Raw genomic sequence first — 72089 nt, forward strand, 5'->3', positions numbered from 1 at the left:
GACCGCTGATGCTTTAGTTGACCTTGTTGGAGTTGACAACCTCAAAAATATAAACTGTTGGGACTTTCAAAAAGGTCTGTTTGAAGTTACCACCAACAACCTCAGTTCAAGAGACAAACTAATGGAAACAGCACTTGTGCTAGAAAATGAAAAGTTCTTCCCCACCACGATTGGTGGCGGCGGTGTTAAGCTCGTATATCTAAGAAAACTACCATCTGAAATAGACGACAAAATATTGAAGTTGACATTTCATGGATATGGTGCGGTCCTAGCAATAGTCCGTAGCCATTTCAACAAATATCCTTCCATAGAACAAGGACACAAAATCTAAATTAAAATAAATATCAAGAAAACTATCCCAAACTTCATCACCATCAAAGGACACACTATCATGACAAACTATCTTGGTGTAACAAGATTATGCATCAGATGTCAAAAAGAAGGTCAATCTGCAAAAGACTGTCCGCTAAATAGATGTGGTAACTGTTCTACCATAGGTCACTCAAAACTTGATTTCAAGGAGCCATGCATCAATTGTGGGAGCCTTGATCATAAAAAATACCAGTGTTCAAAGTCAAAAAATTTAGTAGCCTCCACCTCTTCCTACCCCAAACAAAAATACAAACAGAAAGAATGACCAGTTAAATATTCTTCCTACAACAAATGAAGTCTTTCAAGAAAGTTTTAGCTTCCTACACCTACTTCTTCAGAAAGTACAAATGAAGAAGCTAAACAAAAAGGTTCTCCCTCATCTGATAAGATGAAAATCACAGAAACACAAGATAAGTCTCAAGATTTAACGCTAGATGAAGAAAAAACTTTTCCTCCAAATCCTGCTCCAATGACATTTAAGGAATACACTGGGAGCTCCAAAAGTCTCATGTTTAGATGTAAACTCAGAAACAGACTTGGAATTTACAAAGTTAGAAAAAATCTATAGTGATCAAATAGTTTCGATCACTTGTGGAAAACAGAATGAAGAGTCTAATTTTAACATATTACAAGATCATTACGTTCATTTAATAAACCTCAATGGCACATCCAACCTTAAAGGTCGACAATGAAAACATTACAGTCCCTGCAATAAATCAATGTAATCTAGAGATACAACTTTTCTTGGATCACATTGAAAAATTCATCGATATCACTCAAGTAAATCGAATATCAAAATACCAATCCATGATGGAAGATTTGCTTTACAAAGCTAACACAGCCTTATCCAACTATAAAAAAGTCTCAAACTCAAAAAAAAAAAAAAAATACCAGTAGATTCGTCTCAGATGATGGATATAGAAAGTGCTACTCCCAAAAGGATAAGAACCCGAAGTTCTGAAACTGACAGTTCTAGAACTCCTGTCTGTACAAAAAAAGAAAAACAACAAGAAAACAAAGTCTTAAATTTTACCTCTCTTAAAGTCTCCCCTATCTTTTAAACAATGTTTACTTAATATATAATAGGTAAAGTAAATTTTCATTATCTTCCTAAAGTCGTCGAAATTTGTTTAATTATGTTACAAACTAAATGTCAACTAACTTTATTAACTTCACCTTATTAAACCTCCTTGCTAAAATTTAATTTTCCATGTCCCAGTTCTCTTCAGTGGCTGCAACACATGCTCCTCCAGACAACAGGGTCAACTCCTTTTTTTTTTTTTTTTTTTGCTAATAGCAGGGACAGTCAATGAAGTGATATACAGAGACTGTTAATTGCTAAAGTTCTTATTGATTCTTTAAAGTTTAGGTCATAGTCCATCTAAAGGTTCTACTGCAACCTCGTGGATGTGACTTTCTCGCCACTCCACAAAATGCAGGTACAGGCTAAAAGTTAGGGTAATGGATTTTAGAAACCTTTTTTTTTTTTCAAAGTTTACCTACATTTCAAGAGCTTAACTCTTAAACAGAAATGATGACTGGGTAAATTCACCAAAGTGATCGGTACTAGTCTGATCTGTGATTTTTCGGAATACGCTTTTCGTCGTCGCGGCCGCCAGGGAGAGCACCAAGGCTAATCGAGATAGTGGCATCTGTTCCTGAAGAGTTTGCCAGTTCCAGTGTTCCAGCTCCAGTAGCAGGGCTCCAGCCCAGAAAGTACTGCCATCGTGGCCCAATCACAGCTAGGGAACGACGTATTCCTAGGGCAAGTTTTTTCACTTTATTTTTTGGTGGGAACAGTACACCCCCCCCCCCCCAACACCATACAGGAATACCACCACCACCACCCCAGTCTTTAAACACTCCCCTGACTAGCAAAAATGAAATCCTACGCCTAAACACCCAACTCTTTTGACCGCCGGAACTCTATCTTTTGAAGAACCCTCGAAAATTCCAGGTATACCCTACAATTTTGAACGATCTAACACAATATAATTTCAAATCTCCACAGAAGAACAAATCAATCCTCGAGATGTTCTCAGAGAGATCTTTGAAATTCTGCAGAATAACAATGAAATTACTTGGATCACTTCGTTCCCCAGGAACCGATACCAAATAACCTTAAAATCCGAAAGCTCTAAGGATATCCTTCTCGAAGGATTCAGTATCAAAGGCCATTATATAAAGCCACAAGCAGTCGGTATTCAGAGGAAAACAATTTTAAAGTTCAAAGAGTACCCATTGAATTGAAAGACGATTGGATTATAAGAAGATTATGGATGTATGGAAAAGATATACAAATTACTAAACATGTATATAAAGACTTCCCGTCCGTACAATCGGGAAACATAACAATCAATATGATTATGGAGGAGCTAGTCCCAAATATTGTTACGATTGCCGGATGGAAACTGGTATCGAACTACCCCGGTGTTCAACAACTCTGCACCAAATGCTACTCCATGCATCACAAAAGTTGGGAGTGCACGAAAGACAAGAAAACAACCCCAGGAAATCCCACAAGAGAGAATGTGGAAACCAGGATCTCTGCTGAGGAAAGTCATGAAACAGTGAACCCCATCCTGAACACACCTGAAAATCGGGAAACAACCGGGATCACTGCAAATCCAAATCTAACCACAGATGAACCTCAGGGACCAACAGAAATCAGTGTTGACGATATTGAAACAGCAAATCGAATCCTGACAACACCAAACAATCAGGAAACAACCGGGATCACTGCAACTGATAACGCAAATCCCAACCTGACCATAGTGGAACCTCAGGAACCAATGTGGAGACAACCGTCGATACAGCAAATCCCAGCCTGAATGCAGGAATCACTGCAGAACAAGTTATCGATTCCACAAATCCCACCCTGACCACAGATGAACCCCCCAACACCCCCCCCAAAAAAAAAAAATTCAAAAGATTAAAAGCCCAACAATAACAAACACGAGAAGCAAAATAGGAAACCGAATCGTATATACTCTCGAACACAAAAGTTTCAATGAGGCAAAGGAAAGAATCACAGAGCCCACTTACATAACATTAACCCAAGGGCATTATAAAGGAGGAGCAAAGGCCCAATTTGAATGGGATACACTAAAAATTGAAACCCCGACTTCGACAACAAACTTGAAGGAGCATGCCGAAATTGGGGCATCAAGAAACATCCCGAAATGGCTAAAGCAATATTTATGGGCGAGAAAATGGTAAGGGAGACATGGAAACCCATCAAAAAATGACAGCACACATAAACATCGCTACCCTTAATACACAGGGTTTTAGAAACCCCAGAAAACAGGAACAAATATTAACAATAATGCAACAGAAAAACAATACAAGTCCTGCTCATACAAGAAACACAACATAAACACCTTAAAAGAAATCAAAAACATCGAACAAAAATACCACGTCCAAAGTTTCTGGAGCTTTGGCACTGATAGGGCAAGAGGAGTAGGCATAGTTAAAACCCCCATGATAGGAAACATAACAAACATACTCAGAGACATCGAAGGAAGAGTATCACAATTGACTGAACACTCGACAACATCATATACAAAATCGTTAACATATACGCACCAAACAGAGAAGCCGAACGATACACTTTCTTATCAAGACTTCATACTTACCTCGCAGGTCACGATTACCTCATAATCGGAGGAGATTGGAACTGCGTAGAGGTACTTGATAGAGACAAACAAGGAGGAAACAATCTCACAGGGAACTCGGGAGCCGCCGAAACAGTAAGAACGTAGACATAACAGACTACTGGGTCGCAAAAAAAGGTAATACTTTCTCCGCAACCTGGAGCAATACCTGCAAAGACATATACACAAGAATAGACAGAATCTACACAACAACACCCTTAGCAACAGGTCACGGCAGTATAAAACATAACAACATGAATGTCGCCGAGCACGTGTCAGATCACAAGATGGTCGAAGCTAAAATACCTTTGGTTGGAGGCATGGAAACAGGACCAGGTTACTGGAAAATGAACACCAGCCTCCTCCAGGATTTAGACATAAGGGCCGAATACGAACAAATGTGGAATGAAAAACAAACAGAACAGGAAGAGATTCAAGATTGGTGGACCGCAATGAAAATCCTCACAGCGATTTTCTTACAAAACACAGCAAAACGAAAAACGGCGGAACAGAAAGAAAAACGAAGACAGCTGTATCGAGAACTCACCCTATTCTCGCGTCACAAACCACCAGGGTCACTGAACCACCACGCAATCAAGAAAATACAAGAAGACATTAGGGCACTAGATATACAAGAAACCCGTAAATTTAAATGGAAAATTAGAGCCCAATGGCTACTCCAAGAAACGGACAACGCGGCTTTCTACGAAAGACTAACAATAAACGCTCCACTAACCTTATCAGAAACATAAAATACGAAAACGACAAGACCGCCAATACCACCCCGGAAATAGCACAGATTTTTCACAAACATTACACCGACCTATTCACACAAACAACCAAAGAAACACAGGAAACAAACACATGGGAAAATATAAATTTATCCCAAACGCCTGAACACCATACAGCATACCAAGAAAAACAAATTACCTTAAACGAAGTTACTGAAGCAATTAAATCCTTCAGCAACAAAAAAAAACACCCACTAATTGACGGAATACCCATTGAATTTTACAAAACCTTTATACACATATTAGGACCAAAACTCACAGAATTATTTAACACATTCATAGATTCAAACCAAATACATGCCGACTTTAAAAGAGGCGTGACAATTTTCATTCCCAAATCAGGCAACGACATAAACGAAATTACAAACTGGAGACCAATTACACTAACAAACAGCGATTACAAAATATTCATGAAAATAATAGACAATAGATTAAAAAATACAATGGCATATATAATAAAATCAAACCAGACAAGCGGCGTACCGAACCGAAGCATACACTTAAACCTGAGCCTAATTCGCGACGTTATAAATTACACAAACAAAAAGAAACAAACCTTTACCTAGTAAACTTGGACCTTGCCAAAGCATTCGATTCCGTCAGACACAAATACATGTTCGACACATTAGAAAAATTTGGGATACACCCTAAACTAATACAATGTATACAAACAATCTACAACGACAGCACTACGCATTTACAAATTAATGGAACAATAACAAACCTTATTAAAATACAAAGGGGGGTAAGACGGGGCTACCCGCTTAGCCCAACACTCTTCACGTTATATATGGAACCACTATTACAAGCCATATACAGACAAACAGAAGTATTGCTGGGATGAGTTTGCCTGGCAGATCGCATGAAGAATGCAAAGCGATCTGCCATGCGGACGACATCACAGCAATTATAACACAAAAAGAATCGCTGCACGCACTCATCAAACTTACAGAACAATTCAGCAAAATATCGGGATTACATTTAAATCAGAAGAAAACCGCTCTAAAACATATTAAACGAGACTCCCCCCAAACGGATGGAACATAGCCACAGGACCACTTAAAATTCTAGGAGTCCCATTCACACAGGAAGAAAGAAAACTCTCTGCAAACGACATAACCCAAACAATACGAACAAAAATGCAAAATTGGCGACCGAGCATGTTTTCGCTACAAGCGCGAGCTTGGATAATTAATACAATATTTCTACCATCAATATTATACACCGCACAAATACAATCAATCACAACGAAAACAATTAAAAAATGACAGTCGATGGCATTCCGGTATTTTTGGAATTACCAAGCGGAATAGGTAGCCAGAGACGAAATGTACGGCCCAAAAACACAGGGAGGATACCATTTCCCACACTTTAAATCCAAAATATTAACGGCATCAATGAAAACAATCAAAAAAGTACTACAACACGAACAACACCAAGCTAAATGGTTCGCCAGACACTGGCTTGGTATTAAAATCTCACTATTTGGTGAATCAAAAAAACCGGGTCCAATAACATTAAACACAACACGATACTACACCGATATAATAAATGAACTACAAAACCTAAAAAAACAAAGGGGAAGTTATTAACCTATCATCCGATAGCCTTCTCCAAATAACAAACAAAATAACACCGTACACATAACAACAACACCCGCGACAAACCACGGAAAAAACGTGGGAAAACATACACAAACACTATGCACCTATCCATCGAGAAGTGCTCTTGCGTGGAGAATGGCCCATGCCTTCTTCCCAACGCGGCACGAACTACACATTAGAGGAAAAGCCCCACATGAAACATGGTTCTTTTGCCCTAGGGAAGAGACAGTCGAACATGTACTGTACGATCCCTCAAAACAAACCATAGTATATCTCAACATAGACACAAAACCGATAAAGAACTCGCTCATTATGTTCACAATCAAAGAACTCCGTTTCCACATATGGAAAATCAGAAAAGCCAGAGCACACTCGATTTACCAACTTGGTCTGCTAGACATCCTGGCTTCAGCGAGGTGCTCAATCAGAAACTACATGCACACGAACCTGACACTAATGGGAGAGTATAAATTCACCAAAAAATGGTGAAGGCCTCCCATTCTAGCAAGCGTACACGAAGGACAACTCAGATGCAACTTTTAACGCACACCCACAATATGCCTCCCAGGAGAACACAATCAAAACCGAAGTATACTGAGACATGAAAAGTTTCTCGTTAGAGGCAATTTAGAGTATGGGACCCTACATCGCAGCAGGAAAGACCAACTTCAGGCGGCCATGAAAATGGCCTCTGGGATGGAAGAACTACAAAGCCGCCAAGTGCTCTAAAGGTATGATTTTTGATCCTCTTACTAACCCTACTAACCTTACTCATTAGCTTATAAAAGAATATTTACTTGAAAAAAAAAAATTATTATATATATATATATATATATAATAAAATAAAAAACTAACAAAAAAGTATAAAATAAAAAAAGTACAAAAAAATTGAATTAGTGTAAGCATGTTACTAACCTTACCCAGAAATAACTGAGAACTAGATTATTAACCAAATGATTAATTGAAAGCTAATAAGTGAGTATATATATATATATATATATATATATATATATATATATATATATCGATTTAGTTAATTAGTTAAACTTAGAAATAAAAATTGAAAAGTATTACTTTTTTGTAACCCCTGCTCACCGGGCAAATCCACATAAGTGGGGTAGATTGCACGGTGTACAGAAACTAGACAAGGGACTGGCACCTTTGCTAGTTAGATACCCAACCTAAGTGTTTTAATTGAAACCCACCTCTCCCACCCTCTTCAAGACCAGTTTTTCTTAGCTTTCCTATCTGCCTTCTACCTTCAAGACCATACGTTTCACCAGTATTCCCAGGCCTGCAAAGTCTAAAAACCCCTCTGACTCAAACAGTGGCCAGAGCGGGCAAGGACGAAAACTGATCAATGGGAGTTTCATAGATTCAAAGTGGTAAGTTACAAAAGGTATAAAGTATAGTTTGAGAAGTGGAAGCAGAGGCTGAAAACTTCGATAACTGTACTTTATCAGTGAGTGTGTCCTCCAGGCCTTGGCAGAGTCATGCCCTGGTCACAGAGGACGTCTAACGAAAGTTAGGTTTGAACAAGTCAAGGTACTCAAACAAAATCTGTTCTTAAGATACCAGCAAATCAAAAAAGACAGAAAGGAAAACACTATCCAGGAAATTTTGCACAACAATAAGCTCTCCGCGGAGGAAAAACACATCATAGACGCCTTTCAATCCTACTACATGCGGCTATATACTAATGAACCAGTTGAGGCAAATCTATGGCCAACCCTACTGAAAAACAATAAAAAACTGACAGAAGACCAAAGTAAGCAACTAGAGAAACCGTTTTCACTCGGAGAAATAGAAGCCGCCACGAAGAGCCTCAAGAAAGCACTCTGCCCCTGGGACAGATGGCCTACCACCAGAGTTTTACAAAGAATTCTGGCCAACCCTGGGTCCGGCTCTACAAAAAACAACGCAGTACTGCATTAATAGAGGAATGTTAACAGAAACCCAAAAAACAGGACTCATAACCCTCATCCCGAAGACAGGTAACACCCAAGAAGTGAACAATTGGAAACAGATAACTCTACTAAATGTTGACTACAAGATCATAGCCAAATGTATTACAAGTCGCATGTCAGAAGCCCTACCAACCATCATCCAGAAAGGGCAGGCATGCGCAGTGCCAGGTAGAGGAATGACGCACAACACCCAATTCCTTCGGGATGTAATCGCCTACCTTAACCACGTAGAACTGCCAGTCACACTGATTACCTTGGACCAAAGCAAGGCATTTGACCGAGTGTCACATGAACTCCTTTGGGAAACCCTGAAACAGCACGGTATAGGGCAGACTCTCCAGCGCACAATAAAAACCCTATACAAAGGAATCCGAAGCAGTATCTCCATTAACAACATCATCACGAACCCCATTAACATCACGAGAGGGATCCGCCAAGAGTGCCCGCTCTCGCCAATCCTCTATGTAATCTACATAGAAATATTGGCCACCCACATCAGGAATAACCATGAAATTAAAGGCGTTGAACTACCACAAACGCGAGGTCCCCCACTCAAATGCCTGATGTATGCCGACGATATCACCCTGATAATTAGGAACGAGAAGTCCGAAGAAGGTTTAGCCAACTCTATCGATATTTTCGAGAGAGCGTCAGGTTCCAAAATTAACACGGGAAAAACCTCTAGGCTCCCTATCGGCTACTGGGGCAGTGGGAAAACCCCCACCGTACAAGTAAAAATCCTCGGCATCGGCATTAATAACCAGAACACGGTCTGTAATGGTAAAGAAATCATAGCAAAACTACGGAAGATAAAAGAAAATTGGTACGCCTGCGTCCTCGATTTTCGAAGCAGAGCACAAATAATTAAACAGCTCATGTGGCCTGTCATCGCCTATTATGTTACTCCCTTAAACACCACAAACAATTCCTGAAAGAGTGCGAAAGGGTAATCTTCAGCTTCCTCTGGCGCGACGTCAAAGACAGAGTCAAGAGGATAAAAATGACAAGACCCGTGGGAGAGGATTCAATATTCCCCTAATCCCAGAAGCAATTGCAGCCATGAAAATAGAGGAACTAATGAAAATAATAAGCAACCCCCCCAACACATCTCCCATGGATTAACCAAGTATTGGTTAGGCACTAGGTTCGCCAAGCTATTTGACAAACTTACGCTGGCCCCCAAGCAATCTTCCCCTCCAGATACCACCAAACCGTAATCAACAGTATTCAGACCCTAATGCCACAACTCCGAGGAACAAAAATCACAGCATACAAAAGAATAACCATTTATGATAGCTTAAGGAAACTTCGAGACCAGAATACGCCAACAGACGAAGAAAGGATAACGTGGAAACACAACACGCTACCTTTCCTGTATGCCACAAGAAAGGAACTTAACTTCAAAATCAGTCACAAGATCCTCCCGGTAAACTACCTGGTCAGCAAATGGAACAAGTGGGCGACTGACCAGTGCGTCTTCTGCCAGGAGCCTGAAACCATAAACCATTTTTTTTTTTACTGCTACACAGCCCAAGCAGTGTGGCAGCTTATAGAACAAAACTTCCACACCAGAGTTACGGAAAGCCTGGCAATTAGGCTTGCCGACCTTCCAGCAAACATCGCCCAGAACAAACGGGAACTACTAATCTATTCAGTTATTGAATTCCGGTATCACATCTGGAAGATCCGCAACATCGCCCTCTTCCAGAAGCGCAAGAAAAGACTAAGCGACATCATCTGCAGCTTTAGAACCTCGGTGAAGAACTACCTGGAAACAGAGTTACACACGCTTGGACCAACTCAGTTCCAGAATCAATGGTGCTTCCCGGGTAACTTGGCTTACCTTTGGAACGGTAAGGTAAAAGGTAAAGATAAAAATCTAACTCCCCACCCCCACACTAATTATAATTCAAGCTTAAAGCCTAAACTGCCACTTCCCGCCCAAACCTTAACATAACTCAACTTAACGTAACAGTATAACATACAACTCTCGTGATTTAATGCATGTACTGAATAATCTCTCAAAACCCCCTGCCCCGAGAACCCACAGTTTGTGGCTCGTACGGACAGGGGAAAAAAAAAAAAAGTTGTTTTTTTTTTTTTTGTTTTTTTTTCCAAAAAGTTTTCGATTTTCAAAAATTTCTTTCAAAAAAAAAAAAAAAAAAAGGAACATCGTAATAACAGGTCACGCCAAGGAAGTCAAAACGGAGGCGAAACATGCTATAGTTCGCCCACCGATTTGAGGTCCCTCGACACTTCTGCGCATGTCAGAAAAAAGAGAATCCATTCCGATAATAGGGTAATCAGTCTGTCTTCTGGGATGTAATAATAAACAAACTGAGTTTGTTTATTATTACAGGTCGGAAAATTTAGCTTTTCTTTTATGAACATTGCTGTTTTTAAAGTAACTATTCTGCTTGTATAACAGTTGGAAAAATGTACGTAGAATGTTAATACGTGCAAATACTGCGTTCTACATAAAACAATGTCACTTCGCTCCATGATAAGTTTCCTTTTATTCTGGGACTTTTTAAAACAAAATCCGATTTCATGAAGTATTTTCCTTAAAGTTTCTCTTTTCCAAGGAAAATTAATTTTTTCTTTTAAGCACAGGAATCAATTTCGGAACAGTTGGCACTCTTTTCTCGACCACGCAAAATTCGTGAATAGCTCTTCTTATAACGTCTACATCAAAATTATTCAAAGCTACGGTTTCGATGGGTTTCTTTCTCTGGCACTTTTTTTTTTTAGGAGATTTAAATTTTGGCTTACCTTCACCTTTTGATTCCCTACGAATTCTTTTAACAGTCGACCCCGATACACCCGCAATTGCACTTGTACGTTTTATGACTTGAGAAAGGGGAACAAGAAGACGGCCTTCTGACGATTCTTTTTCGCAGAATGTCAGCACATTATTCAATATTCTTTTGCAAGAGCAACTGAAACGTGTAACAATAGAACTTGTTGACTGTACTGGATCCATCATACGAATTAATAATAAAAAATAATGCAAAAAGAGAACAACAAAAATCAAGCTAGTACTAGTACAGCGACAGACAAGAAAGCACGTGATTTCGCATGTTGGCGACCAATTCGTACATCCTTCATTTCTTTCTCCCCTTCAGCATGAATCGACTATTCTTGGCACCAAGCCAATAAGGGATCTAGAAATGGTGGGCGAACTATAAAGGTGCAAGTTGAAATCACATAGCACCGGCTCCATCCCAGTCTGAATCCTACATGATCCCACTCTGTAGGGAGATAGGTAAGCAAGGCTGAGGCCGAGTGAGGACACTGCACTCCCCCCCTCTCCCAACATTACGCGTTCCCCCCCAGTCCTTGGCTAGGTTTATCGGTCCCCCCGGATGGCTCCCTTCTCTTTTGGCCGACCGAACACCTTACAGTTCCAGGTGCCGGGAGATAACGAAGTGAACGAAACAGATCTTCTAAAACAAATCATTAGTATTATTGGAAATGACATCACCTGGATTACCCACTTCCCAGGTAACAGGTTTCAAATAACTTCAAAAGCCAGAGACGTCCTACTAGACGGATTTACCTATAAAGATGAAACAATTATCCCAAATATAGTCGGAGTACCCCGAAAACTAATTAGAATTCAGAGAGTCCCACTTGAATTAAAGGATGAGTGGATAAAAGAAACCTTAGCCGAGTACGGCCGAGAAATAAGCATCAGAAGGCAAACCCATAAAGATTGCCCTTCCATATTCACAGGAAATGTGACAATCTCCATGTTAATGGCAAAACAAGTCCCAAATATAGTCACTGTAGCTGGGTGGAAGCTAGTACTAAGCTACCTAGTACGACATTGTACAAGGTGTAGTGCTATTGACCACCTAAGTACGGACTGCCCGACAAAAAAAAAAAAAAAAAAAAAAAGGGGGGGGGGAACGATTGAGATAAAATGATTAATAGCAACAACAGAAGAGGGGGAGGTGGCCGAAAGCCCTGCACCTCTTATGGAACCCCCAGAAACAAAAATAGTAGAGGAAGAAACGGAATCCGGAGAACAGTTAAAAATCAAAGACCAACCTAAACTCAAGAAACCGATATTGAGACTAAAACAAATCACAGACCAACCCACCAAAGAATAAGGAATTAAGAAAGGCAGACAAGACAGACATAGAGAAAAAAGGGGAGGAAGAAAAACCCTCTAAACCAGGAAAAGCAGCTCAAGAAGAACTGACATCCCTGCAACGACGAAAACACCACCATCATGAAAACAGGAGATATATTAATGAAACATTTCTCCGGGAAACGAACAAGTTTCTATAAACTAAAACAATTAATATAAACTGAGGGGGAACCTTACCTCTTTATCAATGAAAAGCGTTTTAATAATGAAACCGTAGGATTAGTATGGTTAAATCAACTATATCCCTACGTAAGAGAAATCCGCGGTATCTATTTTTCCGGGTCTGTGGAATTACCCCCAGGAGAAATAATGGAGGTATACTATACCCTTGACAGAGTACTAAAAGACAAAACATTAGATTTAGTCGAAGAGATTGTACGAAGCCACCATGAAAGAATGTTAGAGTAAAAGCGTGAAAGAATGTAGCGGACAAACTAACCAAATACATGTAAGAGTGAGTTTAAAAAAAAAATTAAAAAAAATTAACTAAAAACTTACCCAGAAGTAACTGAGAAACGCACACTTTAATTTTAGTAACCACTTAGATAGTATGTAAATCAGCAATAAGCAATATAGAAGTTTTAAACTAATTTTATTAACTACTAACCTCCTGTTTTATATGCAGTCCAAATTAATCTGAGAATGCATGGCAGAGAGAATCCAGGACAGGAACTGGCATCTTTTTCTGGAAAGAACCTCAACCCAAGTAAAGACAAATGTCTTAATAAAACCCACCAGGCCCACCCACTTCAAGACCAGTTCTCTTCAGCTTTCCTATAAGTCTTCTCACTTCCAGACCATAGTTTCAACAGAGCTCCCAGGTCTGTAAAGTCCACAACTCCCCTCTGCTGAAGCATAGCCAGAGCGGGCAAAAATGGAACAGACCAATGGGAGACCCAAAGAAGCAAAATGGTAATTAACGAAAGGTATAAAGCGTAATTAGAGGAAGTTTAGGCTGAAAGTTAGATAATTGTGTTTTATCAATGAGTATGTATTACATAGGCCTTGGCAGAGATATGCCCTGGTCATGGAGGATGTCTAACAAGTTAGAATACACAAGTCATGGTACTCAAACAAGATCTGTTCTTATCAGCTAAGGTTCGAAGTGAAGTTGGAGCGCCCTGGTATCGCACTACTTCAATTGACATTTATGTCTTTAGGGGTGAAGCAAATTCATATTCCCCGCTATCTGTTGTGGTTACAGTGAGGGTAAAATGTACGAGCAGTTTGCTCGCCCTGAATGGGCATGGAGATTATGCATCGTTATAGGAGGCTAATATGCTTTTGGTCTTCTATATTTGAATATGTCCGTTGCCTCGTATGCTGCGGCTTGTTGAATCAAATCATTGGGATTTGTGGACGTCATTAAGAAAAACTTGGATGCTGAGGATTGTAGAAAAGAGAGAATATAGGGAATATTTGTGTCTCTGTGGAGTTGGTTGTTTCTAACAAACCACGGGGCGTTCAAAATCATTCTCAGGCACTTGTTCTGCACTCGCAGTATCTTGATAATGTTGGTACTAGAGGTGTGGCTCCAGGCCGGAGAGGCATAGGTGATTGAATCGTCATCTGGTATAGTTGCAATTTGATTCTGTTGCTGAGCTTGCTATTTCTACTGATTAGTGGATAGATTTGGGCTATGGCTTTAGATGCCTTTGCGCATGCAGACTTGATATGTTGGTTGAAAGATAGCTTTTTGTCGAGAATCACATCACACCCAGGTAATTTGTTTCTGCCTGCCAGGGAATTTTAGTATTGAACAGTAACATATCTCCTGCAGGAGACACTGGCCTTTTTGAGAAAAGAACGGCTGAGCTTTTCAGGGGGTTGACTTCCAATCTCCACTTAGAGAACCAACTCTCCAGGTTTAGAAGGTTTTCTTGAAGCTTTCTGGTAACGAAGTGGGGGTCTGAGAGATCTGGTTAGTATTGCCGTATCGTCCGCATACAGGCCAATATGGAAGTCATCGGATTGTGTGGGATGTCTGACATGTATACAGAAAACAGCAATGGAGCCAGTAGAGATCCCTGCGGCACTCCAGCAAAGATATGGCGCTTGGATGATGCAGAACCGTTGATTTTGACTTGTATTGATCTATTCTGAAGATATGAATGGATTAGATGAACCATTTTTAGTGAGGTACCTGCTGAGATAAGTTTGTGCAGGAGTCCAGAATGCCAGATTTTGTCAAATGCTTTGGATAAGTCTAGAAAAACAGCGCCTGTGCACTGGCGCCAGTTGTAGCTGGTGGTGATGTATTCGACAATTCTGTGGATTTGCTGGGTAGTACTATGGTGTTGCCTAAAACCAAACTGTTCTTTAGGGAGGATGTTTAGGTCGTTTACTGAGGTTTGGGGTCGTGAGAGGATGACCTTCTCTGCAACCTTACCCAGATTTGAGATGAGACTGATTGGACGATAATTTTGCGGTAGGTGTGGGTCTTTGCCTGGCTTATGTATAGGAATCACATCAGCCAGTTTCCAGGTGGAAGGAAAATAGTGAAATCTTAAAATTGCATTTATTATACTGGTCAGGTGCACTACTGCTTTTCGAGGCAGAAATTTGATCACCCGATTAGTAATGCCGTCTGTCCCCGCACTACTTCAAGGATCACCTAGCCAGCTGATGAAAATTGCAGATTCCACTGCCCACTTACAATGTCCACTGAGAGAGCTCCAGTTGTACTACGACGACGATTCCTTTACCAGATCGTGAAGCTGAGATTCTGTTCCTGCTTACGTTCGAGAGAGCTTCTAGCCTGTGGTAAGATTGCTTTTGTTATATTTTTCTGGACCACCGCCCTAATAGCAGTGAGGTTCCCCCCTTCCTCTCTCTCTCTAGAGAGCTATGACCTCGTTTCTACTTGTACCGAGAGTCAGAACCCTCGGGATGGAAATAGGCCCATTGGCGAAAGCCCTTATAGACAGCATTGGATCTGAAAACATACTCGGGCTTACCCCTTTTGGTTCAGGCAGATACCAAATAGTTTTAAAAATTTTGAATCAAGGGATAAACTAATCCAAGGAATTAAATGCCAAGAGGAAATACTATATCCCTTCATGGTAGGAAGTGCCCTTAAACCAATAAGGATAGACGGGTTCCCTGTTGAATACCTTGAGGGAGGAACAGGTATAATTAAGAAAATATTTGCGAAATAGGGAGTCGTCAGCAACATTAAAGCTGCAAACGACACAGACTTCCTTGATTGGAAGACCGGTGAAGTTGCCTTTCTTCTAGATATGAAGGCTGAAGTCCCAAATTTTGTCCTCCTGGGATCTACCAGGATAATAGTCAACTATCCGGGAGTCAAGAAACAATGCTTTAGATGTAGCTCCCTGGGACACTTGAGTGCAGCCTGTCCAAAGAATAAATGTAAAAATTGCATGGCGGCCGGGCATGCCCTAGGCCAGTGCAAAGCACCCTGCCCAAAATAGACGTCTGCCCCCACAAATCTTATGCAGAAAGACTAGGAGGCGATATTTCATCAGTTACAAGAACAACAGAAACCGAGCCAATCGGCACAGAAAGGGAAGAAACCACAACCCCGAAAGCTAGATGTGTAGAGACAAGCCCAGCAACACTAGTAGCAGAACCAAACCATGTAGAACAAGATTTCCCAGCTTTGAAGGCAGCATATGTAGAAATAACAGAAACAGAAAGACAAGTCGCCACCGCAGAAATAACAAGAGCAAAAGTGACTGACCGACCCAATGCAGAAACGCGAGGTGGAGAAGAAGAAATGGAAGAAAATGAAGAAGCAAATGATAAAGAAATAGAACGAGAAGAATACGAAGAGGAAACAGAGGCAGAGGAAGAAGGGGAGAAAGAAGTAGAAGAGGGAACAGAGGCAGAGGAAGAAGGGGAGAAAGAAGTAGAAGAGGAAAAAATAGAAATAGAACAAGAAGAATACGAAGAAGAGGAAGAAGAAGTAGAGGAGGAAAATATCCCTACCCCCCCCCCAGCTCAAAGTTCAGGAATCAAAATAGTGAAACAATGAAAGCGGCAGAAATTGATGCAATTAAGAACAATATAGACACTACCTACTGGCCGATATCACAGCCAATAACGGAAAATTTTCATTGGAAACGACAGATATCCCAGAGAATTAAAAAAGCAGAACCTTCGCTTTTTCTTAATAGAAATATCGGTATTATGAAGGTAGGTTTGTGTGGGGAAACCACGTGATCCATGATATCAGTAACTCCAAGTGACTTTGACAACCTACCAAACTATAGTAAAGAGGAAAGAAAGGAGATATACAACACCATTGTCAAGATAATAGAAAATAAAAAAGTAAACATACTCGCATCTGTGGAAAAGCACCAGACAGAAAAGATGGAACTTAAGGTGTGTATGGCCCACCAGTGCATGGGCGACGAGGGCAAGCGTCGAAACGGTGCATCCCCCTAGGGGACTGCATCACTCGGGCAATGGCCCTCCCCCTCTCTGATCCACATGAACTCCATTTAAAAAACTAAGTTTAACGAAGTCACCCAAATTATTCAAAAAAAAAAAAAAAAATTATGTATGTGTATGTATACATACACATATATAAATTACGGTACGTAGTTGAAAAATTAGGAATTGTTTTCTTAAAATAATTGTAATAGTTATAAGAATAATAATACATATTCAAAATTTTAATTTGACTAACTCATTAAACCCTGCTCACCATGCTTTCTACGGGCAAGCCCTGACAAAATGGGGTAGACGGCATGGTGAACGGAGGCTAGGCAAGAGACTGGCACCTTTTACTAGTCAGACCCTCAACCCAAATGTTTCGCACCCATCCCACCAACTCCAAGACCAGTTTTTTCAGCTTTCCTATCAGTCTTCTATCTTCAGACCATAAGTTTCAACAGGATTCCCAGGCTTGCAAAATCTATAAACCCTCTCGGCTCGATCAGTGGCCAGAGAGGGCAAGGACGGAACAGGTCAATGGGAATTTAATAGACTCAAAATGGTAACTCACAAAAGGAATAAGGTATAGTTAAAGAAGCGGAAGCTGAAACTTCGATAAATGTACTCTATAAATGAGTATGACTTCGCCAAGGCCAGTGAGTACCGTGTCATGGAAGGCATCTGACTTAAGTTAGATTACAAAGACATGGTACTCAAAGTCTGTTCTTATCGCCGTCGTGCTGAGTGAGAGCTTCCAGTGTGCCAACCCAGAGTGTAGCAGCTGTTCCAGTTCCAGACCAGTGCTTAGTATCTGTTCCTGCTCCAGTTCCAGTGCTATATGGAAGAAGAAGACGATCCTATGGTAAGATCTGTCCTTTACTTACTCATTCCGTTTGGGAACACTACGCTTGACACCCCCACCCCGTGGTTAGGTTACGAACCACCCCCTAACAAAACATGGCCCCAATATCTTTTAACCGCCCTAACTCCATTCAGTTCCAAATACTAGATGAACAAGTAGATGAGAGAGAAGTTCTACGAGAAATTATCAAAATAATAGGAGATGAAAAGGAAGTCATATGGATAACATACTTCCCAGGAAATAGGTTCTAAGTAACCCTCCGAAGCCCCAAAGCCAGAGGTACCCTCCTCGAGGGATTTAATTTTAAAGGGCAAAATGTCATCCCAACACAGTTGGTGTGCCGCGGAAAATAATCCGCGTACAAAGAGTACCCGTAGAGCTCGAAGATCTATGGATTAAGGAAGTATTAATAAACTATGGAAAAGTATAAAAAGGCACACTCACAGAGATTTTCCTAGCATACTAACAGGGAACATGACTATTTCCATGATCATGGAAAGATCGGTTCCAAACATAATAATTGTAGCTGGCTGGATACTAGTCATGTGCTACGCCGGGGTAGCACTATAGCGCACGCGGTGCAGCTCAAAAGAACACCTTAGTATTGAATGTTCCCGAAAGAAAGCAGGAAAAAACATGGATGGAAAAAATGAAACAGAAGCTGATAAGGAAAAAACGGAGGTCAATCCACCTGTGAAGGAAATTCCTGAAGTACGAATAGCAGGAAAAGAAATACAGGAACCACAACAAAAACGGACTAAAATTCCAATAGCTGTAACAAACAGACACAGACGCACGAACTACACGATCACGAAATCAACAAAAACCAACACCAGAAATTCCAACAGTAGAAATTATAATACAAAGAGAACTTGCTTTTGCAGTCAGAGACGTTGCCTTTAAAGGAAAAGAATGAAACAGAAGTTGATAAGGAAAAAACGGAGGTCAATCCACCTGTGAAGGAAATTCCTGAAGTACGAATAGCAGGAAAAGAAATACAGGAACCACAACAAAAACGGACTAAAATTCCAATAGCTGTACAAACAGACACAGACGCACGAACTACACGATCACGAAATCAACAAAAACCAACACCAGAAATTCCAACAGTAGAAATTATAATACAAAGAGAACTTGCTTTTGCAGTCAGAGACGTTGCCTTTAAAGAAGCAAAACCAAAAACGGGTGTACCACACATAATATACCCAATCACAAATGATGTACCATCCCGACCCTTTCTCAATTGGGGCAGAGAAAATATCCCATTGGAGTACGCAAAAGGCATGCCAATCATTGGATGTAAACCCACACCCAGACATGACAGAAGCAGTACACACACAGTCTGGACTCAATCAATACAGATATATGATCATCACACTAAATAACAACAGGCATGGCGGCAACATGAATGTACAGGGTTTCAAAAACACACGGGAATTAATAATAACAACAATGCAACCAAGAAACATACAATTCCTACTCCTACAGGAAACACACAAACACCATAAGACAAGTAAAAAAAATTTAGTCTCACCAAAGCTAAAGTTTGGTGAAACTAGTAGGTTTAATAAATATTTATTAAACCTACGAAACCTTTACCTCGTAAACCTGGACCTTGTCAAAGCATTCGATTCTGTTAAACACGAATACTGTACATGTTCAATACATTACAAAAATTTGGAATGCATCTAAAACTAATAAGATGTATCCAAACAGTATACAAAGACAGCACTACACAACTACAAATTAACGGAACAATAACGAACCCTATTAAAATACAAAAGGGGGTAAGACAGGGCTGTCCGCTTAGCCCAACACTCTTCACCTTATGCATGGAACCATTACTACAAGCCATAAAGACAAACAGAAGCATTGTTGGGACGAGTCTGCGTGGCAGATCGCAAGAAGAATGCAAAGCGATTTGCCATGCAGACGACATCACAGCAATCATAACACAAAAAGAATCTTTACACAGTAACCAAACTTACACAACAATTCAGCAAAACATCGGGTTTACACTTAAACCAAAAGAAAACGACACTGAAACATAAATAACACCCCCCCCCCCCCATGGATGGAACATAATCACAGGACCAATTAAAATCCTGAGAAAAAAGAAGACAGAAAATTTTCAGCAATGAGATAACACAAAAAATACAATCAAAGATGCAAAACTGGAGATTAAGCATGTTTTTGCTACAGGCGAGAGCTCGAGTAATCAATACCATATTTGTACCAGCAATATTATACACTGCACGGATACAGTCAATCACAGCAAAAACAATAAACAAATCGCAGTCGATGGCGTACCAATACTTCTGGAATTACAAAGGAGAAGAGGTAGCCAGAGACGAAATGTATGGGCCAAAAACACAGGAAGGGTTTGAATTCCCACACTTCAAATCAAAAATCTTAGCAGCATCCATGAATACAATAAAAAAAGTACTACAACACGAGCAACACCAAGCTAAATGGTTCGCCAGGTATTGGCTTGGAATTAAAATCCCACTATTTAGCGAGTCTAAAACACCAGGACCGATCACATTAACAACACAATACTACTCCGATATAATAACCGAACTAACAAAAATAAGGAAGAAGTTTTTAACCTAAATTCCGATAGCCTTCATCAGCTAACAAACAAAATAACACCATACAGCCTACAAAAACATCTGCGACAAACCACGGAAAAAACGTGGGAAAACATACACAAACATGACGTCACTTACCCATCAAAAAGTGCTCTTGCGTGGAGAATGGCTCACGCCTTTTTCCAACGCGGCACGAATTATATAGACAGTGCTGGCCCTAAGAATTTTGCCACCCATTTCCCTTAAAAAAAAAAATTCTTTTAATGACGTCTTAAGAGCCACGATGTTAAGCTAGGCTTCAAAATGTCTGATCATAAATTCTATGAAAATTCCTAAGTTAATGAAAAATTATCGTAAACTATATTTCTTTACAGAAAGAGAGAGATAATTAACCCTTTAACGGTGGAATTTTGTTCTCAAAATGTGCATCTGCATGGATAATTAAAATCAATTTGCTACTAATATCGACATTACTGGGATGAGAAGTACTTGCCAGTGGCGCACCCAGGGAGGAGGACAAGGGAAGCCCCCCCTAAAGAAAAAGTTAAAAAACAGTAGAAAATTTTCCAAAGTATTTTTCATAATTAAAATTCATTTTTTATTTATGTTGTGTCGTGTCTTCTATTTCTATACTACTTATGAATTAGGGGTCACATAAGGTGAGAGAACCCTATAGCAGTGTTTCTCAACCTATGGTCCGCGACGATGGGGCAGGTGGTCCACAGGCTTAAAGTAACCAAATAAATCTATATATTTTAATTATACAAAGAAAACAAATTAAAATTGAATAAGTAAGTAAAAATTATTAATTTGTAGCGGCAGAATGATGAGTAACAAAAGAAGGGTGAAGTGAAAAACAATACGGTTTTATTGCTTCCACCTTCCCTAGCTGTTTTGTCAGATTTGAAGTGAAACATGTATCATCCACATGACCACATTTCAACCAATTGCTTGTGGTTTATTGATTTTAATTTGACAATCGACATTTATTCTTTAAGGGTAAAGCAAAATGATTTTCATATTCCCCGCTATCTGTTATGGTTACAGTGAGGATAAAATTTACGAGCAGTTTGCTCGCCCTGAATGGGCATGGAGATTATGCATCGTTATAAGAGGCTAATATGCTTTTGGTCTTCTATATTTGAATATGTCCGTTGGCTCGTATGCTGCAGCATGTTGAACCAAATCGTTGGGATGGGTGGACGTCTTTAGAAAAAACTTGGAAGCTAAGGATTGTAGATAAGAGAGAATATAGGGAATATTTGTGTCTCTGTGGAGTTGGCTGTTTCTAACATACCACGGGGCGTTCAGAATCATTCTCAAGCACTTGTTCTGCACTCGCTGTATTTTGATAATGTTAGTATTAGAGGTGTGGCTAACGAATCATCATCTGGTATAGTTGCAATTTGATTCTGTTGCTGAGTTTGCTATTTCTATTAATTAGCGGGTAGATCTGAGCTATGGCTTTAGATGCTTTTGCGCATGCAGACTTGATATATTGGTTGAAAGATAACTTTTTTTTGTCGAGAATCACATCACACCCAGGCAATTTGTTTCTTTCTGCCAGGGAATTTTAGTATTGAATAGTAACACATCTGCAGGAGACATTGGCCTTTTTGAGAAAGGAACGGCTGAGCTTTTCAGGGGATTGACTTCCAATCTCCACTTGGAGAACAAACCCTCCAGCTTTAGGTTTTTTTGAGGCTTTCTGGTAACGAAGTGGGGTCTGAGAGATCTGGTTAGTATTTATTGCCGTATCGTCTGCATACAGAACTAAAATGGAAGTCATTGGATTGTGTGGGATGTCTGACATGTATACAGAAAACAGCAATGGAGCCAGTAGAGATCCCTGCGGCACTCCAGCAAAGATATGGCGCTTGGATGATGATGTAGAACCGTTGATTTTGACTTGCATTGATCTATTCTGAAGATATGAACCATTTTTAGTGAGATACCGGCTGAGATAAGTTTGTGCAGGAGTCCAAAATGCCAGATTTTGTCAAATGCTTTGGATAAGTCTAGAAAAACAGACCCTGCACTGGCGCCAGTTGTAGCTGGTGGTGATATATTCCACAATTCTGTGGATTTGCTGGGTAGTACTATGGTATTGTGGAAAACCAAACTGTTCTTTAGAGAGGTTGTTTAGGTCGTTTACTGAGGTTTGAGACGTGAGAGGATGACCTTCTTGGCAACCTTAACCAGATTGGGGATGAGACTGAATGGACGATAATTCTGCGGTAAATGTGGGTCTTTGCCTGGCTTATGTATAGGAATCACATCAGCCAGTTTCCAGGTAGAAGGAAAATAGTGAAGTCTTAAGATTGCATTTATTATACTGGTCAGGTGCACTATAGCTTTTCGAGGCAGCAGCTTGATCACCCTGTTTGAGATGCTGTCTGGTCCAGGAGCTTTATTGTTCTTAAGTTTTTTAATAATATCATATAATTTAACAGGTGATGCGGGTGCAATATGGTCAGCACTGGTATCAAGGAGGTTTAGTGCATGCCTAACCTGTCTGTGGATTTTGTAAAGATGATTGAAATCAACGCTGTTATAAGAAGTTTTGCACTGACCCTCAAGATTTTGAAGTATGGCTTCTGCCTTATCTGCATCTGTGTGGACTAGACACTGGTTTGAGATTATAGCGGGGAGGGATCTGTTTTTATTTTTGATGTTTCCCAGTAGGCCCCAGATAGAGTGATCAATAGGCGAGATAGAGGCTAACTTTTTATCCCAAACTTAGTTTCTATGTGTTTTAAGTGCATCTCTTACTGCTCCATTCAGTCTGTTAAGTACTGTCTTATCCTGAGGTGCACGAGTGTTATGAAATCTCTTCCTAGCTCTGCTCTTCTCTCTGATCAGGTCCATAATGTCCTCAGGCAAACGATCAGGCTTGGGAACAGGTTTCTGGAAGGTTGCAACCATTATAGACTTAATCTGTTGGGTGAGGCTAGTCACTGCAGATTCCACATCTTCTGGTGTGCATATGTGAGGGATGGGTCCTATTTGATCCCTAAGTGCTTTAGACAATCTCTCCCACGATATGCCTGAATGAGGAGACAGGCATTCTTATTCTCCCAATTGCAGTAGAATTGGGTTGTGATCCGACGACAGATCATTTAGTGATATAAGGCTGTACTGTAGTTTAATGTCTTGCAGGATGGCTATATCCAGGATGTCAGCAGTGCCAGATGTACTGAGATGAGTTGGTTCGGTAGGTCCAGCCACAACAGCGTGGTTTGATCCTGTGTAGCTAGAAAGGATGCGACCATTTTTGTTAGTAGATTTACTGTTCCAAGCAGGATGCTTTGCATTGAGGTCTCCAGCAATGATGACCGGTCCTATTACTCCAAGGATGGCATCCAGATCTGAGGTCAATAATGTCTTTGATGGAGGGTTGTATGCAGAAAAAATTTCTCCAATCGAGTTTGTGAGGACATTGACTCCTGTGATTTCGAGGTTGGTGGTAGTAGGGTTGGTTATTGAATGATGATTGATATAGTTTTTGATAAGGGTGGCTGTACCTCCACCTCTATACCCAAGCCTATCGTTTCTGTAAATATGATGCCCTCTGATTTTCAGGGTGTCAGCAGGCCTCAGGTGAGTTTCATTAATTAGCAGTATATCTGGGTTGTATCTATTATTAAATTCCTAGATTTCTAACAATTTATTTTTTTATACCGTTGGCATTCCAACCGATAATCCTAAGAGAGTTTGGGACGATTTTTTTTTCTATGCATCAGAGAGTGCAGATAATATGGATTGGGTTTGCTGTAGGAATCTTTTTGTGACACTTAAGGATGGATTTGAGTTGCTGAAATCCTGCAGCATGTTTGCAAGGGAAGAGGTGATAACAGCTGATAGATTTGAGTGTGGATTATTCCGGTTCTGGGTTTGTACTATCTGTTTGGAGCGGGCCACATCAGCATATGTTCTCGCTTGATGATGAAGATTTGTTTTCTTAAGGGGCTCAGTTAATGATGGGCGAGCACCTGTTGTCATGTTCTCACTCTTGGAGAACTGGGTAGCCTGAGCTTCAGGAACTCTCGCACTAGATGACGAGGTAGATTGATGATTTGGATCATTCCATCTGTTTTTGGGGTGATGTATACATCCTCTATAATTAGCAGGATGAGGACCCCACAATTATCGCACTTAGCCGGGGTAGATTTTGGCTTGGCGCAGGTGTTTGTGGGGTGATTCTCGCCACATTTTAGGCATCTGAACCGAGCTTTGCATAGCTTCTGGGCATGGCCAAATTTTTGGCATCGGTGGCACTGCCCAGAAGATGATTTCTTTCTCAATGGTTCTGGAGTGATTTTGAGTCCACAGATTGATTTTAAATTATACATGTCTTTGTAAATGTTATGCATTTCTACTAAAACTAAAGGCATTGGTGTCTTATTTGATCTAAACATTCTAGTGACCTTTATGGGGGATAGTTCCTGTAGGTTAAGGTCAGTAACTATTTCATCTGTGTTAATATCCTCGGAGACTCCTCGTAGGACTACTTTCAGAGGCAAGTGAAAATGTGTGATATTGTGTTCCTCTTGCGTCCAGTTCCTTTGAAAGATTTCTATAATCAGCCACCGTGGCAGGCTGAATTTTTATGCCCTCATCTACATTTTTAGTCGATCTATAACTTATTTGTAAGTTAACCATGGTGATTCTTAGTGTTATATATCTCTGCTTTTCCCTTAGGATAGTCGGTGGCACCTTTTCATTGGGGGAAACAGAGGGATCTGAAATGGGAACATCCTCGTCCATACCAACATTTGTTGACTCAGCAGCGAGAATTTTTCTCTTCTTACGTGCGTGGATTTCTTCTTGATCAGGATTAGAGGTAGAGACAACTAGATTGAGTTTTTCCTCCATTTGAGGGGAGTCTTCATTTTCCTCAACGTCGACTTCAGGTGAAGAATACAAGTTTAAATAGCCTGGCCCGTTCAAACTTTTTGAGAAGTTTTTTAATAAAAGTGAATGCTAGCCTTTTATCGAGTGATTCGATAATGATGTCGGGGTCAATCATGCTAGTAGGCCATGTCAGGTTGAACTTCTTTTGGAGTTTATCAATAAGTACAAGAGCTGGCTCTTTATCGAACAAATCAGTGAATACGTCTAGGTCAGGTACGCTCATATCGATTTAGCTGCATATGTGCGTTAATAAAATATCCAGCAGGTCTAAAGACCTGCCAGCAGAAATTTTTGTAAAATATCTCGCAGCCGCAAAGGACTGCCAGCAATATCAAGCGTAGGCTAAAGAAAGCGATAGCAATTAAATTGCATCTAAACAAAGTCTTACCTTGATATTTCACGAAATGCCACGATCAATGCAAAATCAAAACAACGCAGTGAATATTTCCGAACAAGTAATCTTTTACCACTCAACTTACTCTCATCTCCATTGAAAAACTTGATTTTAATTCTTATAGTTCTTATAAGAACTGGGCGATGGACTGAGTCCTTGACTCTTTATCCCGTCATCTGAATGAAGTAAATCTGTGTGGATGGAGTGTTATTGAGCTAAAAAGCTCTAGTCATGGATGGGTAACGGCAATAGCCAAGCCTCAGTTAAAACTTCATTGACTACAGCATTGCCATTTGTTACCCTGGGAGTCCTAAGAAGGACCAATTATTCTCATTACCTTGATTTTAATTGTTGAAGGTATCTTCAGAAGTGCTAAGTAATACTTGGACAAAATGTGGTGTGAGTTAACTCAACCGATCACTCTGCTAAATACGGATTACAAAATTTTGGTGAAATGCCTCTCAAGATGACTTAATAAAGTGTTACCAACAATAATACAGAACAGGCAAGCATGTGCAGTGCCAGGTAGAGGGATGTCCCACAACATTTTATTCCTGCGAGACTTCATCGCCTACTTGAAACACGTCGAACTGCCCACCACACCGATCACCCTAGACCAGAGCAAAGCCATTGACCGAGTGTGCCACAAACTACTTTTAGAAACGCTTAAAAATTACATCGGGCAAAACAAAGACCGTAGAGTTGCCACAACCAGCCTCATATACCGTTAAGATATATATCCGAGTCAACAGAAGGGCTCGCTCACTCTGTTAAAATACTTAAAAGAACCTCCCTATAGGCTACTGGGATCAGAGGAAGACTCGTAGTCTGCCAGTTAAATTACTAGGAGCCTGGTGCGACAATGAAAACACCCTATGTAACCAAGCGGAAATTCTAGAAAAATTAAGCAGGATAAACATACATGGATTTCCTGTTCAGAGGAAGAGCACAGATCATCAAACAATTGATGTGGCCAACTATCACATATTATGTTGTTTATTTTTTAACGGTATACATTAGAACACAGAAAAATAAGTGAATAATTAATTTATTAACTTATTGCTGATATTTCGCTGGTGTTATAACCAGCATCTTCAAAGCACAAAAAAAGTTTGTCACAATACGCGAGACTATAACAACATGGTGTAATCAACGGGCTAGTTAAACAAAATTGTAGCAGCAACACAAAGACTACTTTTTTGTTCCTGTTTTTGGCGTCCTCCAAATGAAAAAAAAAAAAAAAAATTGCAGCTATCACATAAAACTAGTCCTAAACGGAGAAAAAAACTGGTACTAGTTTTTTCTTAAAATGAGTCTCCCAGATTTTAGCAAATTTATACAGCCATATTTATTGAGATTTGGAGTGTGTTTCAGGGCTTCTGTTGCCTCTAAAAACAATCTCTCAGACTTGTAAGAGCTTCTATGCAGTACTTTTGTGTTCTTCCAGTTGATCCTGTGTGCAGGGGTATCCAGAATATGGTCTGCTAGGCCCGATTGCCATAGTGATAATGCCCGATGTATCTTTTGTGTTCGTTGATGTGGATGTTCACAGTTCTTCCTGTTTGACCGTAGTACGCTTGATTACATGAGCAGGGTACTTCATAGACTCCTGGATGTGATAAAGGGGGAATGCTGTCCTTGGGTGAGCGGATAAGGGTTGCTAATTTGCTCCATGGTCTGATTGTGGTGTACGACGAACACATAATATCTGTCCACACATATCACCTATTATGTTACGTGAAAGAATGTTCAGTTCCTTATGGAGAGACCAAAAGCTCAAAATAAAACGGATAAAGATGTTGAGACCTTTCGAAGGAGGACTAAATATACCCCTGATCCCTGAAGCCATCGCAGCAATCCGGATAGACGAAGTAAACAAAGCTATAAGCAATCCCTTACACATCACTCACCAAATACTGTAAGATGTTTAAGAGGAAGTACGCAGGCCACTTGTTGTCAACTGTTCCATTTTCTGATATTTGTGTTCATTTTTCTAACATTCTCATTTCTAGAAACATGTATCATTATGAGGTGTGAAATCCTCTTCGATAGTGTCTTGCAGAAACTGCTTGAAGCGAAACAAGTGTTTGATTTGTTTTAAGCTATTTTTGGATTAATTATTCTCCCCGAGGGGGGTGAGCTGACCCTAGAGGTCGTGCAATACCAGGGCAACTCGTGGCAAAGGTGGAGCAAGCTCCAAGCACTTCGCCGCCTTCCAAAAATCAGTTTAATATCTTGGGCCCCGATGGGACCCGTATCAGATATTAAGCTGATAAGAACAGATCAGAGTAGTACCATTCACTGTGGTGAGGTGTTACCCAGTCATCATCTCTGTATTAGAGTTGAAGAACTCTAGGTTTAGGGTAAACTTGAAGTGTGCGAGGTAAGCAACTTTTGATTACATTTACTCTATTTGTACCTTGAGGGTTAACAAGAACATTACTGGTTAGTTTCATAGTATTTAAGCGATTAGATTATATTGTTAATATTGAAATGGTTGCTATTTTTTTGCCTCCGAGTGATTCTTCCTTGGCAATACTGAGAGAACCAGAAAAGGAGTTTGCTAACTACATACAAGAGAATTTAGGTAACAGAGAGTCAAAAGGAAGAATAAAAGGTTAAATTTTAATCCTTACCTGGTTATTCCACAGATAAGAAACGTTTGAAGGAACACACCATTGTTTGCAGAACTCAGCCGGGCCTAACTCTTCAAGTCTCATTGTAAGAAAGTTCTTGATACTATTTCTGCAGCTTCTTATAATGTCTGGAAGTCCCTTCTTGCACTTGTTGTAGAATGCCACATTACGGAATCTAAATTCGATGATGACATAAATGAGGAGTCTCCTTTGATTTTTAGACATGTGAGTAGGTAAATCTATTAGTTTGAGTGCCAGGTTCTGGGTGATAGTAGTATTGAATCTATCTCCAACAAGTCTCCATACCGCTTGGGTGGTGAAGCAAGTGAAGAACAGGTGATCAATGGTTTCGTTTTCTCCACAAAATACGCACTGGTCAGCCACTCTTCTATTCCATTTAGATACGAGATGATTTACTGGGAGGATCTTGTGAGTAATTTTGAAGTTAAGCATTTTTCTTATCGCATACAAACAAGGAAGGGTGTTGTGTTTCCAGGTTGTTATATCTTCAATTGATGGTATTTCAGTGTCTTTCAAATTTCTTAAGCTCTGGTAAATTAATGTTCTTTTGGTAGAAAGTATAGGAACTTGCAAGCGGGGGATGATGGAGTTAAGTATGACCTGGTAGTCACTCGGAGGAAAAATTGCTTGTGGACCATAATACATTATATTAAAATTAAAAGTTTTGCAATGCCTTGATCCCAGCCAGTACTTTATCAAGCCATGCGCAATGTGATTAGGGTTGGTCAGGCTTTTGAAGAGCTCACTTAGTCTAATTGCCGTGATGTGTTCTGCTAATAACGGAATATTAACACCACCCTTCTCTGTTGTTCTTGTCATTTTGATTCTTTTTATTTTGTCCTTTGTTCCAAAAAAAATTGAACATGACCTTTTCACATTTTTTAATAAAGAGTTTTGTGGCAATAAAAGGGGACACATAGTATGAGAAGGTAGGGATCATAATTTGCTTTATTATTTGGCCTCTGCCATTGAAGTCTAAGATGTTTGACTCCCGTTTGAGTTTGGTTTGTTGGAGTTTTCCTAAAATTTCTTCCTGGTTGACAAGAGTGTTTTCATTATTGAAGTATAGGCCTGATATTTTGATTGGAGGGTTGGGAGATTTGATATCCGGCCAGAAACCTATGGGAAGAGTGGCTGTTTTGTCTTTATTAATTTTTGAGCCTGATGCAGTTTCAAAAGTTTTGATAATGTGTGAGAGACTTTCTTTTGAGGCTTCATTTCTGATTATAATGTTAATATCATCTGCATATATTAGCACTTTAAGGGGTGGGCCAACTATTGGAGGAAATTCCACACCTTTTATTTCTGGAGAATTCCTAATTAGGTTTGCCAACATTTCAATATAAATAACATAGAGGGCGGGGAAGAGAGGACATCCCTGACGAACTCCTCTTGTAATCTTAATAGGATCAGACAATGTTTCATTTATCAGAAGTTTACTGTTTATATCATTATAAACGGTTTTAATTATGTGAAGCATCGACGGACCAATATTGTGATTTATGAGAGATTCATACAAAAGATTATGGCACACTCTGTCAAAAGCTTTACCTTGGTCCAAAGATATGAGAACAGCTGGGATCTCTTTGTATTTTAGGTAAGATATGGTGTCCCAGAGGAAAAAAAACGTTATGTGAGCTTGCACTTCCTGGCACTGCACTTGCTTGGTTGTTATTTAAAATGGTTGGAAGTACTTGCGCTAGACGGAGAGAAATACATTTAGTTAAGATTTTATAGTCTGAATTTAATAAGGTTATTGGCCTCCAATTTTTGATATCTTTGAGGTTTCCCTTTTTTGGCACTAGGGAAATTATTCCCGATTTTTGAGAGGTTGTCAAATTTCCCCTGGTGATGCAGTATTCGAATATCTGTAGGAGAGCTGGCGCGAGTTTTGGCCAAAAGGTTTCGTAGAATTCCATGGGGAGGCCATCCGAGCCAAGAGCAGCATGATTTTTGAAGGTTTTTAACGCTAGCTTTATTTCCTGTACAGAAAAGGGTCTGTCTAGCCATTCTTTCTGGAGGTTAGACACTTTTGGGTTTTTTTGAAGGAGTCAGGGCCAAAGGGATTCATCCACTTTTTCAGCTGTGTAAAGCTGAGAGTAGTAGGTTTTGAATGTTTCAATGATTTGTTCCTTTTTGGTATAACTAATGTTATTATGAATAATAATTTCTTGTATATCTTTGTTTTTCCTATCTTCTTTAATTTGAGTGTAGAAAATCCTGGTAAATTGATATTCAGCAGCGACCTTTTTACTTCTGGATTTGAGGAGTTGCGTTCTGATATCTTCTTGTTCTAGGGCTATTATTTGATTTTTAAAATTTTGAATGGATTGTTGTATTTGAAGAATATTACTATTATTACTTCCTTGTTGGAAAAGGAATATGAATCTATAAAGTTGTTGTACTTTGGATCTCTTATCTTGTTTTCTTTTTTTGGAAATTTCTTGTAATTTGTCTTTACAGGCGGATTTTAGCTTTTCCCACCATTCTGCTTTATTATCCGATATAAGGTCTAAATGCTCCGAAATTAAATGGTTGATTTCATTCCTTGTGTCTTCTTCCAAAATTATGGGATCACATCTCCAATAGCCCGGTCCGAAAAAGGATTCAGATGGGAAGAGAAAGGTAGCTACAACTGTTGAGTGGTCTGAGATTTTCATAGCATAACTTGTGTGGTCTACTAAGTTTTGTTTCAATAGAGCAGTACGGTTTTCAGAAGTGTAAATTCTGTCAAGTCTTGTCCTGATTCCTCTGCTGGATTTCCACGTGGTGCAAGATTTATTGGGGTAGAGAAAGTTCCACGAGTCTGTAAGATTGTATTCAAAGTATATTTCTGACAGTTGTAACTTACCGAAGTCACCTTGTTTGTGATCTCCTGCTATTTTATCTTGTGATAAATTCATCACAAAATTAAAGTCCCCGCCCATTATAATTTCAAACGATACGTCTAGATATGGAGGCAGATTTTGTAGGAAATTTTTTCTATCAGCTTTATCTGTTGGGGAATAAATGTTAACCAGTTTAATGTTATAGTTGTTGATTTTGATGTGGGCTATAATAATACGTCCTTCTTGATCCATTTTAGAAAATAGGATTTTTCCTGTAAAGTTAGGATTGAAAATAATATAATAGCTACTCCTTTACTTCTATTTGTTCCGAAACTCCAGAATGATTTAACCTTGAATTTGTTTTCCAAATTTTTAACTGTTTTCAATTGGTTGATGTGCGTTTCTTGTAGAAATATAATATCCCATTTATTATAGATCATGTTGTTAAATAACCAATTGTTTTTTGTTGTTATTAAAGCCTTGGATATTAATTGTAGCTATGCTTAAAGAGGTTGTTGGTCCCATTACTGGGATTTGGTAATGGCTTGATTCTTGGGTTTTTTTTTTTTTTTTTTTTTTTTTTTTTGTTTTTCCGTTCTCTCTCTGGTGAGCTGGAGGTGTCGCCATTATCAGAGGTTGGTCTAGTCCTTTTTGGACCTTGGGATTCAGGCTGTGTACATTGTGTTAAGCGCAGGCATGCAACTTTCATAGGAGTATCTACATCTACAAGGGATTTTTTCTCTGTTTGTTTGGGAATTTTTGACTTGTGGATATTTTTACTGTCACTCGACGCAAGTTTGTTTAGGAATTCTTGGATCTTACAGGTATCTTGTGCGTCCTGAAGCGCATCAACACATTGGTTAGCTTCCAAAGTGAGTTTTGAAGGGTGGGGGGAGTCGAAAACTCCAGATGACTGCGTTTGATTAGGGATGGAAGTTTCTTCTTCCATAGCTTCAGATGAGTCCTCACTGAGATCGAGTGGAAATTTTTCTGGAATAGCTTCACATGACGGGCTAGTTAAACAAAATTGTAGCAGCAACACAAAGACTAGTTTTTTGTTCCTGTTTTTGGCGTCCTCCAAATGAAAAAAAAAAAAAAAAAAAAAAAAAAAATGCAGCTATCACATAAGACTAGTCCTAAACGGAGAAAAAAACTGGTACTAGTTTTTTCTTAAAATGAGTCTCCCAGATTTTAGCAAATTTATACAGCCATATTTATTGAGATTTGGAGTGTGTTTCAGGGCTTCTGTTGCCTCTAAAAACAATCTCTCAGACTTGTAAGAGCTTCTATGCAGTACTTTTGTGTTCTTCCAGTTGATCCAGTGTGCAGGGGTATCCAGAATATGGTCTGCTAGGCCCGATTTGCCATAGTGATAATGTCCGATGTATCTTTTGTGTTCGTTGATGTGGATGTTCACAGTTCTTCCTGTTTGACCGTAGTACGCTTGATTACATGAGCAGGGTACTTCATAGACTCCTGGATGTGATAAAGGGGGAATGCTGTTCTTGGGTGAGCGGATAAGGGTTGCTAATTTGCTCCATGATCTGATTGTGGTGTACGACGAACACATAAATCTGTCCACACATATCACCTATTATGTTACGTGAAAGAATGTTCAGTTCCTTATGGAGAGACCAAAAGCTCAAAATAAAACGGATAAAGATGTTGAGACCTTTCGAAGGAGGACTAAATATACCCCTGATCCCTGAAGCCATCGCAGCAATCCGGATAGACGAAGTAAACAAAGCTATAAGCAATCTCCCTTACACATCACTCACCAAATACTGTAAGATGTTTAAGAGGAAGTACGCAGGCCACTTGTTGTCAACTGTTCTATTTTCTGATATTTGTGTTCATTTTTCTAACATTCTCATTTCTAGAAACATGTATCATTATGAGGTGAGCAATCCTCTTCGATAGATAGTGTCTTGCAGAAACTGCTTGAAGCAAAACAAGTGTTTGGTTTGTTTTAAGCTATTTTTGGATTAATTATTCTCCCCGAGGGGAGTGAGCTGACCCTAGAGGTAGTGCAATACCAGGGCAACTCGTGGCAAAGGTGGAGCAAGCTCCAAGCACTTCGCCGCCTTCCAAAAATCAGTTTAATATCTTGGGCCCCGATGGGACCCGTATCAGATATTAAGCTGATAAGAACAGATTATGTTTGAGTACCATTTTGACTAAATGTCTTAGGTTAAGAGCCTTTCATGTCCAGGGCATTTTCAGCCAAGGCCAGTGGAAGACATACTCATTTTAGCGTACAGTTATCGAAGCTTCAGCCTCCGCTTCCACTTCTTTAACCGTACCCTGTTCCTTTTGTGGGTTACCATTTTGAATCTAGTAAGTTCCCATTGGCCTGTGCCATCCTTGCCCCCTCTGCCCACAATAAGAGCTGAGAGGGTCTGTAGATTTTGCAGGCCTGGGAACTCTGTTGAGACTTATGGTTTGAAGTAAGAAGAAAAGTAGGATAGATGAAGATTCTGGTCTTGAAGTAGGTGGGTTGGGTGGGCGATTTTATATAAATTTAGTTTAGGTTGAGGATCTAACTGGCCTAAGGTGCCAGACCCTTGGCCAGCTTCTGCTTGCCATGCGCTCTACCCCGTGTTCATAGGGTTTGCCCGTAGAGCGCATGGGGAAACAGGAATAAATTTTGGATATACTTTTTAGTTTAGGTTTAAGTTTACTTAAAATTTTTTTTTTTTTTTTTTTTTTTTTTTTTTTTTTTTTTTTTTTTTTTAAAATACAAGCCCAAATTGCTTCTGAAAAAGCAGTTTGGGTTGTTTCTAAGGTTACGATGTCTAAGTGCGGTTCAGAGATGGGGGAGGTCCATTGCCTGGGTGATGCCGCCCCCTAAGGGGCTGCACCGATTCGATGTTTTCCTTCGCTGCCCAGGTTCAATGGGCCCCTCGCTCTCTTGTTCCCCTAATGCTTCTGGTAATACTCTCTCAGAAGCTGTCTGATGATGACTCTATCCTGTAGTAAATCGTTGACGCCGTGACATACCTCCTCGGCCTCTTCTTCCGTGAATCCTAGTAAGGGGAAAAAGTCAAGTGGCATTATGGAGGTTGCGTTTCTTATCACTCGATCTCCCCATATCAGTCCTACCTTAGGGTCATGGTGGTATCTATTAAAATAAACATAGATATCTTCTCTCTTTATGATCTCCGTAATTTTCTGCAAGGTCGTTGCTCTCCCGCGAAAGTGTCTTATGAAGTATTCTCCAAAGAGTCTTAGTTCGGTTTCCTTGTCCCGTTTTATTTCCTCTATTTGTCTTTTTTCCATGATTTTACTGTTTATCCCTAAGGGCCAGGGCTTGTATCTTGTAGGGGTGTTATCCTCTTCTGCTACTTTTTCATCTTCTTTTCCGGTTTTTCCATTTTCTTTTTCTATGTTGCCCTTCTCTACTTCGCTTTCCGCTTTTGGATCCTCCTGCTCTATTTCTGTATCATTTGATGTTTCTATTTGTTCTGTTTCCTCTTTTCCACTTTCTGTTTCAATGGTTTCTGTATTTGGTTTTCCTTGGTCTTCTTCTATTTCCTTCTCTTGTTCTGCGTTTTCTGTTTCCTGATTCTTTGCTGCTGCTTTGCCTGTGGTGGCGTCAGTGGTTGGATCTTCTATGTTGCCAGTATTACCTATCAAATCTGTTATAATTTCCAGATCGGCTAAGTTCTGATTTTGTGTCAATTTTTCTGTTGTTGCTATTTTACTTTTGGCCACTGACCTGGTGATTACGCCTTCTGTGTCGCTGTAGTACTGATGTTGTTTTTCTTCTCCTGTGGTGGCGGTATTTTCTGAGATTTGGGTTCTGTCTTTCTTGCGTTTTCGTTCCCTTTTTGGTTTTTCTGTAGTTTTTTTCGGAATTTTTTTGAAGTCTTCCTTCCTTGTGTTTGTATCTTTATGGGGCTTTTCTGAAACTGTTTCTTCCTCGCTTGAGCTCTCGTCGGTCTCATTAAACCATTTTTTGTGTGATCCTGTAGATTGTTTAGCTGCAGTGCCGGCAGAAAGTGCTGGGAAGGCGCCGGGATCCGTGGTGGTAGCCTCTACCTCTGCAGTCAGGGTGTCTCCTGTGGGGCCCGCCTGCACGCCTCCAGACATGACGGTTCCTCCCGTTTTTTCTGCGTAGGTCCTGTTTGGGCATGTATTAATCCTGTGATTTTCGTCTTTACATTTCCGGCAGGGTGCCTTGCACAGATTCAAGGTATGGCCCGCCTCCGAACAGTTTGTACAATTATTATTCTTGGGACACGCTACACTCAAATGCCCCAGGGAGCTACACCTGAAGCATTGCTTTTTCACTCCCGGGTAATTTACAATTATTCTGGTTGATCCAATGAAGACAAAATTGGGGAGTTCGGTCTTCATATCTAGCAGAAACGTGACCTCTCCCGTCTTCCAGTCTGGGAAGTCTATGTCGTTTGCGGCTTTTACGCTGCTTACGACTCCCCATTTTCCGAAGATTTTCTGGATAATATCTGTCCCATTTTCGAGGTATTCGACAGGGAATCTGTCGATTCTAATCGGCTTCAGTGCCTGACCTACAACGAAGGGGTGTAGAGTTTCCTCTTCACATTTGAACCCTTCGATCAGTTTGTCTCTGGAAGCTATATTCTTAAGTACTACTTGGTATCTACCAAGACCGAAAGGTGTTAGGCCAGAGATATTTTCCGATCCTACACAGCTAATAAGCGCTTTTGCCAAAGTTTTCTTGTCTATTTCAGGGTTTATTTCTAAGCCAAGAGTTCTGATTCTCGGTATCGGCGTAAATGAGGTCATGGCTCTGTAGGGAGAGGGGGGAACGCCACACTAAAACTAGGGCGGTGGTCGAAAGGAACAAAGACAATCTTAGTAAAAGCAGTCTTACCACATGAGCTCCCTCAGACGTCCGCGTCCCCAGGATCCAGTGCTCCAGGCAGAGTCGATAGCAGGTCAGGAGCTGGACTGCTGACGTCACGGCACCGGAGTGAGCTGATCCCCGAGGTGGTCCTTCACTAGGGCAGATCGTGTCAGTCGTGGGGCGAGCTCCAGGCACTTCCTCGTCTTCGGATGTCTTAACTTCGGAATAGTTCTGCAAATGCCTCGATATTGCTGTAAATCTTTGAAAAAACATATATAAAAACATATAAACTAATATTTACTTAATGACATAATAAGCTAAAAAACCTACTTCTCGCTTTGAACTTAGCCAAAAGGCCGAGAAGCGATAACTACCAACTCCCGACGATTTTTATTTATATACATCTTCTATAAGCCATCATTTGATTTTAAACACGGATGCTTGCAAATAACAAACACAACTATCAGCTGTATATATACAATATTACGAATGTACTTTTTACTAGAGCAACTACGATCTCAACCTACTGGCGGTGTTCTGCATATTAACGTGAAATTTTCATACAAAAGTAATCATTGCAGCTAGTGTTTCGGCTTTATTCAAAACTGTTATACTAAACTGGTTAATAGATGGCGCCCTCTGTGGTCGAAAATTCACCTCGGTTACATTGCGCGATGTCTCTAGCAAAATACACTTTCCTTCATTATTCCATTTAGTAGTGTCTCAAAATGAAAAAAAAATTTATTCGTGGTGCGTTAAACTTTCCAACATCAAGTCCCGCAAATATTCGATACTGAACATGCGTCGTGGCCAACTGCGTTCGTAAAAACAGTGAAGGAAATCTCAAGATGCCAGCTTTCTTCAGGGCAGTGATGTCACTGAAATTGCCTGCCTCAAAACACGATAAAACTCATCGTTTCGACGACCTAACTACATTTCGTTGTAATAAACTAATTAGTAATAATTGCATTAAAAACTTTTATTATAAACTTATTGGAAAATAAATAGAAGTATCTCATACAGATCGAAACTAGTGAAAATACCGTAGTCCCCCCTTATTCGCGGGGGATACGTTCCAAGACACCCCGCGGATAACTTGATGAAATTGAGGATAGTACTGAAACCCCATTCCCCATATATGTTTTTTTCCTATACATACATACCTAGAATAGAAGTTGATAGACAAACTGAAGGTAACGTTAAATGATTGCTATAATAATGAGGCCATTAAGCATTGTATAAAGCCATAGATTTTTGTATTCAGATCAACCGCTGGGATTTCAAAGGAGGAAAATTGAGAGAATAGAAGCAAATAAGAAAATAAAAAGGTGATATCAGGACTGCATGTTATAAGGATATTAAAAGATGTAAACTGCAGGACTAAGAGGGTGAGAAGTGTTTTTTTTTTTTTTTCGTGGTGGTTGTTAAACTGTGGACTGTATCTGCATGATAGTAAGAACATAAATTGCAAACGAGTTTAAGGGATAGTATGATACTGTTATGATCTGAGAGGAACTGTTCAGTTATTTGCTGATGATACAAAGTTGGGTAGAGCATCAGTTAACACAGATGTCAAAATTTTGTATGATGATTTGGATAGATTGGCAGACTGGACAAAGGAGAATAGATGTTGGTTTAACATGGCAAAGTGTAAGGCTATGGATTTTGGGGCAAGAAGATTACCAGCTATATACCACATTGGACTATACTCCAGGAAATTGACAAAACCAGAAACTTGAGATTGTTAGTGTATAGGGAGTTAAGGTGTAGGGTGTTCACAAAACAAAAGTGGCTAAACCATCTCATCAGATCACTTGGTTACTGAAAAATACCTTGACAAGCAGGTTATTATTCCTCTTTATCTAGCCTCGATAAGACCCCATCTTGACTACTGTGTGCAGATCTAGGTTCCAGGGTTTCTTGGTGATGAGGAGATGGAGAGGATCCAGAGGAGTGACTAAGACGGTAGTAGGTTTATGGAATCAACCTTACAAGAACAGGTTGAAGATTTGTGTTTCTGTGGGTTACGGAAACTGGTTGATAGGCATAAAAGAGGTGATATGATTGATATACAAATTACTGAAGGGTTTTACCAGAGAGGAAATTTTTAGAACCAGTCTGGTGAGAGAACTAGGGCCATCCATAGAAATTGAGTAAGAGTGCAGTTAACAAGGATGTTAGTACCTTTTTTTTTTTTTTTTTTTTTGCTTTAGAATAGTGAATGAGTGGAATAGATTGCCAGTCTGTTGTTGGTGCCATGTCTGTGAATAGGTTCAAAGCAAAGTATGATGCTGTGCAAATGTTAGTTCTTGACATAATGTTTAAGTCCTCTCGTAATGAGTCAGACTCCTTGGAGGTGCCTGTAATAATAAATGAAGAATACTGTGGACCACAGGACTTGCCTTGCCCCTCCCTTCCAAGTCGTTCCTGGAACTCAATATCATACAAGAGACTGACAGGCACAGGGCAGGTGACATGAAAGTATCTGTGAAACAGATATAAAAGCCTGGGTTGGGCTCTGACTGCTGCATGATTGTCAGTGTACTCAGACTGAACTGAAATAAGGTGCCTTTTTATCTAGCCAAAAGGCTGAAGCGCAGGCAGGGCTGCCTGATTTATAAATGGTGTTGTAGGCATCAATGAGTCTTAATTGGGAAATGAATTTTATCACTTTGCTTATTATAGGCCTATAGTGTCAGATTTTCTAATGCCAAGTTTCCAGACTATGGGTAGATAAATAAGGGGGAAATGAATGCTTAATTTGCTGTAGTACATTGCCTTAATAAGGCAATGTACTACAGCATGCATATTACCTTTTGTCATGAGCGATCCATAAAAAAAAAAAAGATTCTAACCTAATTTGGTAGCATTTACAGCAGTTAAGCTTTCCTTTTATGTCATTTTCAAAATGAGATAATTAATACCATTAGGATAGTCTTGCTGGCCTGGTTGGCCATAGATGTTTGTAAAAGTCTTTAGTTGGGAGATGAATTTCACTGCCTGATGTGAGACTGCTATCCCACTTAATATAAGCCTAAAGTGACTTGTAAAGTTCCATATTGGGTTTCTAGAGAAGGATTACTGAACTATTTAAAAATAATAATAATAAATTTCAAATACATAAAACAGTTAAAAAAAAAAAAAAAAAAAAAAAAAAAAGTAGAGAAATCCACTGCAGTATAAATATACTATAATTTTATACTGCAGTGGATTTAAAAATTTCTAAACAAAATGTTTAATAACCTTATTATTAGTTTGTTTCCTATAATTAACCACGCTACCGGCCAAGACGTCTATAGACGTTCACGTTATCATGGATGCGAAGTGCTTATTAAAATTATAATACCATTGTTACAACAATGAAATATATGATGGATACGAAGCGTATGCAGATGCGCATTTGATCCATAACGGCCGGTAAGGTGGTTAAGAGCATGCTCACCATAACACTTAGATGTGACTGGTTACTATATTTACAATTAAAGCATTTTACTCGTAACTACTTGTTATGTGTGCCATATTTTTGATGAGACCAATTTTATTTACTTGTATTTGTTTGCAGATCTAATTAAATTCTATTTTAATTTGAAAATTGTTCCTAACAGCATTTCATTTTTTAACTTAATAGCAAAGCAATCACAATCTGCTTAGTAAACAAGATTTGTTCCCACCACATAAAACAAAAAAATAGGGAAAGATAATTAAAAATTCTCTCCCTCTCTGTCTCCATCCATGTTTTGAGGAATTTAACATAAAGCTTTAACATTTGTATCTGCCATTGTGGTGCAGCTTCGTATATTATTCCAGCACTTTTCTTCACCTAATGCTAATGACAATAATTCAGGTGCTACACTCTCAATACTCTGTATTGGTGTAATTTGATAATACTTAAGGCAATACTAACCCGAGGCTAAATGCCATCTGCTTGTGGCACAGTCTGCACAAATGAGAATGTGGCAACTGGATTGCAGACGAAAAACTCATCTGAAATTCAGAAGAAATTCTAATAACTAGTCCGAGAGCTAGAGCTAACTTTTGTCATCAGAGTAGCTCTGCTAACTGAATAAGAATTCATTTATTATCACACAAGTAGAAATTGGATGGACAAATTGGAATTGAACCAGAGACAAGGTTGCACAATAAACATTTGATATCAAAAGGTTTTCTTTAGAGTAACAGCATATCAATTCCAGAAAATGTGAAAATAGTTGCATAAAAGAAACAAAGCAATCACAGAACTAATCTTTTCTATAATGGGATAAAGAAAGGTGAAAAATAAAACAATTGGTTATAATTGCTGGAATGAAAGAAGCAAGATTAAATTACAAAGCGTAAACATATGGTATTTATGCTCCAGCAGCAAATTAACAATCCAAATTTTACAAAACAGGTTTATCAAAAGTGTCCAACATATCTGTAAGAGCATGAACTAACTTAATAAAACAATAATAAAATGTCAGCTTATGAAGAAATTTGCTGGATATAGGCATCTAACTTTCCAGTGCTTTGTCTCCACCAGCTTGTCACACAATTGTAGATCATCCTTCCATCTCGTTCTTTGGCGAGATTGAAGGATAAGCAGTCAGTCTAATATCACCAACACAAACATGTTTCACAATATCGTGTACTCCAGTTAACTCTAATTTGATTATTTTAAATTCTTTTGCATTTTTTTTTTATTGGAGCATGCTTTTCTCTAGAGTGCTCTGAGCCACATGCAGCCTGTTCATTGCCTATATCTCGCATCCAAAGGCAAACACAGGAATAATGCACAATATCAATTTTAGCTTTTTAAGCATACAGGCAAATCATAGAATCTTTATACAGCCAAAATATTTCTTTTCTTGTTTCTTCTATTAATATTAATTTCTTTTTTTTTACCTTAACTCACTGACGAGATATAGCCCTCTGACTGGAATATTGTCTGCTAATTTTAATTAGACTTGATATAAGTTTATCATTAGTTTTGTTTTTGGTATTTTTTTTTATGTTTTTTTTCTTCTTGCAGATTCCTTTGAGCTTATATTTTTCCACACAAGAACAGTGTCATCTACACAAAATGTAATGTTGGAATTTTTTTCCATTGATATTGATGCAAAGTTGGGTTGCACAACAATTAATCGATCAAGCTAATGTAGAGAGCTTGCAAGATGATTTAAATAAGCTAGCAATATGAGCAAAAGATAACGGACGTCAGTTCAATATCAAAGTGTAAAGTTATGCATTTTGGGATTAAGATTTACAAGCTGTGTACCACATTGATGGAACTGTACTCAAGAGATTGAGACTGCAGACTTTGGGATATTGGTGGATAGTTTTCTGTAATTCAGTGGTCATATTGCTAAGATGTCCAAGAAAGCTTTTAGGATTACTTGGTTATTGAAGAACACACTAACACATACAGAGATAAAGAAGTTATTATTCCTCTCTATAAGGCAGTGATATGTCCACATCTGGATTACTGTGGTCAGGTCTAGTTGCCTAGATTCCTTAGAGATGAGGAAGTGGTAGAAAGGATTCAGAGGCAGGTAATTTTGTAAGTGATGTCAGGTTTTTATAGGAGTAATGCAGGAGAAAAAGAACAGCCATGGGAGAGTGGTAAATGGGAATGCGTTGTTTGACTCAGTTGTGTACTTCTGTCAATGAGTTCAAGAAGAGGTATGATAGATGTTGTGTGGATAGTATGGGTCTCCTGCAATGAGTCTTGAGACTCCATGGAGATTCTCATATAATAATTAGTTTTCCCATGAGATATTCTTTGGAACAGAAAACAACTTGGGTGATATAATCTCAGTGCCAAACACTGGCTGAGTTCTGATCTACAGCAGGTAATCTTATGTACTTGTCTCGGAGAGCTTTCTGTTTTAATTAATTTTTTGACTGGTGTATATAGTCAAGCTTTTTTATTTTATTAGTGTGAATATGATGTATTATCGAGAAACTTGCTCTGAAGCCTGCTTTTTGAAACCAGCTACTGGCATGAAAGTTTTGTGTAATTAAAATATTGAATATTGAACATATCCTGTATGACTTTATGCAACAGTGACTTTATTTTTTCCCTGTCAACTATTCTTATATTTGTGTTCATTTTTCTAACATTCTCATTTCTAGAAACACGTATTATTATGAGGTGAGCACAAGCCTCTTCGATAGATAGAGTGTCTTGCAAGAAACTGCTTGAAGCGAAACAAGTTTTGTTTTAAGCTATTTTTGGATTAATTATTCTCCCCAAGGGGAGTGAGCTGACCCTAGAGGTAGTGCAATACCAGGGCAACTCGTGGCAAAAGTGGAGCAAGCCAAGCACTTCGCCACCTTCCAAAAATCAGTTTAATATCTTGGGCCCCGATGGGACCCATATCAGATATTAAGCTGATAAGAACAGATCAGGCGAGTGCCGATCACTGTATGTGGTGTTACCCAGTCATCATTTCAGAGCTGACGAGCTCTATATAAGTAAGGGTAAACTTTGAGAAAAAGATTTAGCAGATTCTGCTATCTGTTGTGTCCTGGTTTGGGGAGTTTCCACGCATTTTGGGGGAATAGAAAGCTTGCCCCTGGGGTTGCAGTATACCCCGGTTGGGGGGGGGGGGGGGTTGCTTTTGGTCAGCATTGGTTTGATTGTGGCGTTAACCTACACGAGGGTAACATGTCTCCCCCCCCCCGTCACTCTGGTGTGCCACATGGTGGGATCCCGAGAGACAGAGATGGGGGGGGGTGATGATGTAAGGCTGTGGGGGAGTAATTTAAGAATATGTTACGTTAGGTTAGGATCAATGCACTAAGGCTTGGGGGGGGGTTAGATTTTAATTTTAACTTTCCATCCCACAGGTAAGCTATGCTACTTAGGGAGCACCAATGTTCGTGGAAGTGTGCTGGTCCGGATTCATCGAGTTTCATCTCGAGGTAGCTCTTCATGGAGGACCTACAGCTTCTGATGATGACATAAGGCTGTGGGAGGTAATTTGTTCCCAGCCAGTATTTGGCGCTTCCGTGGGCAATATGTTGGGGGTTGTTTAGCATCTTGATCAATGTTTCTATCCTGATTGCTATGATGGCTTCGGATAGCAGGGGTATGTTGAGTCCTCCTTGTTCAGTTGGTCTTGTCATTTTTATGCGTTTAATTTTGTCTTTGCGATCCTTCTTTCAAACTTCTTTAGAGCTTGTTTGGTGGTGGTGATGGGGGGGGGAACTGGTAGCATTAGTTGCTTTATGACCTGTGCACGGCCTCTGAGATCAATGGAGCAGGAGTTCCACTTTTCTTTCATTTTCCCTGAACTATTGCTTCGGTGCAAAGGATGTTTTGGTTATTAAAACTTATTCCGAGTATTTGGATGGGACAGGGGGGTGTTGTCTCCCACTCTCCTATGGGTAGCGAAGTGGTTTTTTCCGGGTTGATTAGGGAGCCAGAGGCTCTTTCGAAGGTGTTGATAGACTGGGATAAGTCTTCTTGGAATTGGGCATTCCTTGTGATGTCGTCTGCATACAGTAGGCATTTCCGAATGTGGGTTGAGGTAATTCAACGCCTTTGATCTCGGGGTTTGTCTGATTAGGTTGGCAAGCAATTCTATGTAGATCACATAGAGTATCGGCGACAAGGGGGCATCCCTGGCAGACTCCTCTTGCGATCTAGATAGGGTCTGTTAAGATATCATTGATGGACAGCTGGCTGTGGATGTCCTGATATAAGGTTTTAACAAGGCGGATAAATTTGGGACCAATTCCATTATTCTTTAGCGTTTCGAACAGGAGTTGAAAAAAATATTTGGGATACTCGGTCGAAAGTTTTACTCTGGTCTCACGTGATGATAGTGGCCATTGTTTTAGTATGCTTCAGATAGTCAATGGTTTCTCGGAGGATTGCGATGTTGTGCGACATCCTTCTTCTGGGTACCGCACATGCTTGGCCCTTCTGGATGATGGAGGGCAGGGCGAGGCGTTTTGCTAGGCATTTTGTCAGGATTTTGCAGGGTGATTGGCTGCCAGTTGCTAACTTCTTTACTGTCCCCCTTTTTGGGGATAAGGGTGATGATGCCCGTTCTCTGAGAGTCTGATATTTTCCCTTGTTTTTCACAGAAATTGATCACCTCTAGAAGGGCTGGTCCCAGATTGGGCCAGAATTCTTTGTAGAATTCAGGGGGAAGGCTGTCACTTCCTGGGGCTGTATGTTTTGGGGAGTTCTTAATGGTTAACCAAAGTTCCTCAAGAGTGATAGGTTTTTCCAACAGATTGCTTTCCAGCTCTGGGAGTTGTGCGTTGTGTTCCTCAGTCTGGACCAAAGGTTGGTTTCAGTTGGCTCTGGTTGGTAGAGCTGGGTGTAATATTCTTGGAAGGCTTCTATGATGTGTTTTTTTTTTGGGAGATCGTGTTGTTATGTATTATTTCTTTAATGTTTTTTTTTTTCCTCTGTCTTTCTTAACCTGCTGAGAGAAGACTGTTGAACGTTTTCTGTCATTACTTTCCCAGCTTGCGCTTTGATTTTTAGCGACTTGATGTCTTCTTGTTCTAGTATGGTGATCTGGTTTTGGTAGCGTTGGATGGCTTATTGTATTTGTGGGATGTTCTTATTGTTACATCCACTTTGAAAGATGCCTATTAGCTTGTATAGTTGGCTGGTTTTTCCTCTCCGTTTTGTCTGGATAACAGCTTCCAGTTGTTGCAGGCTGTGTTTACATTGTAATTTGATGTTATCCCACCAAACTGCTTTGTTTCCTTCGCTTATTTGGTTGGTTAGAAGGTGTTTTATCTCTGTTTTAACTTCGGGGTGGGATAGGAGAGCAGGGTCGCATCTCCAGTAGCCTCTCCCGTGGAAACTTATCATTGGGAGGGCTACGGTCATTTGGACTGCTGCATGGTCGGAGATATGGTCTGTTTGGCTGGTGTTGATGGTATTTGTGCTGTGAAGAGCTTCCAGTAGGTTCTGGGAAATGTGGAACCTGTCCAGTCTTGAACTCACATTCCTGCTGTTTCGCCAGGTGGTTATTTTTATCCCTAGGTGAAGAATGCTCCATGGGTCAGAGAGTTCAACTCGTGGCATAGCTTGTTTAGCTGGTGTTTGCCCACATCACCCTGTTTGGGGTCACCCCCCCTTCCTTATCCAATGTTGTCTGTGACAAAGTTGAAATCCCCACTCATTATTATTTCACCTGTGCCTTCCAGGTAAGGGTAGAGGGATTTCAGTAACTTTTTCCGTTCTTGTTTTCCTGATGGGGCGTAAACGTTGACAAGGTTGATTTTTCGGTTTTGAAGTTGTATGTGCACCAAGATGACCCTGCCGTCTTGGTCTCTTTACACTTTGATCTTAGCCAAAAGGCCGAGAAGCGATAACTACTAATCGTCGATGATTTCAATTTATATACGGCTCCTATAAGCTTTGGTGTGGTGTGCAAAACACTAGTACTTACAAGTGCAAAACATATCGCTCAGCCGTTTGCAAAATCACAAATGTACTTTGTTACTAGAGCAACTAGTCACAAACTACGTATGGTGTTTTTCTGAATATGAACGCAAATTTTTTTGCATAGATAATCCCCTGTAATTCATGCAGTTTTTAACTTTATTCCAAAAAATAATACTGAACCGATTAATTGATAGTGCCCTCTGTGGTCGAAAATTCAAATCGGTTACATTATGCGCTCTCTCTCTGGCAAAATGTCGTTTCCTTCATTTCTTTTTTGAATTTTAAATTCAAGTTTTGAACATCTACGAATAGCGATTTCAGTATGTATGGAAAATCGTAATTATTCTGTTTAGTAGTGGCACCAAAATAAAGAGGTCTATTCGTGGCGCATTAAAATCGGACATCGTACAGTCGTGCAAACGTTTCTTACTGAATACGCGTCGTGGCAAACTGTGATCTTAAAACAGGTTAACAAAATTCAAGATTCCCGCTTTCTACAGGACAGAGTGATGTCACAAACTGCCTGCCTAAGACATGATTAAACTCATCTTTTCAACGACCAAACTAAAGTCCGTTTTAATAAACCAGGTAACAATAATTGCATTATAAACTGTAATTATTATAAACTTATTGGAAAATGAAAACTGCATTCAAATCTGATGCATATCAAAACCAAAAGAAATATTCATGATTAGAGACCATGAAATGAAAAATTCAAATTGTTTGTACCAATAAAAACAGAATTATAACAAAATAATATGAATGTTAAAGCTAAAAGTGCTCCTACCTACTCCCTTTACAAAAGGTTTATAAGAATGTTTTGTCAACCAACCTCTATCAGGAATCTAGAACCAACACAATTCAAAAATAAATGTGTTACATAGCTGTAGCCCATCAGGAGTTATCCCATTTTTTGCTTGCAGCCTCTTGAATTACTGCTTTTCACTTCTGTATTTAAAGATGTAATATTGTTTGGTTTAATTTAACCACTGCACTATTTTTTGAACCAAGATTGGAGAATCATTTGACAAATTTCAATAGAAATTAAATACCAACTTGCATTAAATTTCATCCATAGCACATTGTAGATTATCAATGTAATTAAGTTAATCCATTGAAACCAAAATTGAATCACACGAAGAAAGTTTTATGTCCAACCTAAATCCTAGATTTAGATCGGACACAATTTTATTAGCATGCTTCTCAACCCTTTGTTAACTCTCTCATGCATGAATTTTTATATTCATTTATAAAAAAATTATAATGGCATCATACAGTACCATTTAATCTTGCAGTATTACCATGAATTCATTAATTTTGCTAAATTTGTGTCCTGGATATGCAAAAAAATGATATCCTCATCTCAGGTCATCATTCAAAAATTGGTGAAATTTGAATAAGTTATTTAATTATAACTAAAAACCACATAATATAGTGTTTTATACAATTCCATTTGTCTTTTTTTAAGTCCTTCCCCTCCCACCTCAATCATTTATCCATCTAAGATATCTTCATCCTATCTTTGTTTCCCAAATTTTACAAGGTCTCTTGTAAAGCTACATCTGCTCTGATCCTCATAGTTCTTCCCAAACTTTAAATCATCAACAAACAACTGCATATTGCCTTTCCCAATATCATTAACGCAAGTTAAACAGCCACCATAATTCCAAAACTAATAATTTTCCTCTTCCGGCATATTGCTTCTCCCTCATACACAACTTGCTTATACCTATCAGACAAACAATTTCCAATCCAGTGCACTAATCTACTATTTAATCCCATCTGTTATTTTGCCACATGACAAGCTGGTAATTAATCTATGTAAGGCCTTTACAAAATTTAAATATACCACTGTATGCATTCACCACCTTGTTTAGAGCCTCTGTAGCTCAGTTTGATTCCTGTCTGAAGAACCTTTATCTGGTCTCTTTCAAACTAAAGGTGAGTTAGCCAGTCTTTCACCTGGAAACTTGGTTTTCTTTACCCTCAACAACAGGCAAACTGACCCATGAACACACACACACACACACACACACACACACACACACTGATCTATACTCATGAAATACATATTTAATCCTCATTAGGAGGATTCAATAGTCCTGAAGGGATGGTGGAGGAGAGGGGGAAACCCCATATGAATAAATAAAAATAAACCACCTTGTCTTTTAGCACTCTACTTGGGTAGAGTGCTAAAAGACATTACTTTAGGAAACCCATGATGTCCACCAAACTGTGAATATCAGTTGTCACTAATCATAACTCCAGATTGGCCTACAATTTAATCACTCCATTATCAAGTGGAATAATTTAACCCTCTTTCCAATTTGACCAACTCAGACAATATGTTTAAAGCTGTTGCAAACTCTCTGGGATATTCCCTGAAAGCACTGAACATGAAGTTTTCAATTTCTCATGTCTTCTGCTCACTCACCATCAGTACCTTCTCATCACCTAATACATTAAGTTCTGCATAATGCCATTAGGATGAAATATCTTTATGAATTGTTCCTTTAATATGTCAGTTACATTTTATGCAGTGGTTATCACCGTTTTTCTACTGGTCAGTTATTACAATAATTCCTTGGGATTTTATTTTATTTTTGCCTCATTAGCTAACTGTTACTCTTATAAAGTGAATTACCTTCCACACCTACTCCTTATACAACTGATTATTACCACTCATCTTGTGTTGAATCCATAAATACTTTCCAGAATGCTTGGTCAATTTCATTCATCCATCCATCCATTTCTTACCTACCTATCTTGTTTAATATCCTGACTTTTGGAATACATTCACTCTTCCATCCATTTCCTCATTCCATAATGCAGGTGCAAGCTGTCTCCTAAGTTTGACATAATCACAGGCTTTATAGCTTCACATATATATTCTGGGCCCAGCATTGCTATAAGTATTTGAATTCTGTATCAAACAAGGAAACTTCACTGAATCAGCTGGAATATCCTATATCTCGGACAAAAAACCACATGGTGATGCAGCATGACCGTAAACACGAGACTGGATCGATTTTATATCTCCCAGAACCTGGCAGATGCACTAAGCAGGACTACAATTGACACTACTACTACTACCCACACATTCCAAATCAATGCAGAAGTAGAAATGAATACAGACCTACCTAATGAAGCCTTTCATGGCATAGGCTACTGGAGATGTAATCCAACACTCCTTGCAGACCCCGACATAAAAAAAAAAAAAAGAATCAAAACAGCTACTTACAAAGCAAGTAGAAGAAGGCAACAGAGAACAAAGCACGATGGCAGGACAACCTAAAACAACAATGTAAGTTGAAACTAAGAACTCGGAGCTAACATGAAACCAAGAAATAGGAAAAAACAGGAAACTATACAAAGTAATGACAATATTCCAGCAAAGATGTAATAACAATCCAACCAACTATTCAGCACTACAAAGAACAAATAATGTCGCTGGAACAAGAAGATATGAACACACAATTAAAAGGTAAGAGCAAAAGTAGTAACAGCAGAAAATCAACTTTCACGAATATTCTATCAACAAATCAAGGACGACAGGAAAAAAAAATATATCGAAGAAATAAAGTACAACAACAAGGTCTCCAACAAAAAAGAACACATCGTTGAAACCTTTCCATTGTACTACACACAACTATACACTGGTGGAAGAAGCATTGTGGCCTAGCCTATTGAACAACAACCAAACACTGACAGTCAGACAAAGAGATCTAATGGAAAACCTGTCTTGCTAGCCGAACTACTAAAGGCAATCTTCCTCTCAAAGACTACAATAGCATCATAGATACCCTCAAAATACTCACACTGCAGCTAGAAAAACCTAACATGACACAAAAAAAAGACCGGCAATGTACAATAGCCTAAGAGCCCTCCGAGAAGTTGATAAAACAACAGAAGAAGAGAATACACATGGAGAAACAACATGCTAAACTACCTATATGCAATGAGAAGATAACTAAATTTTTAAAATCGCACACATCTTCCCAGTGAATCAGCAGTCTCCAAGTGGACAACAGACCAATGCATCTTCTGCGCAGTGAAAGAGAATATAGAATATCTTTTCTATGATGGCTTCACAGCCCAAGCTGTGTGGCATTTAGTCAGAGAAAGATTTAACACCACGGTATCCCAAAATCTAGCACTCAGGCTAATCGACGTACCACTGAGCATAACTAAAAATCAGTGTGAGCTACTACTATATCCAATCATAGAATTCTCCTACCACATCCCGAAGATATGCTATATGGCACACTTCAGAAATGCAAAAGAAAATGCCTACTAGACATCATCAGGAGCTGCAGAATATCGACTAAAAACTATCTAGTGATGCAATTAAAAGGAACTAGGCCCAACGGAATTCCAAACACAGTGGTGCTCGCCACATAACCTGACATACCTATGGAATGGGAATGATCAAAATCTAACCACTCTTGACCCAAAATCCTAACTTTAAATATAAATTTAATTTTTAAACAAAAACTAAACCGTCTAAAGACACACTTCCTGACCCCCTTTTAAAAGTCCATGTTTTCTCTGTTGTTTCAAAGTTACAGAGTACTTTGCCTTCAAAATGGTAGAGCTGGGCTAAAAGTAGGTAACAGCACAGCCAAATCAATGAAACAAATTACAGAGGCTGACAAGGCTAACTGAATATAACTATTTCTCTCTACTTTAGGTCACAACCACCCAACCCGGTAGAACTGCAACCACGGAGAGGTGGCTTTCCCATCACCCTCCAAAATGCAGGGATAGGCCAAAAGATAGGATTCAACAGATAGTAGAATCACCTACCCAATAGAGCCCCGAGCTCTATAACCAGAAATGGTAACTAGGTGACGCCATAATGTGATCAGTACTAGTCTGATCTGTTCTTACTAGCTGTACTAGACTTGACCGATTTTACATCTCCCAGAACCTGATATATGCACTATGCAGCACTATAATTAATACTACTAGCCACACATCCCAAATTTTCTGACCATGCAGCAGTATTAATGATTACAGACCTACCTAATGAAGCGTTTCGTGGGACAGGCTACTGGAAATACAATCCAGCACACCCCGACGTAAAAGCAGAATTGAAACAGCTAGTAACAAAGCAAGTTGGAGAATGTAACAGAGAACAAGGCAGAATAGTCGGACAACTTAAAACAACAATGTAAGCTGAAATTTCAAGAGCTCGCAGCCAATATGAAACAAACAAGCAGAGGCAAAATCAGGAAGCTACAAGTTAATAACAATATTCGATCAAGATCGTAATAACAAGAACATCCCACAAATCCAACAAACTATTCAGCACTACAAAGAACAGATGAAACAAAACGTTGGAACAAAATATGAAAACACAACAGCTGAGGGCAAGAGCAGAGAAAGTTTTCCAGAATATTTTACAAACAAATCAAGGATGACAGGAAAAAAAGAAAATCATCCAAGAAATAATGCATAACAACAAGTTCTCCAGCAATAAAGATCATAGAAACCTTTCAGTTGTACTATACACTGCAGAACCAATCGAAGAAGCACTTTGGCCCAGCCTACTGAACAACAACCAAATGCTGACAGTCAGACAAAGACATCTAATGGAAAAACCTATCTTGCTAAACAAACTACAGGCGGCGGTGAAGAACTTCAAGCAAAACATTCAGCACCTGGATTAGACAGCCTACTAACAGAATTCTATAAAGAATTCTGTGGCCGGCTTTGCTAGAGGTTGCCAAATATTGTATCAAACAGGGAAAGCTCACAGAATCTCAGAAAATAGGTATAATAATGCTCCTCCCAAAAAAGTGAAATCGTAAAGATGTAGGCAATTGGGGGCCCGATCACACTCTTAAACATGGACTACAAAATTTTGGCAAAATGCCTCGCAAGGTGTCTTTCCCAAGCATTACCAACAATTATACAGAATGGCCAAGCATGTGCAGTGCCAGGTACAGGGATGTCCCACAACATTTTATTCCTATGGGACGTCATTTATTACCTTAATCACATTAAGCTCCCCGCCACACTGATCACCCTAGACCAGAGTTGACTAGGTGTCCCACAAACTACTGTTCGAAACACTAAAAATTCACGGGATAGGATCGAAATTTCTCCACCTGCTGAGAACCTTGTACAGAGAGAGAAATTAAAAACCAAATCTCCGTCAAACTAATAATGGATCCCATGAGCATCACAAGAGGAGTCAGAGAAGGCTGTCCCCCTATCGCCAGTTCTCTATGTCATATATATAGAAATCCTAGCAAAACCAAGAAATAAAGGCCATGGGGTTGCCATAGCCAGCAGATCTGCCAGTTAAATGCCTAATGTATGCAGACTACATCACCATAATAATCAGAAACACTGAGTCAAATGAAGGTGTCGCCCATTCCTCCATTAATATATTCAAAAGAGCCTCAGGCTCTAAAATCGTTGCTGGCAAAACCACCAAGCTTCTCATAGATTATGGGAGTGATGAAAAGATCCCCATTCCACCTGTTAAAATATCAGGAGTCTGTTCCAACAGACTCCAGATATTTTTGGTTACATAAAAACACATTATGTAACCAAGAGGAAACCTTAGGAAAACTAAGTAGCATAAAAAAGAGAAGTGGAATTCCTGTGCCACCGACTATAGAGGAAGAGCATAGATCATAAAACAACTGATGTGGCCAATCATCACATACTACGTTATCCCTTATCACTACCAAGCAATTCCTAAAGCAGTGCAAAAGAGTAATGTTCAGCTTCCTATGGAAAGACCAAAAAGACAAAATTCAAAGAATAAAGATAACGAGACCTTTCGAAGAAGGGGAGAACTAATCATACTGCTGACATCAGAAGCAGCAATCCGAATAGAACAACTTATCAAAGTCATAAACAATCCCTTACACATCACTCACGGCCTCACGTTGTTAGTTTGTGGTAGGGTGGGTGGGGGCCAAGTGACATGAGGGCTGAGTTGGCAGAAAGAAAGTGAGCAGCTTCTGGAGGCAATTCGTAGTGTTTAGAAAGAAGCGGACCACACCACAAATGTGCGCTCATCAGCTGCGACCACCTGCAGTTGGATGAGCCAATGCCACCATCGCTTCTCGGCCTATTGGCTATGATCAGTGTAGTATCCGCGTCTGCATCAAGTTATCTGCATAAGGTTGCGTTGCGTGTTTGAGTCGGAATCTGCATATAGTTACGCTGCATATTCAAGTCAGTTTCCCTGCGAGATCGTTCACAGCCTCATTGGTAAGATACTTTGTTTGTCATTCTAGTTCTGTTGGATTCTGTTTTCTTGTGCACGTCTGTCAGTCTACCCTGTAAGCAGAAGTTTTCTGCTGACAGGGAACGTTTTGCATTTTTTCTCTCTCTTTTTTATTTTTTTTAAGTCCATGAATTTCAGACTTTGTATTATATTCTCTTCCTGTAACAGTTAGTGTTGCAGCTTTATTTATATTTTGAGAATTATGGCTTCTTTTCTGCCAAGAGTTAAGACACTCGGCATTGAGATAAGCACTAAGATAGACAAGTGAACAGTGGTTAAAGCACTAATAGATAGCATAGGTTCACAGAGCATTTACAGTTTTACTCCTTATGGGGGTGGAAGGTATCAGGTAGTTGTTAAAGATGTGGAGACGCGGTCGAAACTCCTTCAAGGCTTCGACTATGCAGGGGTTAAGTTTATCCCTCCCTGGTTGGGAGTATTCGTAAAACTTTGAAAATAGATAGATTTCCACTTGAATATCTTGAAAGTGGGGACGAAGTGGTCCGAAAGTTATTTTCAAGATATGGAGACGTCCGTGAAATAAAACAGACAAACGATATTGACATGCCAGATTGGAAATCCGGGAAGGTTCTAATCACTATGGATATGAAAACAGCCGTCCCCAACGTCGTTTTTATAGGCTCCGCCAGGGTAATGGTTAATTATCCTGCCGTAAGAATACAGTGTTTCCGATGTGGTTTGTACGATCACCTTGGAGCAGACTGCCCCAAAATAAAGTGTAAAAACTGTTTGACAGCAGGACATGCATTGGAGCAAACAACACCCTGCCTAAAGTGTCGAACTACAGATCACAAGGTGGACACCTGCCTGCATAGATCTCATGCAGAACTTATAGGAGGGAGTATTACACGTATTCCAACAGTGAATTCTGAACCGACAGTGAATGCCGATTTTCCAGCTCTCCCAGTGCCAGCTAGCAAGACAACGACAGAAGGACAACCAGCTGACTTCCACCAGACCATTCTAGAGAACACAAAACAGAAAAAGAGGACTCCACATGTTGCAGTCTCTACAGGTGAGAATGTAGTAGTAGAAAATGCGCAAGCAAAAAAAGAAGCATCCCCTGTACTGAAAGCCACACCAGACAGGACAAAGTTAGATAATCTGACTGTCAACACAGAATCTACAGCAGAAAAAAAAAAAAAAAAAAAAAAGGCTATTTTAGGAAGAAGAGGAGATGGAGGCAACCGCCAGCACATCAAAACAATCAATGAGTCCAGAGAAAGTGGAGACAAAAAAGCCGACATCACACCAGAGGAATCAGAAGTTGCTTTTGAAGAACACCCCCCACCTACGCAAAAACAGGTGAGACTTTAAGGCATCTTTTGAAAGACGCCCCCATGGTACACCAGAAATTCAAATGAGCCATTACAAAAATAGGGGACCCTCTACTCCTTGTCACTGGCAAAAAAAGGTTCTACGGTAGTTAGTGCGAAATAGGGTGACCTTTTCATAGACGACATCAGTGAAATCACTCCTATGCAGGTAAAGGGAATTCTTGATATAGAGGATGAGGTGGCAATGGCGTTTTGTCACACTCTTTACATGTTAGATACGGCCAGGGGTTGTAAGTTGGCTGAAGAGGTGTTGACAGCCCATCAGAAACGGAAGTAGACAGAATTAAACCTTGTCCTACTTACTGAAAGGCACACTATCAATTCGTCGATTCGAGAAAAAAAAAAAACGTTTCCTCTCATAGATTTTTTTTCGTTTCTGTCTAGTCCACACAGGAGGGGGAAAGACCTGAGAACACGAGCTGCAAAGGCATCGATGCGGTGCAGCTCCTTGTGAGTTGTATCACTCGGGCCGGGCCTTTCCCCCATTCTTTCAGTTCTATTTTTTGTAATTTCACTTGTTCTCTTTTTGTTCATGTGGTGTATCCTTCACAGTCCATCCAGTTTTCATTCTTCCAGAATTACTTTTTTCTGTGGTCTCCTTCATTTGTTTCTTCTGTTGGTCAGACATCTGAAGAGTTGTCTGACCATTGAAAGCTGAAGGAACAGATGTAGGGAGATAATGTTAGAGATCTGCTTGGCCACAGATCTGTTAATAGGTTATGTGTGGCCCAGTAGGTCGACTAAGAACTCTGTTACCTACTACTATCTTGCTCTACCTTAATTTCACCCCTTTTGCTATCTGCTGACCCTCAGCACTCCACAGGCCGATGATGAAAGATATGAACTCCCATAATATCTGTTCTTATCAGACTGGCTTGATATCTGATAAGAGTTCCATTGGAGCTCTAGATATTAAGTTGGTAGGCTAAGAAATAAAGTAATAAGTATGTTATTTTCACAGTACTAATAAGGTCTCGAATGACCTAAACCCCGGACTGGGGAAAAGTTAAACACTTATTTTTTTACAGAGGTGTATTGTAGTTTCTACATAGCACTGGTTCCAGCCCAACTGAAACCTATCCTCCCCCTCTGTACGAAACATTCAGAGGTACATATAGCCGGCAGGCTCCACCCACTACAAAGACCAGTGGTGGTTTTTATGGTTTTAGTTATAGGGAGATAGGAAGTAAAGTTGAGACCAAGTGGAAACACTGCACAGTCTCCCGAAAGTCCCAGTTCTACTGCCTCCTATAAAGTTGAACTGTCCAACACTGTTAAGACTTTAGGTAGTATCTGTTCTTACCATCTTTTCAGTACTGCTGCCTATTATAAAGCCAAGACGGTACAGTATAAAACTTTGTGTAGTATCTGCTGTCTTATATAAAGCATTTAACGCTTAAGGTCATTAAGCCTACTAGGTAGCATCTCATCTATAAAGTAGTGATTAACATAGCTAATAGTAAACTTTCCCGTGATTTGACTCTCAGGTATACCTTCAAAACGGTTTTTCAACCAGATAACATCGCTGATGCCCTGGTTGATATAATCGGAGTAGATAACATCAAAAATATCAACTGTTGGGACTTCCAAAAAAGGTCTCTTTGAGGTCACCACCAACAATCTCAGTTCAAGAGACAAACTCATAGAAACAGCACTTGTGCTGGGAAAGGAAAAGATTTTCCCCACCATGATTGGTGGCAGTGGTGTTAAGTTCGTGTATCTATGAAAGCTACCATCTGAAATTGATGGCCAAACATTGAAGTTCATATTTCAAGAGTATGGTTCGGTCCTAGCAATAGTCCGTAGCCATTTTAACAAATGTCCCACCATAGAACAAGGAGATAAAATCTATGTCAAAATAAATGTCAAGAAAACTATCCCAAACTTCATTACCATCAAAGGACACACTATAATGACAAACTATTCAGGTTTAACAAGACTATGTAGTAGATGTTAAAAAGAAGGTCACTCTGCAAAAGACTGTCCACTAAATAGATGCGGTAACTGTTCTATTATAGGGCACTCACAACTTGTTTGCACGGAACCATGCATCCATTGTGGGAACCTTTCACATAAAAAATTCCAGTGTCCAAAGTCTAAAAAGTTTGTAGTCTCTTTAGAAGACTCCACCTCTACCTACATAAAGAAAAAAATACCATCAGTGAAAATGATCACTCAAATATCTCTCTTTCAACTAAAGGAAAGGTTATTTCAAGTGCCCAAGATACAGTATACAAAGAAGATTTATCTCCTTTGTCTGCTTCTTCAAAAAGTGCAAATAAAGAAGTTAAAGAAAAAAACGGGGTGGAAGGGGTGGTGAAGCGCAATACATAGCCTCTCCCACTCAAATGTCAACCTCACCTTCCCGTGGTCCATCCTGTTCTAAAAGTACAAACGAGGCACTGGCGACCGAGTATGGGCGGTATAACCTTAACACCCTAACAGAGTAAATGCTGTTAGATCTGCCTGTCCAGAGGTGTTAGGTAGCAGTCCTACCACTGGACTTACCCAGCGACAGGTTAGTAACCTGCCCTGGGGAAATTCAAAATACTTTCAAGTTTCAATGCAAAGAAAAGCCGGACGGACTGTAGGGAAAAGACCACAACCCAGAAAACAGTAAACGAAATTGGAAAAAGGAACACATAATGAAGATTGCAACATGGAATGTGAGAAGCATTGCACACAAAGAAGAACTTGATAAACAACTAAACCAAGCTAACATAAAGATATGTATAGTAACAGAAACAAAGAAAAAACAAAAAGGTACAAAAGAAACAAATAACTATATACAAATCTACAGTGGGGTAAAAAAAGAAGAAAGAGCAAAAGCAGGTATAATGATTATGGTACATAAATCCCTAAAGAATAATATTGTATATTACAACTATTTAAATGAAAGACTAATAGAAATTAGACTCAAGACATTAAGAGGCCACATAATAATTGGTGCATATGCACCAGAAGAGGGAAAAGAAGAAGACAGTAATATATTTTATAAAGAATTACAGAATGCCATAGATAAAACAAACAAAACTGACTATTTACTGCTAGCAGGAGATTTAAATGCCAGAATAGGAAACAAAAAATACAAAACAAACATAGGTAAATTTGGCGAAGATACATGTAATCAAAATGGTCGCAGATTGCACGATTTTCTCATTTATAATAATATGAGAATAATGAATTCAATGTTTAAACACAAGGAAATACATAAATATACTTGGTCAGCCAGAGGATACAAATCAGTAATGTTATCACAATTTTAAATTAGCGGAGTTAATTTTAGACGTAAGAGCATATCGAGGCTTTGAATTAAACTCTGATCATTATATGGTATCAGCAAAAATTCGTTTTAAACCAAAGTGGCTAAAAACACATAGAATTGAAAATTCTTACCAGCCGAGCTACAAAATTTCTTCATTACAGGATCCTCAAGTTAGACTACAATATCAAAAATGCACAAACTTATAAACAGAAACCACACATGAATCAAGTGACATAGAAGATGAATGGGAAAATTTGAAACAAATTCTCACAAAAGCAGCAACAGAAACCTTAGGAATAAAGCACAAATGGATTAGAAAAAGAGGACTACGAGACTGGAACAAAGAAATAGAAAATATAATAAAAACCAAAGAGGACAGTTACCAGAAATGGCTAAATTCCAAAACAATAGAAGCAGAAATAGAGTATAAAAGAAATAGTGCAATAGCAAAACAAGAAGTAAGGAAAAAACAGAGAAAGATGGAACAATTTCGTAACAGAACTAGAAAAGGATTTATTTAAGCCACAACCCAAAACCTATAAAGTAATAAAATACATGAATAAAGAAATAAAAGAAAAGATAAAAATACAAACAATAGATTTAGAAAAATGGGTGACCTATTTCCAAAATCTCTGGACAGATGAGAACAATGAATTAAACTTTTATAAGACAAAGAATGACCTAATGGAAAATATCACCATGTTAGAACTGAAAAATATAATGAAGAAGATGAAAAATAGGAAAATTTTCCGCCAGGAGAAGACAATATAAATATAGAACTATACAAAAATGCAGGTGAAAAATTTAATGAAAGACTTTTGAAATTTTTTAATATGGTTTGGATGTCCGTAAAAACCCCTAACTCTTGGAAAAAACCACTGGTCATCCCAATCTATAAAAAAGGAAATAAAGACAATTGCAATAATTATAGGGGAATTAGCCTGCTGAATACAGGATATAAAATATATGCAGGAATATTAAAAGAGAAACTAAGCAGCATTGTAGAAAACAAATTACTAGAAGAACAAAATGGCTCCCGAAAAGGCCGATCCTGCATAGATCCAATTTTTACTTTAAAATTATTAATAGAAAAGAGAAGAGAATTTCAAAAAGAAACATGTGGCGTTTATTGATTATGAAAAAGCTTTTGACAAAATTAGTCGACAAAAATTGTTTAAAATATTAACCAATTTAAACATACCAAACCAACTTTTACAATCTATTCAAGAAATATATACAGGAAATAAAATAGCAGTTAAATTAGAACACACCTCAGAATGGAAAGATATATCAAGAGGAGTACGACAAGGATGTACCCTCTCACCTCTGCTTTTCAATATATATATAAATGAACTATTAACAATCTGGAAACAGCATAACCCATTTGGTATACAAATGACACCGCAAATGAAGATAGATACACTACTATTTGCAGATGATCAAATAGTATTAGCTACATCAGAAGATGACTTACAAAGATCATTAAATGATATCTCAAAGCAATATAATATGACAATATCCAAAGAAAAAACAAAAATAATGGCATTCAAAGGAGAAAACCCAATAAGAAGTAAAATAGTGATAGATAATAAAATACTAGAACAAGTAAACACTTTCAGATACTTGGGATGTGATCTATCATACGAAGAAGAAAAAGACATAGACACTAAAATATCAAACTTTGTCAAAGTAAATGGCATAATAAATAGTATATTTAAGCCATCCCTGGTACAAAAACACACTAGAATCAGACTATATAATGTCTTGTCAAAACCAACTCTACTATACGGAAGCGAAACATGGACCATGAAAAGGAAAGATGAAAAACGAATTCAAACAGCAGAAATGAAGTTCCTCAGAAAAACAGCTGGATATACCAAGTGGGACCACAAAACAAATGAAGAAATCTTACAATCCCTGAAAATCAAACCAATTAATTACTACATAAGACAGTATAAACAAAAATGGCTAGAACATTTAAATCGAATGGACAACAGCAGACTACCAAAAATATTATACAGATACAAAATAAGTGGAAAAAGAAGAATCGGAAGACCAAGAAAGAGATGGCATGAGACCGGAACAGGCCACATGGCCTATATTCCATGATAGGAAGAAGAAGAAGAAAGAAAAAAACTTGCCCCCCACGACTGCTAAGAAGAAGGTTACAGAACCCCAAGACAACAATCAGGATTTAAGTTTAGAAGAAGAGGAAAAAAGTATCCCTCCAATAACTGTTTCAAATGAGGAATTCAGAGAATCAATTATGTGTTTTATAAGTACATCTCAAAAACCAATCATCACAATTTCAAAAGTCTCATGTCTGGATAATAACCCTGAAATGGACATAGAATTTTCAAAATTAGAATATTCCTTTAATAATCAAATCAATTTTACAAGTTATGGTACAATTTAATAGAGATTCTGATTTCAAAGCATTACAAGAACACTATGTAATGTTAGTAAATCTTAATGGCACATCAAATATTAAAGGTAGACAATATAATGAGAACATTCCAGCTCTTGCACTGAACCAATGTAACTTAGAGATATCCCTTTTTAAAGATCATATTGATAAATTTAATGATTCTTGTCAATTAAAATGAATACCTAAATATCAAACCATGATTGAAGATTTGCTTTACAAAGCTAAAACCGCCTTAACAACCCATAAGAACGGTTCAAACGATGAATATTGAAAGTGCTTCTCCCAAAAGGACAAGAGCCAAAAGTTGCGAATTTAATAGTTCTATAACTCTTGTTTGCACAAAAAAGAAAAATAACAAGAAAACAAAGTCTTAAACTCTGTTTATTTAAATATCGAATGTTAAGTAAAATTTCAGTTACAAATTTTATATAAAAATTCTACGTCTCTATTCTCTTGAGCAACACTCTTAGTGCTCCTCCGGACGATAGAGAAAAGTTAATTTAGTTTTTCCAAAGTTGTCTATATTTTGAGTAATTATATAACAATCTAAAAGTTAATCTCTCTTCATTAAATTCCCTGCTAAATTTTAATTATATTTTTTTAACTTTCCATGTCCCAGTTCTCTTGAGTGGCTGCAATACATGCTGCTCCAGACAACAGGGTCAATTCTTTTTTAGCTAATAGCAGGAACAGCCAATGAAGTGATATACTAAGACTGTTGATTGCTAAAGTATTTATTGATTCCTTTAAGTTTAGGTCATTGTTAATTTAAGGTTCTACTGCAACCTCGTGGATGTAGCTTCTCACTACTCCACGAAATGCAGAAATAGGCTAAAAGTTAGGTTAATGAATTATAGAATTCAATGGTTTTTTTTTTTTTTTTCAAAGTTTACCCACATTTCTAGAGCTGTTTAGCTCTAAAACAGAAATGAACTGGGTAAATACACCAAAGTGATCGGTACTAGTCTGATCTGTTCTTATCAGCTTACGTATATCTATTCTCTTCAGCTTAATATCAGTTACGGGTCCCATTGAGACCCAACATATTAAGCTGTTTTTGGCTAGTTATAAGTGTAGTACCTGTTCATTCGGTACTACTCAGGTCTTGATTGATCTTAACCCTGGACTGGGGAAACAACAAACACTAATTTTTTTGCAGAGGTGCTAGCAGGTTTTTACATAGCACTGGTTCCTTCCAGATTGTATCTTTTCTCCTCCTCTGCACAAAACGTGTATGAGGTATATAGCCGGCAGGCTCCACAGAAATAAGGAGAAAAGAAAGCATTCTGAGACCAAGTAAAATCTCTACACATTCCCACCATAACAGTTATCAGTTCTACTGCCTTTAATAAAGTAGAACTGTCCAACACAAATAATCTATATATAGTATCATTTCTATAAGAAAAATGTCAAAACTTTCACGAGACCTCACAGTTAGATTTACATTCAAAAAGGCTATTAAGCCTGAAGATCTAGCCGATGCTCCAGTCAAGGTAGTGGACGTCAACAAACTGTGTAACATAAATTCCTGGGACAAAAGGGTTTATAAGAAATAACTACTAAAGACCATCCTACAAAAGATATTTTGTTGAAAGAAGGTATTTCTGAGGTACACAAATTTAATATTGCTGCCTATTGAGATGTGCAGGAATTTTTCTCCTTCTAATTCCTGCGCATCTCAATAGGCAGCAGTATTAAATTTGTGTACCTCAGAAATCACGGACGACATGTCAATATCAACATTCAAGGAATATGGAAAAGTCCTAAATATTCACAGAGCCCATTTCCAAAACTATCCCAACATCAAACAAGGAGACAAAATCTACCTGAAATTGGAGATGAAAAAAAAAAACAGTACCCAATTTTGTTAATATAAAAGGCCACTTTGTTATGGTCAACTATAATGGTATGGCCAGATTATGCAGCAAATACAGAGGTGATGACCACACAGCAAAAGATTGTCCAAAAAACCGATGTGGAAACTGTGACACATACGGTCACTCTCAACTAAATTGTAATGCACCTTGAAAACAATGTCATAACCTATCACACAGAAAATATCAATGTGAAGCACTAAATCTTTCAATATATTCTTCAGAAGAATTCCCTCCTCTAGAGTTAAAAAAAACCTAATACCAAAACGTTGGATGATAAACACCAAACTTTACTTAGTCCTACTATCACCAAAAAAAAGGTCATAGATGGAAACGAAGAAAAGATAACTCGCAAATCTACAACAACTGTTCCTGAAGCTATCACACTTCCAGACGTGAAGCAATCATCTCTCAACCCTACAACAACAGTTAAGGAAGTAACCTCACTATCTTATGAGGAGCAAAGTCTCCCCATTAATTCTGTTAACGCTCTAACAGACACATCAAATTCGGATTTAAGTGAAAAAGGTGATAACCTGAATGAAGCCATGGAAGTGGAAGACTTACTCCCTTAGAACAAGTACAAAATGATCACAAACCGAATCTTCATAAAGATGTTGGCGAACAAGTCTTGGGACGGCAAAGATATAAAGGATGTATTTAACCTAACTGAAAAAGTGTATGAAGCAGTGCAGTCCGAGGAGAAGACAAATCCAGTTAATTTTATGGAAAATAAAAAAAGAAAGAATAGGAAGCAAACCTTTTAACAAGTATGACCAATCCATATCTCCCCAAGTCGTGCTTGAAGATGTGCTTCCAGCTGAAACTCAAGGCGCAAAAAGGCCTAGATCAAGCTCTGAAAGTTGTGACACGAGCAGGTCATCAGACTTTGAATGGAAAAACAGAAAAAAACGATAAAAAAAATCAAGAAATCAAGTTCTCTCCAGTAATGGAGAGAACATTCACCATCAAATTAGTCACTATTCAATAAAATTCAAGGATTCAATAACACAAAAAAAAAAAACGATTCTGGTTGCAAAACAATATGACCTATCATAAATGGGACATTGTCTTCATTTAATTGATTAATATAAGTCTCTTGAAGTCCATTAAAAACTTCGAAAACAAGTTCAACCTCAAATCGTTCTGGAGCTTTGGAACTAATAGAAGTAGAGGTGTAGCCATTATCTTCAACTCAAATTTTAAAGGAAAAATCTTGTTCTTCAAAAAGAGATCAAGAAGGCAGAATTATTTCTGTTAATATTAAAATTAACATCAATAGTATCAAATTGATCAACATTTACGCTCCTCCTGACAAAGCTGAAAGGAAAATCTTCTTAAAAAACCTTTCCCCCCACTTAGACGGCCCTTTTGAAATTATCATGGGTGGTGGTTTCAATTTCGTTATGAACACAGCTCAAGAAAAAGTAGGAGGTGATCCTAATCAAGGAGATGTTGGGAAACTTCAATTAGCAGAGTTATGTCACGAATACAACCTCATGGACAGTTGGAATTTTCTGTACCCAGAAAAAAATTCCACCACATGGAGATCCAGCAAAGCAGTTGACACAAGATTAGACCGTATCTATAATTCACAAAACTTAACAGTCTCTTTAAAACAAAATATTGTTGACAATACAAGTAACATAATGAAGATATTGGACCATTCAGCAGTAGTTATAACTTTGCTCTTCCCCTCTGAATTTTTCTTCGGTTCAGGCTATTAGAGAAGTAATCCACAACTTCTAGAAGAAAAAGATATAAAGAAAGAAATAAACGAATTACTTTTACAACAAATGGAAAAAAGTAACATAGAAAACAAAGCCGAGTGGTGGGAAAATTTAAAAGAATCATGCAAATGTAAATTACAAGAAATTTCAGCCAAAATAAAACAAAATACTAGAAGAAAAATAAATCAACTATACAGATTAATTTACTTATTTCAACATGGTAGCAATAACATCAACATTTCACAAATTCAAAGGACCATCCAAGATTACAGAAAACAGATAATAATGAACAGGAGGATATCAAAACTCAACTTCTGAAAGCAAGAATCAAAAACGTGTCAGCAGAATACCAATTCACTAGATCTTTCTTTGCTCAAATTAAGGAGGATAGAAAAAATAAAAATATATATGAAATTAAATTAAGAACAACATTTCTAGTAACAAAGAGCGCATTGTAGAGGCCTTTCAGTCCTACTATACCCATCTATACACCGCTGAAATGGTTGATGAATCCTTGTAGCCCAGACTATTAAACCAGAACCTTATGTGTCCGACTATCAAAAAGAGTTATTTGAAAGACCCTTTTCACTTCATGAGCTCAAGACTGCAATGAAATCGTTCAAAAGCCACTCAGCACCTGGAACTGATGGTCCTCCCATAGAATTTTATAATATATTCTGGCCAACTCTTGGTTCAGCACTCCTACTGGTAATAAAATTCTGTATTAATAAAGGGACCCTCACTACGTCTCAAAAAACTGGTATAATCACCCTTGTCCCCAAAAAAAGAAATTTAAAAGAGGTCAAAAATTGGAGACCAATCACTTTATTAAATACAGATTATAAAATTCTAACAAAATGCCTCTCTTTACGTCTTTCACAAGTTCTCCCATCTATTCTAAGCAACAGTCAAGCATGCACAGTTCCAGGGAGAGCAATCACACAGTGTTTTCTTCCTTCGTGGTGTCATTTAATATCTAAAATATAAAAAAATTCCAGCTAGATCAATCACTTTAGACCAAAGCAAAGCCTTTGACAGAGTGTGTCACAAACTGTTATTTCAATCTCATGCAAAACACGGAATAGGCCCTACCCTTCTCCATATATTAAAAACCATTTACTATGATATCCACATAGAATTTTAATAAATGAAACTTTTTCAGACCCAATCAAGATCACAAGAGGAGTTCGACAAGGATGTCCATTATCCCCAGTTCTTTATGTGATATACATCGAAATCTTGGCTAACCACATTAGAGAAAAATCAGACATCAAAGGGGTAGACCTGCCACTACCCGCAGGCCCACCTCTCAAAATCCTGATCTACGCAGACAACACAAACATTCTGATACCCAGTGAGCAATCAAAGGAAGGACTCTCCCATTCAATCAATATTTTCAAACAAGCATCAGGATCAAAAATTAACCAAGAAAAGACAGCTATGCCTCCTATTGGCTACTGGCCTGAAATTAAATCCTCAGTTTCCCCAGTTAAAATCCTTGGAGTTTCTTTTAACAATGAAAACACTCTTGCCAACCAAAAAGAAATCCTGGACAAAATTAATAAAACAAAATCTAAATGGGACTCGTGTATCATAGACTTCACAGGAAGAGCACAAATTATTAAACAACTCATGATTCCAGTCATCACTTATTATGTCACTCCTCTTAATTTTACGAAAGAGTTCATTAAACAATGCGAAAAATTAATGTATAGATTCCTCTGGAAAAACCAGAAAGACAAAATAAAAAGAATAAAAAAGACAAGATCAATTCATAATGGCAGCTTAAGCATTCCTCATATATAATAACAGAAAATATTGAGACAATCTGCTTAGCTACACTCATTTACTTCACATTGGCTATGGTCTAATAAAATATTGGTTAGGTTCTCATCATCATCAAATTCCTGCCATGTACCCTCAAGGGGTGTACAGGATATGACAGTACTACATGAAAAAATTACATCATTACTAACTTCCTATCTACAATTTTCCAACAAATCAGTCTGTTACTTATCAAGACTCCAACATTATCAGATCTTATATTTCTATCCTCTAAGGCACTTTGTACTATATCAATCCACCTATATCTTGGTCTTCCTCTGGGTCGTTTTCCTGCCAACCTGGCAGAGAACACTTGTTTTGCTAATCTTTCCTCGCCCATTCTGTTTAAGTGACCATACCACCTGAGATTAGCTCTGCTAACGCATTCCTGGATGCTGACAATGTCAAGTTCTTTCCTAATATCCTCATTTTTAATATGATATTGCCATTGATGCCATCTGTTCACGCCTCTAATCTTTCTCAGGACTCTCATATCTGCGGTCTCTAGTCTTTGGTCAAGTGTTTTACTTCTGACCCAGCTCTCAGATCCATAAGTTAAAACTGGTTTGAACACTCTTGTATACAGCTAATTTAGTGTTCCGACTAATTTCTCTCTTATTCCATATGAATTTATTCAATTGACTTCCCACCGTACCAGCTTTGTAGATTCTGTTGTCTATTTCTATATTTAATTTACCATCTTCAGTAAAAACCGTGCCTAAGTAGCTGAAATGTTTTACTTGTTCCACAGGTTCTCCATTCACAACACAGTTGACATTTTCAATGATTCTGCCTATTTTCATTGTCTTTGTCTTTTTATTGCTGACCTTCATACCATATCTATTACAACAGCTATTCAATTTAGTCAGAGAATCTTGCAGACTTGTAGCGGATTTATTTAGAAGTATAACATCATCCGCATAAAGCAAAGAGCTGACATTAACATCTCCAATTTTGATATCAGGTTTAATACCACTTTCCTTCATAATGTGATCCATATAGATAATGAATAACAGAGGGGATAATGTACATCCTTGTCTCACACCAGATTTAACATTAAACCATGTTCCTGTACTTCCTTCAATTCTAACTGCTGACTTACAACTCAAATAAAGACTAAGTATTGCTTGATATAATGCCCCATTGACACCATATAACTGTAGCGTATTGAATAGCTTCTCTCTTGGCACCTTGTCATTTGTCTTTTCCAAATCGACAAAACTTAAATACAGATCTTTGTTATATTCCCATGCTTTCTCGACTATTTGTCGTAAAGTGAAGATCTGATCCTGACAGCCTCTATTTGGCCTGAATCCAGCTTGTTCTTCACTAAGCTTTTCTTCCACAATTCTTCTCAAGTATACTTGCATAGATCTTGCCAGGAACACACAGTAGGGAAATACCTCTGTAATTCTCACATTCAGTTTTATTTCCCTTTTTATATATGGGTACTATGAGAGCTCTACTCCAATCATCGGGAATTCGTCCCTCTGTCCAGGCTTTATGAACTATGCAGTGCATCTACTGTAAGATTCTAGATTACTATTCTAGATAACACTGGTTAGGTTCTAGATATTGCAAAATTTTCAAGATTACGTATGCAGGACCTCAAGCTATCTTCCCCTCTAAAGAGTACCTTGAAATCATAAAAACTATCAGTACCATCTCACCATGTCTCCAAGAACCAAACATCAGCCTCAATAATAGAACAACAATCTACCCCATCCTAAGATTCCTAAAGGATACAGAAATTTTAACAGAAGAGGAAAAAATTACTTGGAAAAACAACACACTTAACTTTCTGTATGCCACCAGGAAAATGCTCAACTTCCAAATCACCTATAAAATTCTTCCGGTGAACTACCTAATTTCCAAATGGAACAAGAGAGTAACAGACCAATGTATCTTCTGCCTAGAGAGCGAGACCATCGCCCACCTTTTCTATGACTTTCACTGCACAAGTCGATTGGTGTCTCGTTGGAACAAGATTCAACACCACCATCTCTTCCAACCTAGCAATTAGTCTATTTGAATTACCTCCAACCATGCCTAAAAAACTGTGTCATCTTCTTCTATATACCATAATTGAGTTTCGATACCATATTTGGAAAATTCGCAACATGGCGTATTTCAATAAATGTAAAAAAGGTTTGCCTGATATAATTAGAAGTTGAAGAATTATTTGACAATGAAACTGGAAGAGATGGGTTCAGCTGATTTTAGTCACCAATGGTGCACTCCCCCCCATCCTAGCCTACCTTTGGAATGATAATTTAAGAATTAAAATTTGACAGGTTAACAATCACTCCCAAATTTTATTAAACCTACTTAACAATTACGTCTCTCTGCTGAAATTTATCCCTTGGCTTCCAAACAAGACAGGAAATTACCCCCCCCCCCCCCACCATGTCAAAGAGAATACTATCTTAATATTACAAACAGTCAATGAGGTAATTAACTGAGACTAACTAACCAATAAACAAAATTGACCACATAAGTGAACTATAATCGGAATAATCTCCTCACGTTCCCATTAAAACATAGATATAGTATAAATTTAGTAACAGACAGTAGAATTTGGCTTTATGTCTCTTTTTTTTTTTTTTTTTTAAGTTTACCCATTGAAAGTAGAGCTCATTAGCTCTATAACAGAAATGATGACTGGGTAACACCACACCAAAGTGATCGGTACTAGTCTGATCTGTTCTTATCAACTTTGATATCTGTATGGGTCCCATTGGGAACCAAGATATTATTATGTTGGTAGACTAAGATTAAAAGTAGTGTCTGTTATTTCACAGTGCTATCAAGGTCTTGAATGACCTAAACCCCAGACTGGGGAAAAGTCAAATTCTTATTTTTTGCAGAAGTGCTTGTAGCTCTCACATTGCACTGATTCTTTCCCAGCTTGTATCATTTACCCCCTCTGCACGATACATGCTACAGGATATATAGCTGGCAGGCTCCACCCGCAACGAAAACCAGTGGTGGTTGTATGAAATACAGTTAGGGTTAAAAGATACATAATCTGAGACGAAGTGAGAACTCTTCACACCCCACTGTAACAATTTCAGTTCTATCTCTCATAAGGTAGGATTGCCCTACATGACTAAGACTTTAAGTAGTATCTGTTCTATCCACCTTCTGATGCTACTACTGTATTATAAAGTAGTGACTAACATGGCAAACAGTAAACTTTCACGTGATTTGACTCTCAGCTATACTTTTAAAAAGGTTTTTCAACCAGATAACATTGCTGATGCCCTGGTTGATATAACTGGAGTAGATAACATCAAATATATCAACTGTTGGGATTACCAAAAAGGTCTCTTTGAAGTCACCACCAACAATCACAGTTCAAAAGATAAACTATTCGAAACAGCACTTGTATTAGATAATGAAAAGTTTTTTCCCACCACGATTGGTGGTGGTGGCATCAAGTTTGTATATTTAAGGAAGCTACCTTCAGAAATAGACGACCAATCATTGAAGTTGGCATTCCAAGAGTATAGTTCGGTCCTATCAGTGGTCGTAGCCACTTTAATAAATATTCTACTATAGAACAAGGAGATAAACTCTATGTTAAAATTAACACCAAGAAAACCATCCCCAACTTTATCACCATCCAAGGTCACACTATAATGACAAACTATCTTGGTTTGACAAGACTTTGCATTAGATGCAAAAAAGAAGGTCACTCTGCAAAAGACTGTCCACTAAATAAATGTGGTAACTGTTCTGTAATAGGGCACTCACAACTGACTTGCAGCAAACCATGCAACAATTGCGGGAGCCTTGCTCATAAAAAATTCCAGTGCCCAAAGTAAAACAAGCTAACAGTCTCGTTGGAAGAGTTCCCTCCTCTTCCTACATTAAATAAAAATACAAACAGTGAAAATGATCAGTTAAATATCCTTCCTATAACAAATGAAAAGTCTATCTCAAATTCGCAAGATTCAGTATCCAAGAAAGTTTTACTTCCTATGCCTGCTTCTACAGAAAGTGCAAGCAAAGAAGTTAAACAAAAAAGTTTTCACCCACATCTGTTAAGATGAAAGTTACAGAAACCCAAGATAATTCACAAGTGTTAATTCTTGAAGAAAAGGAAAAAAGTATCCCTCAGGAAACTGTTTCAACAAGGAAAGAAGAATGTATAATGACAGAGGAAAAATACAAAGAATTAACCGGATTCACAGTTGGTCAAACAACCAACATCACAGCTCCAAAAGTCTCATGTCTCGACGAGAACCCTGAAATAGACCAGGATTTTACAAAGCTAGAAAAAATCTATAGCAAGCAAATTGTTTCACTCATTACTGAAAAACATAATGAAGAGTCTAAATTTAATACATTACAAAAACACTACATTGAGTTAATAAACCTCAATGGCACATCAAATATTAAAGGTAGACAATATAATGAAAACATTCCAGACCTTGCAATAAATCAATGTAGCACAGAGATACAACTCTTCAGAAACCACATTGAAAAATTCAATGATATTTCTCAATTAAAAAGAATACCTAAATACCAAACCATGATGGAATTTTTGCTTTACAAAGCAAAAACAGCCTTAACAAACTACAAAAAAGTCTCAAACTTCAAGGAAATGCCTGTAGAATCGGTCCAGATGATGGATACCGAAATTGCTACTCCAGAAGGATAAGAACCAAAAGTAGCGAATCTAACAGTTCTACAACTCCCGTTTGCTCAAAAAAGAAAAACAACAAGAAAACAAAATCTTAAAGTCTTTTTCTACTTAAACCTTCAAATGTAGTCTAATCAAATAACAAATGTAAGAAAAAATTTCAGTTAAAATCTCAAAAATCTCCCGTTGATAGAGGAAAGTCAACCTTTTAATTTAATTTAACTTAATTTAATTTCATTTTCACTGAATAGCAAAGACAACTAATGACGTTATTTTCAGAAGTCTGTCTCCTGATAAAACATCTAGATAGATTTTTTCCACATAGGTTAAGATTGTTAAGAATTAAAGTCAAAGGTTACACTGCAACCTCATGGAGATGGTTTTATCAGCACTCCATGAAATGCAGGGTTTTTTTTTGTCAAAAGTTAGTTTTATCAAAATTTGTTGTCTATAAAGTTTACCCACATTTCTAGAGCTTTTAAGCTCTAAAACAGAAATGATGACTGGGTAAATACACCAAAGTGATCGGTACTCGTCTGATCTGTTCTTATCAGCTTATCTGTTAGTGTTGGTCGACATCGATTACGGGCTATATATAGCCCACGATGTTGATTCGATTGCTTTCAGATGCTTTAAATCCTAGACTGGGGCAAAATCAAACAAGTGTCGAGGGAAAAGGCCTTATAGGACCCTCCCCCTCTCAGTGTAAAATGACCAGCCAGCAGTTAAAAAAGGGATTTAACCGTAAGGTTCACCATTAAAAAAGCAGTCAGTCCAGTGGACTTAGCAGAAGCCATTGTGAAAGTAGTCAAGGAAGAAAAGATACGAAATATAAATTGTTGGGACCAACCAAAAGGCCTCTACGAGGTTACAGTTAAAGGCTCCAAAGACAAAGACCTATTAATGGAGGAAGGAGTCCTCATAAAGGAAGAACGACACTTCGCCACAACAGTCAGCGGCAGTGGGATAAAGGTCATTCAACTACGTGAATTACCAGCTGAAGTTGACGACGAAGCCCACCTAAACACCTTCCAGAGTAATGGCACAGTCTTCGGCATAGCCCGACCAAGATTTGAAAAATTCCCAGGAATTGAACAGGGCGACAAAATAATCCTTAAAATGAACATGTCCAAACCAGTACCTAACTTCATTAACATCAACGGATATATGGTAATGATGAGCTACCAAGGGCTAATAAAATGCTGCCACAGATGCAGAAAAGAAGACCACATTGCTAGAGAGTACCCATTAAATAAATGTGGGAATTGTGCCAACATCGGCCACTCCCAAACAGTATGCACCAAGCCCTGCAATCGCTGCGGATACAAGGAACACAGGAAATATCAATGTCCAACAGTCGAAGAACTGAGAGTGTCACCTGATGACTTTCTCCCTCTTCCCATTAAAGATCTGCCCACCAAGGAACTACCTACAGAAGTAGAGGAAAATAAACCCACCTCAACAATAGTTCACAACCTTTCTGACGAACCAACACACCAAAAAGAACCCTTGGAAACTAAGGAAATACCACAAGAAAAAATAACTGTTCCCCCCTCAGGTCAACCACCAAAAAAAAAAATGGTACTCAGTGAAGAATCCTCAAGCGATGAGGGAATGGAGACAGATAATATCAATGGTAAACAGCCAGAAGAAAATCAGACTCCAACACAGTGCTCAACGAAATGGCCAGGAAGCTACATAGAAGGAGATGCAAGTAAAAAAAACCCGGATAATCCAACCATTACAGAAGAACTAGAAGTGCCCAAACATCCTGCAAAACCCACAGAAAGTTCATTTAAGAAATTCAAGCCACTCAAGTTTAATGCAGAAGTAGTGTTAATAAGATTCACATACAAAACAATGATATTTAACAATCAGGTGGAAAAAATAGGAAAACCGATGTTTGTCATCACAGGCCCTAAGACCTTAGGCTTCAGATTGGGAGATCGCTTCATAAGAGATATAAGTGTAGTCACCAGAGACCAACTAAATGGAACTCCCGAACTACATAAGGGGATAAAACCGGATGTATACAATGCCCTCGTTGAATTAGGCAATAACCCACCGGATGAGTTCTGGAAAGCAGTAGATAGTCTAAAAGGCAATACAGAATACTTCAAAAAAACTCAAAACCTTTTTTCTCCATCCTTAGAAGGTTAATCAGTGGCTGCTATTAGATGCCATCACTCCCCCCCCCCAAGAAATGTCAAGTAACGTGATTTACAGGCATCCCGATTCCCATCTTAAAAGTTAAACTTCTTGCTTAAACTTTATTTTAATTTTCTATGTCCCTGT

The 72089-nt window shown here is 38.6% G+C and overlaps 2 non-coding genes and 1 pseudogene across 2 annotated transcripts; all 3 read right to left on the reverse strand.

The window, feature by feature from the left end:
- Window positions 1-27835: 27835 nt before the first annotated feature.
- LOC150097724 (U2 spliceosomal RNA) lies at window positions 27836-28020 on the reverse strand. The gene has a single exon (XR_016549718.1). It is a non-coding gene; the product is annotated as a U2 spliceosomal RNA (small nuclear RNA).
- A 5172-nt stretch (window positions 28021-33192) lies between these two features.
- Window positions 33193-33375, reverse strand: LOC150097725 (U2 spliceosomal RNA). The gene has a single exon (XR_016549717.1). It is a non-coding gene; the product is annotated as a U2 spliceosomal RNA (small nuclear RNA).
- Window positions 33376-42253: 8878 nt separating this feature from the next.
- LOC150097726 (U2 spliceosomal RNA) lies at window positions 42254-42428 on the reverse strand (annotated as a pseudogene).
- Window positions 42429-72089: the final 29661 nt, after the last annotated feature.

The sequence above is a fragment of the Typopeltis vanoorti genome, chromosome 17, assembly GCF_054136105.1.
Source record: "Typopeltis vanoorti isolate ZY-2024b chromosome 17, IOZ_Tvanoo_1.0, whole genome shotgun sequence".
Classification (NCBI taxonomy): Eukaryota; Metazoa; Arthropoda; class Arachnida; order Uropygi; family Thelyphonidae; genus Typopeltis; species Typopeltis vanoorti.